This window comes from Lepeophtheirus salmonis, chromosome 3 (assembly GCF_016086655.4).
Source record: "Lepeophtheirus salmonis chromosome 3, UVic_Lsal_1.4, whole genome shotgun sequence".
In the NCBI taxonomy this organism is placed as follows: domain Eukaryota; kingdom Metazoa; phylum Arthropoda; class Copepoda; order Siphonostomatoida; family Caligidae; genus Lepeophtheirus; species Lepeophtheirus salmonis.
In genome coordinates this window covers 20076023-20148111 of record NC_052133.2, presented here as the reverse complement: position 1 = coordinate 20148111, position 72089 = coordinate 20076023, and the positions used below count along the sequence as shown (strand labels likewise).

Below are 72089 nucleotides of genomic sequence, written 5' to 3'. Positions count from 1 at the left end.
GCTGCTGCAGCAATAATAATTGTTCCTATCTTTCTGAGGATGTATCACATCATTATTTGTTACTCTGTTGGCTATTAAGGCTTTATAGGTTAGTAAAGCAAAATCCAAAACCTTGGTTTCTGATGAGACTCCTTTTGAAAATCCTGAACAAAACCATTCCATTCACAACATTAATATTATAATGTTTTAATTCTTTTATATTTAGCTTTAACAAGTACTAAAAAATACCCATGGCGGGATAATCAACAAATTTTAGATTTAACTACAGAGCGTTGTCTAATTCGAAATAGATTGAGGTTCTTCCCGTATGAAACAAAAATAGTTTTCCCCATTCATACTGAATTATCTAAAAGAGTTTTGTTAAATCAAACTTTACCAGACTCATCTCCTTTTGAGCAGAGATAGGACGTGTTTTAGAACCACATCCAAAGTACCTAGGTACGGTAAAAGTAAACTTTTATTGCCCGAAAAGATTGGTGTTCCAAACGACTTTAGGTAAAAAGGTCCGAGAGATTTTTCAAATCTTAAAAAGCTCATATAAGTATTGATTAATACTTAATCCATTTTTTAAGAAAATATTTTATCTACATACATCAAACATACACTTGATTTATCCCGATTAGTTATCTGAGCAAAATTTATATATTCGGTTGCATTGCATGGTTATTCACACGATGTTATCTCACAAGTCGTTACTTTTATTGCGTCATACAACTTTCCCCCCAAAAATAAACAGAAAACCCGGTTAAAAATCATTTAGTAGTAAGCCAATTTTTCTCAATTATGGTACTATTGTTCAATAATTGCTTATATTTGACCACAGTTTAAATGGAGCTAAATATAATTCAACCAATCAATATTAAGACCCCTGATTAGGAAAAACGAAGCAAAAACTTCGACAACACTCCACAAAATACAATATATATTTTTGTGTTAGAAAGGGCATGCACATAAACGCTAAAATGTGCCCTGTATTTGTTTGTTAGCTGTCGAAGTTTCTTCTTCTATCCCTCTAATCAGTGTTCTTAACATTGATTCGTTGAGTCCGAATTAGTTCTTATTAAACTATGAAGAGTTATGAAGTATTATTAAATACAATTTCTATATTTGTAACAATTGGCGAACGTCCAACTGATTTGGAGACCTCTTCCGCTTCTTTTCGTAGAAGAGGTTGCTAGTAACAATAAAAGTAATGATGTGTCCAATTATATTACAACAATCATTCTAATAATAACTACATATGTTTTAATAGTAATACCATTTGGTGGTTTATTGTTTAGGTATCTGTAAAAATGTAACCTTAATCCAGATACTACTTTATTGAAGTCTGAGCTTCTGATAAAATACTTATACAATTCTAAACTAGTATCCGTCTAATTTCAGTTTTGGATCTGGATATGAAAGATCAGGTACCCGATATTTACCCAAGTATTTAGGTCTAAAGATTCGAACGGACCCAGATCCGAAATAATGTGTATATTTACCTCAGAGTAAAAAATCCACTCCACTTATGCAATATCTTGTAGACCTATAGTTATTGTACATAGTACGGAACAGCAATTAGATTAATAGAAATGGGAAACGATTCAGGACTTGTTAATAAGTCAAGAGCAAACAAAACAAAAAACAAAAAATAGTCGCAAGGTGGCGCGACAGTATGTAGTTTCGGTCCACAACATAAATAAATTAAGAAGTATAGTCATTTTTCATTTATTTTTCTAGCGCCTAAATACAATTTTGAATTTGAATTTACAAATAATAAAGATATTTAATAATATTATTATTCAGGGAGTTAGTTGTATTACTTTTCTACTGGATAAAGCCACTATAGATCGTTTTGCAAACAAACGAGTATAAACAAATAAAACTCATCCCTAATGCTGTGTCGGTCCTTATTTAGGAATAGGGACTGCAGCCCAGTCCACTCCGGTCCCTTCCAGTCCAGTTCAGTCCAACTTGTCGGTCCTTAAAGAAGGTAAAATGGATCCCTCGTGACGTGTTTTTTATCCTTTTAATGATTCCCTTATATAATAATAAATTATATAATCAAGTAACAATATAATATATTTGTATTATATTGTATTATAATGAGATATGTACTAATATCTTAATAAATACTTAACATATCTTATTCGGCTTAATAAACCATGGATATTTTTATGAACAATTCTAAGGACTGGCAGTAAAGGACCGGCCCTAAACAGTATTGGACCAAATGAATAAGGAGTGACACAACACTACTCATGCGTTATTTCTTAATTCCATCAATATAGAAATTGATTATCAAAAATAACCCTATAACAACCACTATATTAATTCAAGTTCAAAATTTCATTGGGCAGATTTTTTTTAAATCGGGCAAAATTGAAGATTTTTAATTTTCTTTAAAATCATTGTTTTTGAGTTTTTGGTTAGAAATTGATTTTTTTAAAAGTAACGCATTGGTTCTTCCAGTTGATATTTGTAAAAATAATATAATAATTTTATCTATATACAATATCTCTAAACTTTTGAAAAATACGCGGCTTTTTCACTTTTTCGATGGAACAATAATTTTGCAAAATTGGAAGGTCATAAGTTGTGATGAAAATCGTGAGTATATCTTCGATGTTAAAAATAAAGAAGCCACAAATCGACATGGTAACCTTGAAAATTTGAAGAATGTTTTGGTAGGTGGTCAGCTGCAATCAGCTGTCACAAGAGAGGAAATAAACAAAAAATTTGCAAGAATTACTTCGATGTGGATTCCCAATTCTACTTTGAGTCCAACAAGGACTTACAATTACAACTCCGTAACAAATACTCAAAGTTTGGTTTTATGTTTTTATGGCACACACGAATTTTTAATCCGGTTTTGAATATAATTGAATCTTTTTAGGAAAGGATGTTAAATATTACTGACAACTGCTAAGGAAAAGAAAATTTATTCGTCCGTTTTACTAACTTAAAAAAAACCGGTCCAGCTTAAAACTCCCATGATTTACATCACTAGTCATTTGCATTGTTTTTCGTTTATACTTCCACTTATATCCATTATGTTTTTGAGCAAAAAAATTGTCAAAAGGCTCAATTTGAGGACACCAAAGCTCATGTATCAAATATGATACGCATAGCGTTATAGGTCTAACAGAAAACTTCGCAATTAAATACAAATTATTTTTTATCAATCGAACAATATTGACAGTAACCATGATGCTCGAGTTTGCAGAGAAAAATATATTTTGACAGGAATAAATATTATTCCACAAGTAAGCCTAGGATTCAAAATGGGCGAAATACTACACATGTTGTAAAAAAAGTGCACCCTCCCCTTAAACGTTGAACTTTCAACAAAATGACAATATGCACTAGGGTCCAACCGAAATAGACTTTTTGAGGCGGATACCAATTATATGAGGCATAAAAAACCTATAATGAATCAATTGATCGGTTTTTGTTTTTATAGATCCTTTATTTGTCAGATGGAGTTGCACTGATTAAGTTTAAGTAAAAATATACATTTACTCTATCTGACCTAGGAATCTAGGTTTCTTTTCTTTTCTAGGCACGACGTTAACTTACGCACATTGAGTTTAAGAGAATAATTTTCTTCAGTGCGCGTTGCCCGTTCCATTTTTTTCTAATTAACTTTTGAGATCTGGCAACAAAAATTCACAATAGCTTAATTTTGGCCATTTTAGCAATAGTAATATTTTCCTCAACTTTATAGATTTTTTCTCCTATAATTTCTCAACATAGGAGCTTATCTCACAAAATTACGATACAGACTATTTGAAAATTATCTGAGCAGACTATATTTTCTAAAGTGATTGTTCCAAAATGAAACATTATCAAATTATTAATAGGTTTAATAAAAGTAGCATTCATTTTGAATGAATTACTTATCTAATGGATTTTCTTTCTATATTTATTCTAATAACTGATAAATCTATTGTATCAAATAAAATACTTTTTTTCCTATACTATTTAGCTAATCTATAGTTTGAATAAAGGTCTAACGGAAAATGTATTCTTACTCGCTTGAAAAAGTAATGTTTACTTTTTGACTAGTCATTCTAAGATATTAAATTTTTGTATGATTTTTTAAATCTTTTATAGTTATTATAGATTTTCTGTACCTATTTAATTAAAAAAGTACTAATCAATTTATTATGAGTATTGAAGATTATGTATTATAGATATGTTAAATACATAGAAGACGTTTTGAAAATTCTTCTTATCGAGGATCATTATTTTAGCTAACTATTAAAAATTATCACTTATTTGACATGACAACCTAAAAACAATACAGCTTTCTATGAAAAAGAATATTGTTTTATCAGTTCTTAAATTATTATAAAAGTCTATAGAAAAATAACAGAGTTGTATCATTATAAAATATATAGTATAAAAACCATCAATGATGTGTGAAGCAATAAACAATAATACTATAATATTAAAATTATTCTTCCATCAAATGTAGGCAAAATAAATAGTTTTTAATTACTAAAACGGTGCCATCTAAATTAAAGAATATTAGAGAAGAGCATTGAGTCAACGATTTCTCTCTTAGTATCTTACCACTCTGTTTTTTTTTATGATATAATTTTAAAACTGTAAGAAAAATACTTATTAAGACTATAATTAAAGACGTCTAATTGAATATTTTTGATTTCGAGTAACATACTTGAATCAGTTCAATATATAATTTATCCCTTGTTTTCACATTAAATGTATACATTTAATACCGAGATTCATCGATATACTTTAATTTTCGATTTATTCACATCCATATTATGTACATAACAGAAACCTTAGGAAAGTGTTTCTCAAATTTACAAACAACACTCATTATTTTGTAAAATTAGAGACGCATAAATGAAGTTATAATTACATATTATTACAGCATGTATTATAATCGATTTATTATTTAAGTGTTCGTTCGGCAAAGTATCCACTCACGAATTTCACTAATCAACGTTCAGAAAACTAATTTAAAAAAAAGAAGGAGACACCTCGACAACCAGGATTAAATACATTCATTGCATGTAGGTCTACCTATCCGAATAGGCAATTAAGTCATTTTCTTTTCTAAAGCCTCATCCTTAGTATGAATAATGAACGTAGTTCCAAGAGTCTAGACTCATCATATCTCCTAAGTCAAACATAATTAAGGTACCTAGTAGAGACATCATCATTTTAATAGTTAGTGGATTTACAACTAAGTATATATATATATATATATAAATAGCGCATTGAATGTTGTTGAGTGATTATAATAAAAAAGTTTCAAAGTTCCTTAAACTAATTTAAAATAAGTAAAAAAATATAAGAGAAAAGAACAATGGCTCACATCAAGGTGAAAATCATTATATACTTATAAATAACCAAATTACTTCTTTCTGTTATTTTTTTGCATTAAGGTGTTGACTGCATGCATATATTATGTGGTACAAAGTTACAAAAGAAGAGTTGCTTCTTTTTACGTATAGTTCCTCCTTTACCACACCTATTTGACCTCCAACTTATATATATGTAGCTACATATTGTAATTTATATGCATATATATTTTTTAATTTAAGGGTTTTATAAAGATTACGTACTACACAAGAAAAACACTGAATGAAAAAAAAAGAAGTATTTTTGATGTTTGTTTTATGACAGAGCCTAATTTGTTTTATAGAAAAATGAAGAACGAATATGGAATTTAAATCAGTTTTGAACATATGTAGATAATATTATGTTATATAACCGTAGATCAGTGGATATTTATAGGTGTATGTACATAGCAATCTTTATTGTATCTCTCAACCTTTCCTATATAAAGGTACTCAATAACCATACAAAATTTTACCACTTATTACCCAATCAAATCATCCTTCTTTTTAACAATTGAACTATTATTCATTTTATGGTAAGGGGGTTAACATCTATTCAATAAAGAATTTGAGTTGAAAACATGTTACACGTATAGTAATCTTTACTGTATCTCACAGCATTTCCACTTATTAAAAAATAAGAAGAAGATGACTAAAATAATATAGTAGTTAGCTGCTTACGTCATTATCCCGAAAAATAGTATTATTCTTTATTTATGACTAACTGGAGTACCAAGAATTTATTGGATTTAGTAGATAATTCCCTTAGAAATCCTCTCTGGTAATCTTCTTTTTTTATGAGAAAGCTCACATGTAGTTACTCAATACTTGGATGTTGCCTCCTCAAGAATGAAGGAAAATAATAACAGTTCGTGAAAAAAAATAAATAATAATATGACGTGATGAGCCATGGTGTACTTTAGTCTCTATAGCGTTCCCTGAATGAGCTTTAGTTGCACACGCTTGTTGCTTAACACCATTTAAATTTACTTTCTTTAAATGGAATTCCTAATGGGGGTGCGCGCCTGAAGAAAATCAGAGATAATGGTATAAAACCCCATAAAAATCCATATACATTATAACGTGATAACGTAATACTTTACATACCATTTTTGCATCAAACTCTATATAACTTTTGAAAAATTATTGATTCATCTAAAATAGTTATTTATATAAGCTTCTCTTTTTTGACTTAAATTAATCATTTTTTTTAAGTCAAAAATTTATTTTTTTTCTTCATAATATTGTAGAATTTACAATTTAAAAAGTTGTGCTTAACCTTTAAACATTAATCAATATCCATCAAACTTTATATTTATTCATTTTTTACGCAAAGCAACATTTATGGACTATGTCCTCTTAACATTTTGAAAATAAATAAAAATATATTTTAAAAACTAGTCAAATGAACTTATTACACATATTTTTGAATTGTCTTCTCCAAAACATAACACCTAATCATTTTGCCTATTGTACACCGGATCCACTGTAAATGTCTTTTCGCCCGAGAAGAACAAAATTCGGTTTCATGATACCTCAGGTCATTGTAAAGATTGTTTGCACGAATAAAATCGTCATTGTTGTTGAGTGAGTAAGGGTCGTTCAATATGTTGGAGAGACTTCCCACCATCTTTTTTTACGGTATTCGACACATTGGAACGGCTCACTGACCACTTCTTCGCAAAGTCCGTTATCGTCATCATCGGATTTTTCTAAAAAAGCTTTTTTTGTCGTTTCAGGCTTTAATTTGATCGGGTTTCCGCTTCTATGAAGATGACTAATGTCTTTACAATATCAGAAATACTAAATCCGGCGCGGACTAAACGAGGTACTTTTTGCCTTTTTTGCTCTATTATCGTGAATATTTATTTTTAGAGACTTGGTAAATAAAATGTTCAAAGGGTACACAATCAGCTGTTATTTTTCGTTGACGCAACTTTTGCATAAAATTAATCAAAGTTTCTAGAAACACAATTAAAGTAATATTTCAAAATATTTTGACGGCCCGGTATCAGCTTTCTTTTCTTTCTTAACATGACGTGCACGCTTGATGCTACATGCAAAACGGCTGCAAGATTTCATTAATATGACTACATTGTTATTACATAGATCAAAAATAACTATACGAATGAAAAAAAAAATTTAAATATATATGTATACAAATCCCAGTTAGACCAACAATGGTACAAACGTATTTATTTAAAAAAACAGAGACAGATACAGACATTAAACATAAAGTAAAAGTTGTTCAGAATTTTAAGTTACGTACGTATAGCTCTGTTTAATTTTGATCAGACTATACTCCTGGGTTCTGGAGGGCAAGATGGATTTTTCACAAATAAGTTAATTTTTTTTTCCATCAAACTAGAATGATTCCCCATATTTCATTTTTTTTTAGGTATGGATTGTCGATTCGTAAATGCACCAAAAAAGTTAAAAATCCAAATACCGAATTATTGTACTAGCAGAAATAGGGAGAGTGTACATTAAATACGAATTAAAAAAGGGAATCAAGAAGAGGATGAGCGAGTTAATCTTAGTATTTATCTTCAATCTTCATTATATTTGAACAAGGAACATGCCAAGTTAGTAATCACAATAACAATAAATAAATCACAGGGTGAAACATTCGAAAAAAATGCTTTATATATACCAAAACAATTATTTTTACATGGTCAATTATAAGTTGCATTTTCAAGAGTGTCAAAAGGGGTTTGACTAGATCTACATCAAATGGACAGAAACAACAAAAAATGTTGTATACAAGGAGGTTCTACAATGGAAATTAACCTAGTATATAAGTGTAATTTATATTAAATCCTTTAAGTTTAAAATTTTAAGATATATGAGCAAAATTTATATATAATCTTCTTAATTTTTCATTAACAATTTTTATGATAGCTTGTTCATCTTTGTAATTATATTAATATAATTGTCCTATTCAAAAAATACAACTTATTGTTCATTCATGTTGTATATTCCTGAAAATCGTTCATAATCGTTCGTTATCTACTATAATATAATATTATAGTACCCTGTCTGTCCGTCCATCCGTCTTTTAAGATAGCGTGTTCGTGCTAGTAGATTATGAATGTTTTCATAACACAAAAAGATGTAACTGGAGTGCAATAGATTAACTATCAGAACCCCTCGAAACATGACGATTTTCATGGCATCGCACAACCTTTCCTCTAAAACGTACAAAAAGAAGGTGGAAATTAGTCAATAGCTGACCAATTATATTAGCATCTTCAACAAATGCTGCTTAACCACAAAAATTCGAGTCCGACAAATGAATATTCAGAACACTAATAAAGAGTAATGTTTAACATATCTACATACAATAGCTGACAATGAAGATAATATAAGAATTAAGGAAGGTAGCAGTCTTCCAATTTTAACATCCCATCCTAAATCTTAAGGATACGTCGGAGTCAGACATAATAGGTGTCTCATAGAGTGATCATTCCAAAATGAAGTAATTATGGAGTTCTGGCAGTGACGTCATAATTAATCAATTTCGATGAACTAATGTTCATAAAAATACTTGGGTTAGTTCTAAACTAAGAAAAATGACATACTATTTTCGCACATAAAATAAGCTTAAATTTTTAATTACTAATGAAAATGATACCTTTTAGAGATTTAGGTCATTTTTTGAGGAGCGATAACATTAAAAGGCAGGGTCGTGAATACGATTTTTATAAGGGGGGTATTTTTGACAATAAAATGGAAATTTTTGATGAAATTAAAAGAAAAAAAAAATAACCAATATTTAAATAACACTATTTTTGTTATGATTATTTTTGTATAAAGGACAAATAAATTGTTGTCAATTCTTAAACAGGACACAGATACAAATTTCAACATTTTGACATCAAAATTCCCAGTAGCCATGGGCTTGTGGAAAGGTCTAATTATAAATCTCTTATGGAAAACGGATTCAACCCCAATATTAATTGTATTGTATTGCGTTTTTTGTGAAGCTACTTTGTATTTTCAGTCGAGCATAATTAACAAAGGATTTTATTTGACGATGTGAAACCTTCAAAAAACCATATGGGGTGCACATTTTTATTCATGCTAATTGTTAATGCACATACTTGGATTTAATATATTGCAGTATATGTTATATTATTTATGGATAACTGTTCGCCTCAAACTCTGTTCAAATACCGTTGAGTTAATGCAGATATAATGAGTTTTTTTAATTGCAAATGAGAATATAATCCTTCATTTTACTTATGATTAAGTATAATTAAGGTCATCTATTTATGGATGCTGACTATGGTTTTTGAACAGGCTCAATGTTATTTTTGGTACTTGAATATTTAGAAAGATATCACGTCTAAATATTGAAACAATAGGGGAGACGGTGGGAACCGTTCCTTTTTCTCGAGCATCAAAAAAACCATAAGCATGAATTATTTATTTATTTTACTATTTGTTGATAAAAATTTCAAAACTACCTCAGCAAGGAAGAAAAATAAGGAAAACTAACGCTCATTAGAAAGGAAACTGTTTTAACAAGTGCTGCAGTCTTTAATCATACAACATCATGAAATGATTTAGTCAAATTCGATATTTTTCACTGTTTGTGTGGTCATGAGTACTTTATATAATAGTAGTGGTTATTATATCCTTTAAATGCGCAAGTATATGGTTTTAATTACAAATAAAAATCCCTCTAGAATAGTGTTACTCAAACTTTTATTTGTTAAGGCAGCTTTCAAAAGTCTCAATAAAATCTCAAGATATCCCTATATACTATATAATTAAAAATGACACTACATAGCCTTAAAAAAATACCCTATTTATCATAGTTGTTGTTTTGTGTCTTCTTTTTAGCCTTACAAGGATCTAGCTCATATGAAGTAGGCTGAGACTACATTTAACATCCAATCATATCCAGTTCTTGTGGGGGTTTTCTTTTTAGAAAATAATCTATGATGATGTTCCTTGCTCTTTGTGAAATTAAACGTATTTTTACGGTAAACGATAAAACACTATAGCATACACTATATCCACGCTTGACAACTTAGACGTTTACATACAGAATAGATGTGGTAACCTGCCTTTATTGACAATGGGACTTGAACAAATAATATTCTATGCTTCATAAATTAATTGCAAAGGAACAAGAATTTAAGGATATTTTATTCCTATTAATTTCCAACGAATGAGTAATAAATTAATCTCCGTTATTTATAGCTGATTCTGCCTAATTCATAGTCTGAAAACGCAATCAATAAAAATTCACATAAATTGCAAAAGGAGACGCATTTGTTAAGAAAGAAAGAAGAAGGATAGAGGAAGGTTGTCGAATGAATCATGGTTGTTTTTTTTCATGCCTTTTTACTTTTAGAATGATTAATGAAGTAGGCTTGATGGATGAGGGGATTTTGTAATAAAACATTACTTGTATATATATTGGCTTGCCATAAATATTTTGATTATTGAATATTATATTTTCAAATCTATTGATGTTAAATTAATTAATTTTTCATAGGGCATCATTCTAGCTAAAAAAAGTTTGATCATACATATATTAAGGGTTCTTATATCTTTAGCATTATTTAGTGTAACTGGGCAGTGTTTTTTCATTTATTTTCTTTAGCTGATATCATTATTTCTTCATTCTTGAAGAGATAACATCTTAGTAGAAAGTGGAACCACAAGGGTGTGCTGATGAATGACCAAAGTTGATAATCCTGTAGAGAAAAACGTGTGCAAGGAGAAGGGGTGGGGGAGAAAGACTTATTGTATCATTGTTTAAAATACTGATGTGATTATCAGCTGCCTGCTTTATTATGATTTTTGAGGTTATAACGAAAGTATGTATTAGCAAAATGTTAAATGACGATATACTTTAATCATACATTTATGTTAAATATACAAAATTAAACAATTAGAATCATAATAATTAATTATAACAATAAACTATAAATACAGAATATTGAAATAACAGATTGATCCAAATAATATTTTCTTTTTTCTGACATCGGAATTCAGTTAAATATGTCATAACTTTAGGTTGCAAAACACAAGCCAGACGTGGAGTTTAAACAAAAAGATCATCACCCTTTTTTTCTCATGTGCAAGTTGCTATTTACAATTGTTCACAGAATAGATATATTTCTACCGTTGAGATCTAAATAATTATAATTATTAAAGTAAATGTCAAAATCATAAAATTAGACAATAAATATACTAATAAAAAGAGTGGCATGGGATTAAACGGGGGACTAAGGCACATTTAAATCGACAAATCTCACAAGCCATATGTTTCTCGTCCGGTAAGTATTTCCAAATCCCTGGGTCTCTATTTCCAGAAATCCAGACAGAAGGAGACGTTATTTTAGACATTTTATTCAGTTCTCTATCGACTAGCAGTATCTGATATTATATTAATATTGAATAATAAAGGCGGGAATTGATAACGTTCTTGATTGAGGAAGATGTTTATTATTTTAGTCAATGGACAATGATACTATAAGTATTTCTTCCCTCCTCCTCGCATGCTTGTGTATCCTTAGCAATATTATCAACCTTGTGAATGACAAAGAGCAACACTGAGGAGCTGTTGGAGAGTAGGTTGACCGTTCGTTTGAGAACAATTGCTCCAGAATATGTAAATTGCTAACTGACATTTTTATTATTATTTTAAGAGCACCTATATTTAGAATTATTTAACAGCTCTATTAGTACAACATTAAAGTTAATCATCTTGTAGATGAATCTTCAAAATCATTGGTACTTTGAGGATACACAACGGAGTAATCCCTGCCTTTGCACTAGCTGGATACGGAGTGACTTGTGGTTCTTCCCGTCCACTCATAGCAGCTTGTAGGTAATCTAATATAACGTCATAGCTGCTAAGCTGCTTTTCTCCCAAACATTATTTCAATTGTCATAATGATCACGTTCCTTTTCAGTTTCTATTTTTTACAATACTAATATACTAATAAAATGTTGTTAAGGGCACTGGATAGGCACTCACAATGGCCCCAAATTGGAGGATAGCCCAGAAATTTGATAAGTTTTTTTTTTATAAAAGAAAGTGATTATTCTTGTTTTTTATGTAGGACAACTTAGATGGTGTCTTTATGAGAGAAATTTCAAAAGTTATATCTTTGGCGGGCTAATTTATTTATGACGTAGTAAAGCTACAAGTACCAGTTCCAATATCATTTTGTATACTACCTTTGTAAAGGCGTCAGTACCTCTAATGTAACTATAGTATCCGTTTACCGAATAAACCTAATACCTATCAACGTTCCTTTAAAAAGTTCTTCTTCCTGTAAGAGGCTCTTTGATTTGATAGATGCACGTTATAGATGTACTTATAAAAAACCAACTGATAACACAACCCTTATTTTTTCTTCATTGCTTAACACTTCTTTATTCATAAGGTTAATTTAACTACTATGTATAGTACTACAACATAGATATCTACAAATACTTTTTCATGATATCAAATCAAATACCCCCTACTTGGATCACAAGGAATGAGGCTACGCACAATGGTTTATATCTATGTAATTCATGCATACAATTACAAAAAACAACAAGGATAAATAAGCTTCTTTCAAAATATACAAAAGTGCCTATATATGAGTTTATATCTATATTCATAGATATGTATCACGTAGCAATCTATAGAGGTGGTGACTTGGACTCGACTTGGAATCGAAAGTGATTGCTATTTTTTTCACTGGGTTATCATTGAAGTATCTTTTACTTTTGGAGGACTTGAACTGGACTCGACGAAAGTGTTCAAGGACTAGGTTTTGTGAAGAAAGACTTCGGATTCGACTTGGACTTGTAGTATAAGGACTTTTCCTCCTCTGTGGCAATTTCCATAGTCTCTTTTAAAATAACAAGGTATGAAATAGCTTGGTTCCAAAGTATATAAACAATTCGCCAATGTTCGAAAATGTTGGGCTATTCATTATCTATGAATAGTTAAGTTTTTACAACATAATAAAATGTAATATGAGTTTAACCAAACGAATCAATGATCAGAACACTAATTACTTAGGATATGTCCCAAACCAATCTTGAGATCAATATTTAATGGTCTTGGTTTCATCTTGATCTCAGTCTCTTAAAGCCATGGTCTCAATCTTTCTAAGTCTTGGGTTCGTATTGATCTCGGCTTCTCAAAGTCTTGGTCTCAAATCCTTGAAAATATGGGCTCGATATGCGGACATCTTACAATATCAAGAAGTCCATTAAGCCTATATAGCCAAGAAGAACCAAAAATTTGGCTGACTTATGGCCTACCGCCAGCCCTAACATCTACCTCCTGGACTTTACAGTTTAAAGCATTTGGAGAAAAATGTTTGCCACACTTCTCATCCAAGTTTGTCATCATGACAGCGTATTACACCATGGACACTGTTTTCATCATTATGAGCTGCCAATCTGTTCGCTGGCGTGACGAGGCTGTTATGGCTTTTGAAGGAAGACATATCGAATAGAAAATATAGCTAAATATAATATTTAAGCATATCAAAAATTGGTTTAGAGTTGTCTCTTGATACGGCAAGTTTTGGTTTTCCACTCTGTAAATCTATTTTTCTCTTGGTCTCGGCTTCCACAAAGTCTTGATTACAAATCAGTCGGTCTTAACCACAGCACAGCTTATTAAAAACTTATCTTTATTGTATTTATCAACCATCCTCCAATAAGAGAAAGAAAACATGATCCAAAATCAGTTGTTAGTTAACCAATAATTCTCAGGTATGGGATTATTACTAAATAATTGTAATGAACTCTTCATAGCTTAACGAAACCTTTTAAAATTTTAACCAATTAACGTTTTAGACACTAATTAGGGAAATGAAGATGTAAAAAAAAAAAAAACGATAGCTGACAAATAAATACATAATATTTTTTATGTTCGTGAGAACACATAGTGTAATAAAGGGCAAGAGTAGTGCAAACGTTGATAGCTGATACTAAATACATTGGAGTTGTTGGATCTTTTAGGGAAACCAATGTAAGATATATGGACAATTTTTTAAATTGTGTTGTAAGTAGATTGTATACATTTACTTACTAAATATGAGATAAAACATTTTAAATGAAGAATTGAAAGTGCTTGTACAGAGTGGGACAATGTAATTTCCTTTTTTCAATGGCCAATAAAACAAGCTTAATATGTCAAAAAAGGTTTTTGATTTTAGATTGATAAAAATAGCACACATTTAAAATGTTGTTTTGCTCTGTTTTGAAAATCATATCCCTTATATGACATTCCTCATTGTCCATACAATGAATGAACCTAACATCAGTATTTAAAAAAAAAAAAAACATAATTATGTTTTGAATTTTTTTAAATTCTCTTTATATTACTTTTCATTGAGAGGTTCAAGATATATAATTATTTTATAAAAAGTTTAATCAACAAAATATCTTATTCCATATGGATGATTTGTTAGGTAATTCGTTAGATGGAGGTTTAATTGTACTTCTTAACCCATATATACTTAATACTTTAATAGAAAATAGGTTTGTTTAAAGATATTAAATTATACATATGGCATATTTGCAAAACATTATTATGATATAAAAATTAAATTATATTTTGATAATGAAATTTTTGTATTTCGGGATTCATCTTTGAAGGTTCATTTCCTTAAATGACTCATAGAGTATGCAAAACAAAACAAAAATAAGAGTGGGTGGTTGTAAAATACTTTTTTTATATTTTGAGGATGCAGCAATAAATTGATCCTTGTTTAATGTTTCGAAACCATTTTTTTCTAAACATATATCTAATACCTAAATATATGTACAGTGTGTCCTGACAAAGTGTCCACTTTATACGGATTCACAAAAAATACAAGTAGTGAGACAATGGTACTTTATATCAAGAGAGTCCGCAGGATTCTATTTTAGGGAAGTCTTGGTTATTGGAATTCTTTTGAAAAAAGTTTGAAAAATCCACAGTTGTTGAAAAAAAAAAAATTTTTTTTGAATTTTTTTTCGAAAAATCCATAGTTTTTAAGAAGAAATTAAATTTTTCTGAAAATAGTTTCAAAAATCTACAACTATTCACAAAAAATTTGAAAAATCCACATTTGGAATCAAAAGGTTAATTTTTTGGAAAAAAAATCTCAAAAATTCGATTCCAAATATTAAATCTTTTTGTAGAAAAATTTAAAAAATCCATGGTTATTAACAAACAATTTAATTTTTTTTTTTAAATTTGAAAAATTAGATTAAATTTCGAATATTAAATTTCCTAGTATAAAATCAAAATTCCATTTACTGCCCCTTCAGCCCACTCCCTTTGGCCACCTTTGTATATAAACAACTAAATTTCAAAATGGCCACCTTTGATCCTGTGGCTTGAAGGCATACAGGTCATCTTCCCATATTCCTCCAACGTGTCAGCCCAATTCCTTCTACACAGCAGTTTGTAAGACTTTCACATTGGAGGTAACACAGGCAATCCTCTCTATGGTACCTCAGTTACCATGGTCATCCGGGGTTCAGTCAGGTGATGATGGAGGCCACATTGACCAATTTGGCTAATTTCAAAATATAAACTTCAATTATGTTTTTGTTTTTTTAATTACAAAAAATCCATAGCTATTCATTAAATTTTATAGAAAAAAAAAATTAAATATTGAATTTTTTTCTTGCTGCATAATTGGCCAAAATTCCTTAATTTGGGGGAGGCTACAGCCCATCCCCTGGGGACGCCCCTGCATCTTCTCCTCCAGCTTTTAAACATTGGTTATGGGATCCTTGTATTAGGGGACGATACTGGAGATCTTGTCATGACTCATTCCCACGTCAAGAAGTGATCAACACACGATCTCTTTTGGCCTCTATTTCAGTTATCCTTGGTCGGATAAAGAAGAGTTGTTTGTCTTTTTCTAGTTACGTAACAGACAGAAATCGGTAAATTATTTATTAAGTAAATTAAACCTTTCCAAAGTTTCATCCACGATTCTTCGAGGCACACTGTACTTTGATATAAATCCTTCGATGAAATGCAAGGAAAATTTATTGGCTTGTAGGAATAATATTGTATAAATATTATGGCTTATTTTTGGGATGAATTTTTATTTCCTACTCAAGGTTTTTGATTCCATTTCTTCTCTTCAGATGAGATGGATTTTTTTTTCTCATACACACATGTATGTTTGCAATCAGTGGGTTGATTCAAGAAAGTGAGATGACTTCTTTTACTCAGTCAACCCTGCATTAGGCGTGTCCTTGACTCAACTATGTTATGATTAAAAGTATTGTCACGTTTTGAGAATCTTGTACATATAGCAGAGGTTGGTAAATAAATGTATTGGAATCATTTCAAGCTCTGTATGAATAACAGTATATTATGTAGATTTAAAAAATCACAAAAAAAACAAAAACATGGTTTAATATATTCATTGATAATGAAAATCAATTATATGTAGTTTAAGACTTTACAGTACTTCTAAATTAGGATCAATAGTTATCAGGGTTTGTGTTTTTCTTTAGAATAGTGAGTTGACTATGTTTTTTTTATCAAGGTGATGTTTTTATAATGGATATACTTTGATTGAGTTTTTTTTAAATATACATTTTGTTACCTTCTATTTTTGCTTTTTATAATTTATGGGGAAAAATTAGTATCGAATAAAATAAAATTTGATAACATAATTTCTTCTCTTGAAAAATATATTATGCAATTTTTTGGAAGTTGAGGGAAAAATTTGAAATCACGTTTTTTTAATGAATAAAAAACTTTTTTTTAAATTTGACGTCATCATTCCATTTGTTGACAAGTTTATTAATATTTTGACAACAACTGTTTGTCTTCTATCGCCTCGATACACCGATATATTCTAAGTCCATGTCATTATTTGGACATGGATGAAATATTTCGGAGGGACAAAACACTTATTTCTATTATATTATTTTTTCTCTTCTTAAAACAATCATCTCTGTAATTAGTATAACCTATCCATGAAAATAAAATGTTATTTAAATATTTAACTAAAGAGACAAACTATGTACTATCCATTGCCATTTATTCGAATACGATCCGCCTTTTTCCAGAAAAATAGAAAATATAATAGTTTTTACTTTCTAAACAGTGATTAAATTTGGGGTGCGTTTCAAAATCTTTTGGATATTCAAAGGGATATTTAGCCTACAAATAAGTTAAATTGTTATACCCGCCAGTAAATAAGTCTTGCACCACCTTGAACACTGTACTTCATATAATCTGAATGAAGTCAAATCAACTTTGACAAAGAGAGATTTGTTCAATATATACACACGGACATAATTTTTTGAACTCAGAGGCCATTGGAGGAAATGACAGCCCCTAAGCTGGGAGGGATAGGCATTTACACAGGTTCTTTCACTTCTTAGTCATTACTGACTTAAGATCGGCACTGTTGCAGTGGCAGACACAACAGGTTATGTATTCCAATTGCCACTAGATGTTGTAGTCAATCGGGTTGAGTTCTGGACTTTAGTTTGGGTAGAAGTTAATTAATAAGACTCCTACAACGATCAATTCGGAATTGTTGATGCTTTTGAGTTAATAATGTCCACTCCTCAAGCCTATTTGACTTCACTTAAGCAGTCTTGACCATCTTTGACAAGGTAGACCGGTCTAGGCACAATTCTTTTCTTGAATTGGATCATAGAAATGGCTGGATCGCCCTCAAAAGAGTGTGTTGTAGCTTTGGGGGTTAGCTTGACTAGCATACTGCTTTGACGACTATTCTTGAGGCCAGAACCTTCTTCCGGATGCTTGCAAACGTGGTAGATGGTGTGTCAGTTGACCTGAAGCTGCTAGATGATGTCTGATGTGTCATGGTCGGCACAGAGTCCTGATTTTTTATAAGTAAACTTTTTATCTGAAAGTACAATTTTTTTAACAAAATCATGATGTTCTTTTTTTTATATTGTCAGTCATTGATATTCCAAAGGAATATTTTTTCCCACATATTTATTCAAGTTTAAAATATTATTTGTGCCTAAGATGACCTCAGATATGTATGTTTTTTTAAAGATCTAGATGAAGTTTAAAAATCCCAATTATATTGTGGTTACAGTAACAAAAAGATTATATTTTTATTGCGAAATGTACATTGTCTATAAATTTTTTTAGTTATGTCCAGGCACATGTCTACCCAAGATTTTTGAATTTTATCGACCAATAAATTATATATAAAATAATGAGATGAAACAATAAAATAGTATGTAAAATTACAATTTATTTGAATCTCGAAAAACTTGAAAAAGAGTTTATAAATACAAAATAAAATTGAGCATAGAATGAACTTTATATAATTATTTTTTTTACAAACAACGTATTCTTGTGTACTTTATTTTTATAGAAATTGTTTTCTTAAAGATAAAAAAATAAGTTATTTTCTTAAAGCATGATTTGGAAGGGAACAAAGATTTCCTGCCAACATAAACTAAATGGATTTATTTTTCAAATAGCGTCTTTTGAACGAAATCCTTCTTCGTTTTCGAGGAACCGAAAACATTTTTACTCGGGGATCAAGGTAATGAAGCCTTTTTGAAGGCTTAAAAGCCTTGTTTTTCTTGTAGCTAAATCGTGTTTTTGAGGTCTTCAACTCTTTTTTCTCATTGTTTGTTTTGACTGTGGGGAAACCACCTTTTAGAACAAGGAGATTTCCATCAGAGAGCCAAACTTCTTCAGGGTCCAGATCTTCTGGAAGTTCCTCAATGTTGGTTACAGCGATTTCATTGTCCTCAATGGGAAATAGTTTATGGATAAGGCCATAGGGAGAGTCGGGCTCATCAATGTTGAGGGATTCTTTGTAGTGAGGTGGAGGAGTCGTTGTTACGGATTGGATTTCGTAGTTCTTGATGGGCTTCTGAAAAATAAGGATGGTCTTAAAGTCATTTCTAACAAATGGGCTAAGAAGTCCCAGGTTTCACACTATGGTTTTAATTCACGTCATTTTAATTTAATAACAACTTTCAAAAGAAAGCTATCAAAAGTTTTTAGTTTTTGATTTAGTGTACAAAGTGTGACGCAACTTTTGTTATTCCCAAACTTCGTGTTTTAATTTTACACTGCTTCTTGATGGGACAAAATAGCGTACAAGCTAATCAATGGCTTGAAAATTGTTATACTGGAGTAAAAGTTTGGCAGGTTAAATTTTTTTTGCAACGTTGATTAAAAAAAAGATATTAAATGTTGTCTCCATATAAAAATTTCTCAAATATGTGGCCAAAAATCTAAGTTTTGACCAAAAGTAACTTATTATTAGTCTACTTTTGCTCTGGTGCCAATGATATTTCCTTTAAAGTAATACTTACATGAACGACTACTCTAGGGTGTCTCTTTTCCCAATTTTGGAAGATCTCTTTGTGGTCAAAATACTTGTGTCTTGGTCCATTGTTTTCATTTCTTAATTTGAATGGTTTCTGTTAAGTATAAATGGAATTAATTATGTAATCAATACATCCCATTAAAAAGGTCTAATACAATTAAAGTGAGTAGGTAAAACAACATCATGAGGCCCATTAATTTTATTGCTGTAATTCATAGTCCAAGTACATTTGATAAATACCATGTGGCTAGGCCTAATGGTTGATTATTATTTGATTAATTTGGGGTTCATTATAAGATAGATCTTTTTACATTAATTATATTATTATGCTTATGAGTGAACGTCTGAGGACCCCCTACATATAGAAGATCCTTTATCGTAGGGAGTCTATTTGCTTTGTATTATTGAAGTTCTTTACAACTTTATAGTTTAAAGAAATATTTATTCTCACCTTGTAGTAAATAATAGTGTGTTACTAAGTCCTTTAAAATTAAATATACTTTTAGATAATTGACTTTTCATTTAATTCTACCATTAGATATCTCCGTGTAAATATATTTTGTTCTTCAAATGATTTCAATTCATCATTCCACTTAATATACACAAAGCCTCGAACCTAATCGTTCATATATTCAATACTAGTAGTAGTATCCGGGCATTGCTTGAAGTTATTAGGCGTCGACGAAAATAAAAAAACTTGCTTTAATAATATATATTTGCTTTATCAATATAAAAGATAACTCCCCAACAAATCGTGTGCGTTTTATGACCACGCTCACACCTAATTACTCAATACTAAGAAGTTCTCTCCTCAAGAATGAAATAATGATTACAGATTTAGAAAATAAAAAAAACCTTGTTCAAGTTGTTCTGACGCTAAAAAATGTATCAGGATTGACAACCCAATATATTTGTACTTCCCATTTCATAACTCTTTTGTATCACGAGCTTTAGATACAGCCGCTCGTTGCTACATTACTATTTCTTAGATAAAATAGTCACGCAATTCTACGATTATCTCATAAATGGCTTTACGGCAAACATCTGGACAATTTTGCCTTTTAATATAACCTAAGTGAATACTTGATGTCCAATTTCATTACTATGAATATATGAAAAACAAAAAACAACATATTCTTCTGTGCAGCGTTCTTTCTTGATTACTACAGCACAGTGGTTCTCAAGCTTTTAACACTGTGTATCATTTTAGGAAATTGATGTTGCGGCTAGAACATATATCAGATCGGTTCAATTCGACTTGCGTCGAGTTTTTTTTCTTCTCCGACTAAAATTGTGACTCTATTTTTAACATGAAAAAAAAAACTTCTTCTTTTTATTAATTCGTCTTGATTTATATGACTAAACCTCATCAAATATTGTTAATTTTGGAGTAATGCCCCTCAGTTATTTTCTAATCCAGCAATTTTAAGGATATCAACTAGAAATCATTATAGTTATTATGAGATGCTGATAAAAATTGTCGTTCAATATGGTTATCTATCTAGTCATAAGATACCATTTAGATGATATATTAAGAATATTAGAAGTGTTCTGCGACTTTTCCCCCATAAAGGAGAATTACTCAATTAATTGTATGCCTCTTCATCTCTCTAACCCAGGGATTATCAACTGGTGACTTTCAGGATGAGCTCGCACGCTGAAAAATGTGCAATGATGACGAAACTGAATACACAATATAAGTAGCTTAATCTATTTATGACATCCTTCGTATATCTGTATAGGGAGCACACGTACCATAGTTTGAGAACCACTGATATACAACATCCTTAGATTTACACTATTGTTGGATTTGAATATTATATTCCTGAGGTTATATCATTCTTACACAAAAACAACTATATAATGTCTGGGGTCATAATTTTATAGATGAGATTATTATAATATCTCCGTTAATTAGTGGTATTTAGACATAAAACAATATACGTACATAGTGAGTCAGTAAAGGTTCGTGAGGTACTCATCAAATGTACAAATGAAAGAAGCCATTGCTAGAGCGGCTTACATACATTATATATGATGTTCAGAAGAGATGGGAAAAAGTAATAATAATATTATACCGACTGGTTTTAAGATTTCAATGTCCGTCACTTTACAAAAAAAAAAAAAGTAAAGTTTAGCAATTATATCAGTCATTCAGTCATTATGTATGTAATCGACTGTTTTTCCAAAAGGCCAGTAAATCAATAGAGGCTATTTAATTACGTTATTGGATGGACTAGATCTTTCAATCAAGCTTAAAAAAAGCTAATTGGTTGGATCAGTTCTTATTATGGGACTTAAAATAGCTCATCTAAAAAGTAACAAATTTAATAGCACCCTGTAGAAGACAGCTTTTTTTTCTAAATCAATTGACTTAATTTAGTTAAACTTAAAGCATCTTACAGGTACGATAATAATTCACATTATGCTAAATTTAGGCTGAATTTGTACAAGTTTAGGAAGATTGATTGGTGATGACGTAGCTGGGTGATATCTATGATAATTGATGTCGTCATTTATCAAAGATTTTTATATGGAACAGTTTTTATGAACGATTTGGACGATTTCTTAAGTTTTAAGACAAGGCATCTAAATTTTGGGACCGCTAGATCCCTAAAATCTTTTTTACCAAGATATTGGTCATTCCACCGATTCACAAGTCTTTAAAAACGATGGTGAATTTGAATTATTTACGGTTTGTTATGCACTATATTTCACAATCTAATCACATCTGATTTGTACCTATTTGCAAGCCTCATGCAGATTAACAAATAAAATAGATTTGTCTCTAATCAAGAGATTGTAGCCGCAAATGAAGCCTATTTTGATGCAAACTGTCCAATAGGAAATACATCAAACGTTTAAAAAAATAGTATTACTATAAAAGGTAACTATGTTAATGAATAAAAAGAAGTTTGCAACAAAAAAATATGGTTTTATAAGCCTTTTAGCAAGTGTTACCCTAAAAGTAATTAAATATAGTCAAATATGTTTACTTTTAGATGGATTTCTGTTTTCTTTACTAACTTAAAAGTTTTCTTATTTAATTCTATATAAATTGAAAAATACTCACAAATGAAATTTTACTCTAATGAATTATGTTAAATTTGGCAACAAAAAAAAAAAAAAGATTTCATTTACTCTTTTGCCTGCGTTATATATTGTCATGCCTAAATAATTAAATATCTTTACTCTCAGGTGGATTTCTATTTTTATTATTAACTTGAAAGTTTATTACTTTAATCGATATAAATAGTAAAAATACTCTCAATTTGAAAATGCCCGAAAACAAAATTTTATATGAAATAACTAATTACAGATTTCTAATTTGTAATATTTTAATTAAATACAGGGCCTAAAAATTCCTTCAATTGTATAATTAAATCAATTTTATCCATAGAAGTATTTCCTTCTTACAAATTTAGGTTTGACATAGAAAATATGTATATAGAATTTATCAAACTATTTGCTCGATTTGGACATGAATTATTTTATATCAAAGTTTGTTAAATTTTGCAACCAATGAAATAAATGAACATAATTTACAAGATTGATCTTCTTTGATGTCCCACAATTCCATACTAAACTAATAAATGAGAATAAGTTTCACATAAACTTATAAAATTTTGTAACTTTTGTATTCCTGAGTAGACTCAAACAGTTATCAACTCAAATTGACTTGAGTCCATGATTTTTCGACTCGATTCAAAAGTTGAGTGGCTTTTCAAATTTGAAAAATCCGAATCCTCCTTATATTTTTATATGAGTCAGATGATTTTTTATCGCTAATGATTTGATTTTTCCTTTACAAATATTCTAATCAATTAAAATTATAGGACCAAAGTAGATTTTATATATTTTTTTCAAGACCTGTTATGGTATTCCTACTAATAAACGATAAAACTACTTTGATATGCGAGTAAAAATTGTAACTCAATAGGGTTCTATCACTTGTCATAAGATGCAATTGCTTAGATATATATGAGGAATATCTGGATGATTCTGCCACTTCTCCACCATCCTTACATATATTGTCTCTTTCCCTCTATAATCTGTAGGCATCAACCTATTGAAATCTCTTAGTAAATACCTTTCTTCAGCATATTTAAGAAGTCATTTTTCATCAAAGAAAACTAAATTAACGAATAAAAATGTCAATATATATCTTCAAATTATTAGAAATGAATAAATGGGAGTGGAATATACAAAGTTGGCCGTTACTTTTTTTCTTTCAAAAAAATATTTCGGCCTTTCTTTATAAAATTTTTGATAATATTTATTGAATGACTTTTTTTTTTGTAGAAAAATAATATTATATTTTATTCATAGAAAAGTACAGGCATTCATTTGGTATTTTTTTAATCTCTTTTGTTCATATTTTCTATAATGACGTTTTCTTTTTAGAAAATTATGTTTTTAAAATAAATATTTCTTTAAAAAAGGTCACTTCTTTCAAAAGACATCCCATTCCATTTTTTTTTCTACTGAAATAACAATTTTTGTATGAGTGACATTTAATTTTTTTTTTTCCAAGTCATTAGATAAATCATCCAAATTTTTCAGCTGGCATCATAAACTCTAATAATCCATTCGGGGTCACTTCCACCAATCGCACTGGATAGTGTCGATACAACACTAAACGGCTGTACATTTATACTTGTCATTGTCATGTATATTTTTTCCCCTTGGATTCTTCAAAAATGTATTTTTTCCTGAAATAGTTATAGGTAATTGTATTCTACAAATAAATATATATGTTCTGTTCCATATTTGGGTAATTTTGTTTCCTTATTTGAACCATTTAAGTAATACACATGTATATTTATAGTAGATACAAGTTTTCCCTACGCAATATGTTTGATAAAAATTGGTATGTAAATGCACTGATGTTACAAATGATAGCTTCACTTCTTCCAAACCATTTAAATTTTGATAAATGATGTTAGTATGCTTTTCGGGAAATGAGTTTATCAACATGTAAAATAGCAGAAAATCATATAAACTTTAGGAACAGTTCTAGACAAGTCAAACAACCTTTCTATAACTTATCTTAAATTAATCAAAACAAATATTTGAATCATTCTTGTCCTTAACGATTCCCACGACATTACTTTAGACAAAAGTAACACTGCAACTTCAATTTAAATTACCTCAACGTCTTGAAAATTCGTGTATAGAGTAAGGACTCAAAAAGTAGAAAATTTTAAAAGGCGTTTCCAACTCTTTATATTTTTATTTTGTGCCATTTTTATGGAAAACTTTTGAATAAAAAAGTTAATGATTCGTCCATTTTCTACAATTTTTATTCAATATGTCCCCCTCCATTCTGAATGATGGCTTCAATACGGAGACGAACAGAAGCACAACTGACATTGATGAAGTATGAGGCCAAGTTGTTCCACTCTTCCGCTATCACAGCCTTCAAGGAATCAACATTTGAGTCAGAAGTCTGGTTCGTTTCGCCCTCTAAGATGCACTTAACAACGAAGCCCAGGGGATTCACGTTGGGTGTGAACGAAAGTAAGAAGGCAGTCATGTTCTCCCTGCAGAAATGCAGCACCTTCTTGTACGTGTGTACCTGGGCGCCCTCTTGGGTGAACACATCGTTATCCCTTGGAAAAGTGCTCTTCAACCATGGCAAGACATGGAGTACCTGAGGATCTTTTAGTAGACGGCCGCTTTGACTTTCTTGTTGCCGTTGACGAAGTAGGGAGCCTCTTGCTAACATCAGACGCTACGACGCCTTGGACCATGACCATAGCTGGATGTTTTGTTCCCTTCCCTCGACTGAGCTTTTGATTAAGCAAAGAAGCGATCATTTTTCCTGCTCAAAACAGTGTCCACTGTAAAGATCTTCTTGTTGGAGATCGCACACCCTCTGCCGTTTTGCTTGTTGTTCGATCATTTTTGATAGTTCAGAAACAAAAAAAAACCCATCAAATTGTAACTTTTTTTCAGTTCCTTCGAATTACGTCAAGTACAAAATTGTCAGACTTTTAGAACAGAGGCAAGGCGGCCTCGAAGAAGATTCTAATTTTTGAATCCTCACCCTGTATATGTACAACAGAATATATTATATGGGTAAATGACCCAAGTGTATTTGTTGTTGGTTGAATGGTTGAAGTGTAAGTAATTTATTTGTCAAATTGGAGGATATAAATATACATTGTTCCACTTAAACTGGCACAAGCTTAAATGCAAAGGCGTCCTTTTCCTTCATTCCTATTTTAGAAATTAAAAAAAAATCCAAATGGCCACTAATTTAATTGAATCAGTCCTTTTTTTATTTCAATGGTTCTTATTAATATTTTTTTTTTTTTTTTTGATATTTCATAGAATGTTATTTCATATACTTATGAATGTATTTTTGTATGTGGAGGCAATAGTTGATTCCTGGAGCAAGTACCTCTTCAATGAGGTACATAAATCATCTCCTGGAAAGGAGAAGTGGCTTTTTCTACTTGGTTATCTGAACTAGACTTTTTATTTTCCAAACCTAAAATAATTATTATTTCATTCTTGCTGGGGAAACACCTAAGAATAAAGTAATAACTAGTGCACGAACTCATGTCAGACAAAGAGGTACAATGATGTTTTGCTCTGGAATGATAAATGTAAGTCTATTTTCGACTCAGAGACGAATTGAAGATCTAAATCGAAGTAATTCCTGCCTTTATCATTGCCAAATAAGGAGTGGGATTTGTATTTATTTATTTCTTCTTACGGTTGCTTGCAGCTGATCTAATATATGCATCATGATAGGTCAGCTCCTCTCCCCCCCAAAGATTCTTCAAATTGTGAGGGTGAGTGCATTTTTTCAGGTCCCCCTTACATAGCGGCAAGATATATATTATGTATAGAGTTGAGTAGTTTTTAATAAAAAATCTACCCTTAAAAATTAGAAAATAAATAAAACGTTTTGTTGGGTGTGCACCTTCTTCTTTTTTGTTTATTATTTAATAGGTTGTCGTGGCGTTGACATACCCTCTTTTTGGAAAATATATTCAAGCTAATATGATGTAAGTTCTAATTAATACCTATAATTTGTTAATTTTCAGAAAATCTTGTTATTTTTATCTGCAAATTATCCTAGTAAACTGCCACCTGTCAGCACAAAAGCAAGCAGAATGATTTTTCCAAAAATTAAGCATTAATTACATTTTTTATTCTTCGGTAAATATTCGTCAGTTTTTATAAGCAAATTATTCTTATTAACTATTTGGGAGGAGGAACTGAAAATTGCACTTCAAGAAGTCAAAGTTGGTTTTTAAAATAAAAAAATAATATATTTTTTTAATAGGCCTAATCAGAGACATTGTAAATCCATTAAATCAAATAAAGGCTTTAAACTACAGCATAAAATTGGGTATCTTAAGTCGTACTACAAATTTTGAATACAAAGTCTATAATTGACTCAATATCTTTATAAAATATTAGACTTTTATGTTTATATAAAGTAAAAAAAAAAGAAGGTTTTTTTAGCCTTTTCTTGATTTTTGTTCAAGATTGTTTTATGTTTATGTTTTATTTATATATATATATAGTTTGGGATCATTTGTAAAGCAACAGTTTACAAAAATCAAATAATTGTACTCAGAATTTTCAAATCGCTAACGATACTTCGACAAACAGGTAAATTGATATGATATATTAGAATAAAAGTTTTTGATGAATCGCATAGATTTCTAAAAAAGTATGCGTTATTTTATATTAGGTGTAGAAAATAATTGAAACTTATCTAAAAACAAACTAAATAGGATATATGTAAAAAAAAATTCTTTTTGACATATATAAAATATCATAAATTAAATATTCAAGTGCTCATATTTACTTAAATATTAATCAAATTAAAACAACAATGTGACAAGGTTACTTTTATGGCGTGTAAACAAACGCTTTATATTGAAAATAGATCTACTGTTGTCTGCTTTATATATATATAAATTCATCAGTCATTCAATTTGCCAGCTTGAACGATTAAGGGAAAATGAATGGTGTCGAACATACCGAGATAGTGCAATCTATCCTAATTTGCTCTCCACCTAAAAATAAACAGACAACAAATCTGTTTTCTGTGTCGTTCATTCTTCAATCATATCTTATAATATTTATATAGAATTTTATAAAAACATAATCATGAATAACATCCAAAATAATAATGAAATCTGTAAAGGATATCATATAAGCTTTATTTTTGTATGTACCTGAATAATACTTTGTAATTGTTATAAGGTCATTGATAAACGTATTTAATGGGTAATTGACCATTTGAAGATGGAAATAATTAGATATTAGAGGTCAAAAGTACGTTTAGATATTCGTTCAAGTTCGTGCAAAATAATATATTGTTTTTCGTCTATTATATGAATTTAATTATGTAAAAAAAATTAAATTAAATTGTTTGAGTTATAATTACTGTGATGTTTGCTTGCCTATTTTTTTATTTTATTGTTTTTTATTGGACTAGTCCGATTAGCTTATATAATGCAAATTATATGCAAATTTTGAAACAATTTTTAGGAGGGACATTAATTTATATAATCGTTTCTTTTATAAAAGTATAAAATTGCAATTCAAAAATAAAGTTATTTAACAAAATCCCTCGATAACACCCATCCCTGTATAAAAAAAAAACAGATTTCTATTTCTTATTGTTTATAAGTCAGAATTATATACTCAAAATTCACCAATCAAACAAAATTCCTATGAGTTTTGTTTCATTGTTTAATCAACTTTTAAATTTGGGGTTTTACTTATTAATTTATTATTAGTAATTTGAATATTTTATTTATTAAATATAACAATATTATTAGAACGGTTTGATTAATAGTTTGCTTCTTGATTATATATGTCATACAAGTTCAAACGTTATAACGCAAATTCAGCCATTTTAGTTGGCTATGAATCATTTTCTCAAGAAATTTGTCGTCGAATGGGGACCCAAAACTTTCAGTATAATTCAATGATGATTTTATTCTCCTGTTATTTTTACTAACATGGTTTCATTAGGCCACTAAACAACATTTGAAACAAAAATTAGCAAGTTTTTTTTATCCGTGCAACGCGTGTAAAATCTCATCTGCGCTGGATTCAGTACTCAAAAGGCTACAAAGATCGTTGGCATATCCTTCTGGACTGCTTCCAACATAAATAAGTCAATTATAATCAAGAAGAACCAAAAGTGAATGTTTTGCAAACATTCACTTTCCGAAAAAAGTTCAACCTTTGAGCTTTAGTAAATACGGGATTTTTTGATTTTTTTTTGTTGAAAAATGTCAGTAATGATGTCCTGAACCCAGCCGATAGTCTCACGGCGCTAATCCTGGTAAATATAGCGAGCATTTAGCTAATTAGCGTACTTCATGCATGCATGGTGAAAAGCCTTCATTGTCAAGAGCTGTCCATTTGTTTGCCACCTTTTAGAGGCCATTATTGTTTGTGAAGGAGGACATTTAGAATCATCTATATATGTAAATTTAAATATATGACGAAGAGTTTTTTGAGTTGTCCTTTTTTGATTCCATAAAAATCACATTTTTTGTAATTTAATCATACTACTGCAAGTTTTGGATCCCCCCTCAGGAGCTTTTGTACCTTCTAGGGTTTTTCATTTCCTGGGAAATCCATTTTCAAATTTCGGGATCCCGTTTGTAAATAATAAATACTGTATAATTCAAGTATTTTTTTTTATCTTTTAAGAAGAAATAAGAATTTTTAAGACATCTGAAAGGGTAGATTTAATACTGTTTTAATAAATACATCTTATATTTCAAATATAGTTTTTGCCCATATTGAAAAAATTACAAATCCTTTACTGACAAATAGATAAACTATATATATATATATATATATTTATTTGTTAGTACTTCATAGGACATCATTTATTATTGGTTAATTATTACTAAATATTATGGAATAATTAAATACAGGATTTATCGAGAAAATGAATAATTCGCAGAATTTCCTGTATCGTAAAAGCCCTAGAAACACTGGGGAAACAGGATCTCAAGAGTGAAACCCTTGTACCTACTATGCATCATCTTCTTTAAAGTTTATAATTAAAGTACATCAGTGCAAATACAGAACTACATATATACTTCTAAAAGGCCATGCATCCAAAGGCTTGATCAACTTCATAACTAATCAGATATATTTTGAAAGTTTGCATACATTTCATATATGCTTTTTGTTTTTATTGTCACGATTTTGGTTGCATATATAATGTGCAACTCTAATTAATATTCAATATGAGGTGTTGACTTTGAGATCACCTTTTTATTGAAGTCAATTGATATCTACATATTATGCAGTATTTAAAGCTATTTGTAGACATATAAATTAACTTTTTTTCTGTTTCAAGGAATGCATATCATATTATGGAAAAAAAAAAAAAAAAATGGGATGGGAACATGATGAAACTTTTCTTGAAATTTCAGGGACTTATAAAACTTAGTATCCTATAACTCCCCTTTTTGTATGTAGGCCTAATTATTAACGCATTCTGTGACACGTATTTCTAGGTTCTAGGAAGATCGCCTACAGGAAAATTGCCCGCCATTATACTATATATGTAGGGATTTATCTATAGATCTAGCCAATCTATAGGTAGGACTGCCCTATCTAAGGATCTATGGATATTTTGTCATCTGTATAAAAACCGTTGGAAAAAAGACAGCGCCCGTCTGCCATTGCAAAAAAGTATTGGCAAATTAGGAGTGGTCATTTATGGCTGTTAAAGCGACGGTAGTGGTTTTTAATCTGGCTTTGGGCCTCCAGTTTATACTGCATAACCGATTGGGTCAAAGACGATCATATAGGGGTTTCTTTGAAGTAGCGGTGTTTGTGTTTAACCTGTCTCAAGGTCCTACAGTTAACCTATATAAATTCCGTGTGTCTGTGATGAAATTTGGGAAATTAGGAGGATTATTTTATTATCGCACATCTGCAAATGGGAAAACTATCAAAGGATCTTTAGACGGGTCATACTCATCGCTAAATGTACCGCTATAAATGTAGTATAATTCCGAAAGGCAATTTTTCCTGCAACCATTCCTCTAAGCATTGTATTTTTCAATATACATCAATACCTTTAATAGTTAGTAATTGGTTTTGAGGATCTGTTGGACAGTTTGTTTGATAGCAATGTTGGACCTAATAAATATTACTGACTTCTAGACTACAGATTTAACAAATTTATTGTTGTTTTGATATAACGTAATACAATTATTAACTTCCCCATCAAAAATATTCCACCCTTTAAAAATATTCAACAAATGGGAGAGGCACAGACTCCCGCTAGGCTGACATTGTTTGATAGTGTAGGTGCTAGGAGCATTTCATTCTTTTGGATTTTATTAAAAGAGTTATGAATGAATAATCGTACTATTGTAAAACCCACACTGATCCAATCCAGACGGATTGGAGCAATGGCTTAGTAGAAGAGTCGGTTGGAAATGGCTTCCTCAGGGTCTGAAACAAAAAACCCATTGTTTATAAAAATTATATTATTTAATTATATCTTGGGTTCATTATTGATTACAAATAGAAAATTCCATTGGCCATAGGTTAGAAAAACCTTCCCCAAAGAAGATACGAAGATCTAGTTATGCTTTTGAAACGGGATATTGCTTTATTAGGTTTCATGCCGATTTTTATTTTATTATTATTAATCCATTTTACTGTTCATTTTTTTTTTTTTTCGTTAATAAAAAATAGTTAAATTGGTACTTTGGAGCAAACCAAAATCTAAAAAAAATATGTTTCATTTATTCAATGCTTGTTCTCATTTGTTTAATATAATAATTTTGATGAAGTGACAGAGGAATAATAAAGCCAAGGGATCATTTGAGGAATATAATAGCATGTATTTCTAGCAATCTCCCATTCCACCTGTGTATAAATATAACACGGAAATTAACAGGTAAAAAGGTCATCATTCCGCATTTGATATTCTTCAAATTGTATGAATGTAAATCTCTTTGATGGAATAACCATAAATTAATACGTCATTCAACTAAATAATAGAAAAAGTTTATTCAAAAGGTATTTTGTGAAATGTATATAGTTACATTTTTTAAATAAATAAAAAGTTAGTTTGTAATGTTGCCCTTTTATAACTAGAGTTGAAGAAATCTTTTATTGTGTTACCTAGACGTAGCTGTTAGATAAAAGAAATATACACAATTCTCTATAAAGGACTTACAGTTTCTTCACGAGTTTTAAGTGAAGGTCCTACACTTAGGACCTTAATCCTTAGTGTAATGGTTAGTTTTAGCGTGTACATGCCCTGGACAAAAATTCGGGGATTTTTTTTCTTTTTAAATAATTTGATTTGTTTAAAATATTTTCACTTTTTTAGAAAATATAATGCAAAGCCTTTTTTCAAATGACCTTTATTTGTTGGACAACAATAAATAATGTTCCATTTACAACTACAAAATGAGAATTATAATTGTAAATGAAGGAGTTAGAGCAGTTTGAATGAGAATAATGTAATAATTGAAAATTTTCACGAAGGATCAATATATTAATTGTGTTATTTTTGGCTTTTTTAATACAAATTACTAAAATATAAGCATTATATATGAATACATAATAACCATATAATTAAATGATAGTATTAATTAATAATTGGTAATTAGAATGACTCATTTTTTAATTAAATAAGACATTTTAAGACGAAGAAATTGCAATTTGTACAATGTGCTTATACAGGTTGCAACTTGTTCAGACATCGCAGCTTGGACACAACTTAGGTATAGATTGACAAATTATCTGCAACTATATAAAAGTTTCCCACTTGTTTTGAATCATACTTTCGGCAACTCTATTAATAATTATCTTTAACGAACAAAGCAATTAATTGCCATAGTTTAATTTGTAATAATTTGTAAAGTAATGCATAGTATTTGAATATAACGCAATCACAGATTGCTGCCAATAATTTTCCATGGTTCATTAGTATCCAAGCCTATTTTTCTTCGTATCAATACAAGTTTTTTTGCAACAATAAATGTACAAATAGGTTGAATTTTAATAAATTAATGTTAAAGGTGTGTTGTTAAGTGTATTTATGATTCACTCTCTTAATTATTATTTTTTTCTCGAAACATCTTACAATTTTTTGCAATTAATTTGAAGAATCATTTCTTCACGAAATGCAATTATAGATATATAATACAAATAAATCACTATATTATATTAAGCCATAATTATGAATACAATTAAAAATAGATTATCTGAAAATATCACACCCAATTTTTTTGTTATAAGGGGGCGGGAGATTTATCAAAGCATTATTATACATAGGAAATAAATAAGCAAATTGAAAGGTTAATTTCTGCAAAAAAAAAAAACCTAAATTATTTTGTGGCTTCGGTAACGGGTGCGGCGAAAAAATCTTTACAATTCGTTTTTGCTACGCAAAAAAGGTTTTTGTGAATGCAATAAAATTATTCCTGTCAAGTACTAAAAAAAAAAAAAAAAAAAGATCTTCCTAAGTGTCTTTGAAGCTGAGACATTGTTATCTGAACGAGATCAACGAATTTCGGTCAGTGTAATTTTGGACGCTGGCAAGAAACCAAAGCAAAGCATTTGGTTATCTCCAAGCCAACCGTCTATGTTGTTATGAAGTCGGAGATAGTAGACAGGAAGCTTGGGTAGGGTAGGAAAATGAAATGGAATATGAAAGAAGTCAAGGATGCTGCCCAGATAAAACCATGGGTGCGTTCAATCATATACAATTATTTTAAATAAAAAAAAGTATATTTTTGGATGGAACGGGGGACAGTTTAGTCGGAAACGCAATAGACCTTGGCGGCGCACTCCTGTATCGATTTCAAAGGGTTGAACTGCAGGATTATATGTATGTAATTACAAATATTAATTTTTCAAAAAAATTACAAAAATCCACTGTTATTCACTAAAAATAAAATGTTTTTGGAAAAAATTTCAAAAATCCATAGCTTTACTCAAAATATTAAATTTTGTGGAACTTTTTTTTCAAAGGTCCACAGCTGTTCACAAGAAACTAAATTTTTTTAGAAAACAATTTCAAAAACCAACAACTATTCCCAAAAGAATAATTTTTAGGGGAAAAAATTTCAAAAATCGATAGTTGTACTCAAAAAATTAAATATAAAAAATCTTCAGTTGTTAAATAGAAACTTATTTTTTTATTCAAATTTCAAAAATTCAATTACAAATATAAAATTTTTCAAAAAAAATTTCAAAAATCCATAGCTTTTAACATAAAGTTTAATTTTTTTGAAAAAAAATTGAAAAGTTACATTTATTTGCAGAATTTGTTTGAAAAATTATATTAAATTTTTTGAAAAAAAAAAAAAATCATATATTAAATTTTCTAATAAAAAGTAAAAAATCCTTAATTTGTGGAGGGGCCAACCTCACCTCCAGCCCTCCCTGTGAACACCCCTAACCACCAGTTGTTTGTAACTTCCTTGGGTGTCCCATGTACCTGGTTGGTGGGTCAGGTAGCAAATAATTACTTTAATACCTTGAAATATGAGTGTTCCAATCGTAACAATACTCGGTTCGTGAACCATTTTTTCACGCCTGTTTGGTACGAATGTGATTATTTCTTTACCAATCTGGAAGATATTTCTTAAAAAAGATCATATAAAACAACCTCATTTTTTACCCTTAAATTTCTTTTCAGACAATAAAATAATGAAGTGCAATCGGGTCAAGAACAAATTTTACCACAAGACGTGTCTGGATCGAAGTTGAATCGAATTAGTTAAAGTTACAACCGTCCTAGACCAGTCCAGGATATCAATACCGAAAACTAACATTTTGTCTCAGTATAATTTTTTTTTAGATACGAGAGGAATTTCGACCTCAAATTATCATTGAAATACGGTTCCGTCTGGAGTTGGAGACGGGACGTGAGAGCCACTTCAAGTATTTATTTATTAATTTTTTTTTTTTTTTTTTTTTTTTTTGCGGGATAAATTGCTTTGACTTACGAACTTGGGTTAGAAAAAAATATAAGTTGTATGTTAAAGTATAACTGTATATGATTTTGAATATTTGTAGCTGAATCTCCTTCTCAGAAAAAAGCTAAATTAAGATTAAGCTACTTATAATAAGACATAGTAGGTAGAAACTTACAAGCTCATATAAACTGCAAGACACTTTAATGCAATAATTTTATTAAATCTTAAATCTTTTAAATGAATTGAAATTAGCACGCAACTTCATATTTATACGTCGTGTGAAATGACGAAAGACTTCAGGCATCTTGTATCTAAGATCCTTGAAAAAGGAAAATTAAGGGAAAGAGCATGGACTTTCCTTTTCTGACCTATGGAAGAAGGCAGGGAGGCGGCCATAATAAGGGATTTATTAGTTGTAATTAAAAAATCAATAATGATTAATAAAATGGTTGGATGCACGAGGCCTTTGGAGCCCCTGAAATGTCACCTAGCTTTTTACCTCATATTAATTGTATATTTTAATAAAGGGATATGGTTCCTACTTGATAACCTAATTTTACAAAGCTTCTTAAAGGACCAATAATTTAGTTCAAAGAAATCCAGAAGAAGTACAGAATCATCCCCACGTGGAAGTGTGAACGCCTCTTTTATTGTTTAAAGCTATCTTATGTCCTATTCATAATGAATAATTTCTTTCTTTTTTTTTTGTTAAATTTAAACATTTTTTATTAAAATGGCTGAAACATTGGGATGAATAAATAAAAAATAAAATAACCATCACTTGAAATATTAGCTTGAAACTATGCAAAACGTTTTGCCGAAAGTATTGAAGATGATAAGACACTCTAATAAGATTACCATATGACACCTCGTTACCTTTATTGTATCACGTAACCTTTCTTCCAAAAAGAAGCAGAATAAAAAAGCCGAAATCATGAGGTAGTATTATTTTTTTTAAGTACTCCCAGGTTATCATTGTCATAGTAAAGTACAACTTACTACTTCATTTAATTCTGAAAAAGAACAAATTATGAAATAACCATGAGGTATCAAGTGAGACAAGGGAGTCGACAGCTGACAATTAGATACATAAGGTATTTTTGTTTTAGCGAGGTAACACCGTAATGAAACACTTTTGAGTCAAATATATATGAAAAACTCATTGTGGTTAAGACCTCCTTATTCGAGAACAAGACTTTGAGAGACCTAAAACAAGAGAGAATAAAATATATTTTGTTGCTTCAATGGAACCAACAATTTTATTCCAACAAAACCAAGAGATTCAGAGGTTGAGACACGTCGACGAAACATAGACTACAGGAGTCCACACTAAGACCTTAAAAATTGGTATCGATACATTAATTTCGAGATTAAGACCAATCAACTGGTGAAAGCATGTTTTGAGGTATTGATTTCAAAAGGATCTGACTATCATATTATGAAAAATTTGATTATAAAAGTTCACTAATTAGTCCAAATTACCTTTAGTTTTTCGATAACTATACCACAGCTAACATAAATATCTATTAATGTGTGCAGACATTTTTTTGGTGGAGGCCTGTATATATGTAGATATTATTAATATTTTTCAATCTGTATTCTAAGATGTACAATCTCGATACTGGATTAGTTTTGAGTACACTTACTCGTAAAAATAATAGAGTATTATGAAAAAAATAATTGCCGAATCATGCTATCAATAGAATATGAGAAAAACAATGAAATATACTGATGAAAACCAAAACATGGAAGATTTGTCTTGTTAGAGCAAAAGAAAATATGTAGTCCTTGAATACTAAAGGTATATATATATAATATCTCCGTATATCTATGAATAAAATCTATAAGCACTCGAGCAGAAAAATATAAACATACTTATTATACGTATAACAATGTCATTTAATATTTAATTGATCGAAAACTGATTTGAGGTACGTAGTTATTTGATTTATCTAATGATGATAAATGAATTTGGGGCCTAACATTATGTAACCCTACCCAATAACTTTGTATATTTCCCACTATATATACCTATGCTACAAAATCATAGATCAAGAAAAATTATATCCAATGGAAAGATGGAATATTTGCAAAGTACTTAATGGATAATTTATGCAAATTTATTCCTTATCAAATGTAATTACACACAGTAAATATTTTCAAATGTATACTTATTACTTGATAATTGTAATTATTCTCTATTATGATTCATTTATTGTTTAAATTTGTGCTTCTTTGAAGGTATTATTATAATTATTGTTCAAAAATGGTAAATATTCAGGATTTTAATAGTTTACATCAAACTATAATTTCACACATAATTATGTGTAATATGTTCATTGGACTGGTTTTTAAAATATTTTTTTTTTTTTTCCAAATGTTGAAAAGGCAATATCCATAATTGTTTCTTTTAATAAAAAAGTGAAGAAATATAAAGTTTTATCCATATTGATCAATGTTTCAAGGTTGAGGACAATCTTTTAAATTGTAAATTAAAGAATTACATGGAAAAAATAATTTTTGTACTTAAAAAAGATAATCCATTAGGACTTTTGATAGTTTTCTCCTTAAGTGAGTTTTTGTATACAAAAAGGACATATATTGTATTTTTGCACTGTGCGTATTATGGGGTTCTACCTCTAATTTACTTGAGCGGTACTCCCCCATTAGGAATACAGTTTAGCCATTCTTGCAGAATGTATTAGGCTAATTGGATGTCGCAAGGGATCCATTAAAAATGTACCTAAATATACCTACGCACTTTTTCACTTTAAAAACAATTTTCACGACCAGTTTAATCTACATTCATATAATCAAACTGATGCATGCTAAAGGGCTTAAAGTTTTCGCATGCACTGTTCTGTGTTTAGGTTCCATATACTAGTATATCAATTGTATATAGAATGAGAAAAAATGGATGTACACTTCAAAAGAACGCCAATTACGATTTTCTATCTCTCTCCTTTGTTAGTGTTCTGTACAATGATTGGCTTAACTCAAATTAACTGTTGGCAAAGAATATGTCCTTACCATTAATATTTATTGTATTTTGCAAATTTTTCCTTCTAAAAGAAACAGAAAGAAGGCAGAAAATCAGTTGGCCCAGTCTTCGAATCTATGGAGTTGTTAGGGATTATTTACAAATTAAAAAGAGGTAACCACAATTTAGCTCATCAACATTCAAAATACGAATAAGGGGAGAAGAAGTTAGAGAATCGACAGATGCCACCAACAAAATAAAGTAAATTTATAAACACTGTGTTAAATGAAGAATAGTCACACAGTTAAGTAAGAATTGACAATCTACTATACTATTTAAAACCTTTTTTCTATCTTTTTTTGAAAGAAGGTTGTTAAAAACAATGAAAATTGATAGTTGCTATTATATTCAAGCTCTTTCTGGGTCATTCTCCGATTATTTGATTTAGTATGAGTTATTCTCGATTATTATTTGATCTGGCTTGATCAAATAATTAATAAATAATATTGCTAGAAAAATAATGGAAAAAAATATTTATACTAATATTTATGATTGTTTTTCAGAAGAAAATTGGTGTCAAAAGTTTTGTCTGGATGTACTCATTTCAAAAATACAAAACAAAATCTATCCATTGTTCTTGAATTAATTTACAAAAATACATCAAAAGCGTTCAATTCCTACTCTATCAATCTCGTCATTTTATATGCTCTCATTAATTTTCCATCCTAAATATTCAACCATTTAAACTAAAAATGTTGATAATAATTAATCAATGCTATAGAATTGTAGTCAACTTGTGCAGTTTTATTTAGAACACTCTTAATATACGGGCTTGTGCTGTATTCAAACTCATTTTACCAAAATTCCAAGACAAAATCTGAACATTGGTGGACTAAGACCGGACAAAAACTTTCAAGAGTTAAAAATAAGTCAAGATCAAAACTTAGAAGGATCAAGACCAAAACTTGGTCATTGGTTTAGACTGAAAAAAGATTAAAAACTGCAAAAGTTGTTCTCAAGCTTATGGATGTTGCTCGTAATCAAAGGAATGGCTCTATCATGAAAAGTTTGAAGGATTTAAAACAATATGTGCAAGATATTTCATGAGAAAATCAGCACTCAAAAATTAACATAATAACATTTGCATGAAATTTGATATTATGTTAATAATAAAAAAGGTTGAGATCATGTTCCTTTAACAATAATGAATAACGTGAAAGAATGGCAAAAATGGTTGTCTAAATGAATTTAAGTACCTAAAGTTGTTTCTTTAAATATCAAAAATTTGAAAATGTATTGCTTAGGGAAGAACCGATTAATCGGCAAATAATCAGTAATCGACCTAATTGGGCACTTTGCAGATTAATCGGTAATCGGATAATGCTGAATATTCTGATGTAAAATAAATGAAGCTTTTGAAGAGCATTCAATGTAGCAATATTTGCATCCATGGCATATGTAACAACCAATTTCCGTTGTTTAATAATTATTTCCAACATATTATAGTGCTAGACATTGTCCAAAGTTATTAGGCAGCGTCAAACCAACAAACTTTGTCTACAAATTATAGAAGATAACTACACGATGAAATCTTCAGTGTTACTCCTTGTTTTCATGAGTACAATCCCACTTAGTTACTCCTCAATACATGGATGTTCGCTTCTCAAGAATAAAAAAATACTATTAACAGCTTGAGAAATAAAAATAGTATGAGGTTTTGCCTTATGAGGCAGGGAGTAATTTTCTCTCTATAGTGCTACCTGGATGAGCCGTAGCTACACACGCTCGATGCTACAGTCAATGCGCCTGCTAAATTTCATTAATTTGACTAAATTGCTATTTCTTAGATCAAAAAGATGTATATGATATACATCAGGGAACACTATATACACACTAGATGCTACAAGCAAAGCTCCTCATTAATCTGACTACATTTTATTTCTGAGATCAGTAATATAAATATGACTATGATGTTGTTATTGTAGTTCAAACATAAAAAGAAGCACATAAAAAAAAAACAATATGTTTTACTTGCTAGATAGCTCTTAAATTTAATCAATGTTACTTTTTAAAGACATTCTCACGACAATTTGAAAAATTATTATCTAAAGGACTGATGTTTAACTCAATTGATTCAAATCATATCAACTCGCTCAATATTCAAATTGCATATCATGATCACATAATGAAATACCCTTAGTTCGTGGAACATCCTTTTACATAGAAGGAAGCAAGAATTGGTGTTATTATAAAGTGTGCCGGATCACGATCCTTAACCTTTTTGATATAAGGATATTTTGCCTTTTTATATCAATAAATGAGGTTAATACGTTTATTAAAATTGATGTTCTCTTTTAATTTTCTAAATCAAAATATGTAAAATTTACTTCTATAAAATGCATTAAATATTGGGTTTCCGTTGTAATAATGATGGAATAACACTTTTGCCTCACATCATGCTTGTTTGTCAATCCATGAGTCATTTCTAGTTTGAATAATCAATCATATCCAATGATAATAACTAACAGAGAAGTGATTAGCAATTCTTTTACTCGAATCGTTACCTTTTTTTTTTTTTTTTTTACCTATTATACTAATCTTATTACCTACATTGTCCCTGGTTCAAATTTATTTCGTAGTGAGGTTTTATTGGTGTATGCATTGAAATTTTGGGACATGATTTCATCATTTTTCCTACGGAAAACAACCATTTATTTCGTTTTATATTAATACATATTACATATTTTGATTAAAATATTCCAAAGGAATATCAATTCTAACCAAAAACAACCTATAAATCTCATTTATATTAAGGCAAGATATCCTTGAGGCAAAATGGTTTTAAGGCCATGAAGGGAAACTTTGTATTATGAACTTAGATGTGGAGTTGTTACTCCTAGTCTAGTTTAGTTTTGTCAGTGAGATTTTACAATGTTATATTCATAATAATTGTCATTTATTGGGCTTGCTTGAACTGTATTTAGTATTGACTAGAAAATTAATAAATAATCGATTGATTAACAGCTGCTGATTAATCTGTCATAAGCCAAATTGCTTATCAGTACATCCATGATATTATTTGTATCATGATAATATTTTTGAATAGTCATTTTAAATAAACATATATGTAATTATGTAATATGTAATCTGCGAGGACGTTACACATATGTTTGAATGCTCTTAATGAATAGATTTACAACTCAATAACAATGAATTTTAAATGAAGAGACAACATAACTTAACAAAAAAACGTTTAGCCTTTTTATAATATCATGATTTTTAATCAAATTTTTTTCTTTTTCAAAACAAAGATATACAAAAGATCATTTGTCTCGTAAATTAAACTCTTTCTTTTTTTGTCTGTAAACATGTGAGACGAATGTAACTTCACTCCAAATAAAGGCAACAGCTAAAAACCTGAGGGAGCTCAACCCTTTTGTGTTTTATATCATATTTATTGATTTACCTGTAAACCATAATCCACAACAGACAGTGGATGTTTTATTTTTCAGACTTTGTTTTCTGTATGTACTCATAGAATACCACACAAGTCGAGAAGGAGGGAAAATTAAACTTGAGACAAGTATTAATATCAAAAGAACGCGTATGAATTTGATTTTGGTTTAAGAAGGGCTATTCTTAATTAGGTATTATGAGGGGAACTGATGGTTTAATCAACTTCAAACATATACTTACACAGCGTGTTCTGTAGTTAAACATATATAGATAATCTACATACATATGTGGTCTGTCAACAAAGAAGGAAACATGAATATTTTTTCTCAAAATTGAGTCTAGATTACATATTTTGTATTCCTCTTCGAATTATTGTCCATTTTTATATAAAAATTATTCGAATTAATCCTTTAGAGGTACTGCAATTTATACTTTGAGTAGCAAAAATATATTATTAAGGTGGGTTATCACATTTTTCATGCGTGTAGAGGTAATTTTTATTTAGGACCTTTTCATATTATAACTTTCAAACCTCAACAATTATCCCCTTCAAAGTGAAGAGGTTCTGGGATTTAAAACATTTCTTGTTTGAGGCAAGATACTTAGAGACAAGGTGTATCACGGTATTACTTCGCTAACACAAAAAAAAACCTATGTATGCTTGTTGTCAGCTGTCGATTCCCTCGTCTTAATTTAACACTTATGGCTATTTCATAATTTATTCTTTTTGAAAAATGAACGAAGTAATAAATTATAATCTTGTTGATCCCTTGTCATATCTATCATATATTGGTCATCTTATCATTTCTATGAAGAAATTTTGGTTATCATACACAAATAAAAATGTATTGTTACACTTTTCAAATAATATTACTAATATACAGTATCGAATAAAATCCTAAGAAGGATTTCAATATTATGAAATATATTTATGTAATGCATTTTAAAAATTATAAGTAAATAATACAACAATGATGGTCTGGGAGGATGAAGAGATAAATATCTGTTGGTATGATTTACTTATTTGGCTAACTACCAGATGATTTTGTGCCTAATTTCTCTTTCTTTTTGGAGAGAAGGTTGCATTATATAATAAATGTAACGACGTGATATCCGTCATCATCTTTTCAGACAGGTTTGACGCAAGGAAGATCATTTTTTTTATCTTCATCCCTCTGTAAAATGTCCGATAGGAGGAAATATATGTGTATGTAGTTATCTTTTTTTGTATGTTTTATACTTATTACGTCACAAAATTGGGCGTGATTTTCTTCATGGAAACGGTCTCTCTAATTTACCTTGTCTATCGATATCTTGGTTTAGAGGAGAGTAAAGGACTCTAGGGAAAGAGCCATTAAGGGAAAAATAAACAATTCAATCTAAAATCCAGGAAAACTATGTTCCTAACATCGACCAATTATATCGTGTTATTGTTGTGACGTAATCACTCTTATTCTCCTCTTTTCACTATGTGGGAGACGGCTTGTTCAAACTGGCTGCGTACCTGGAGGAACATTTAGTAGCTTCTAATTTTAAGCCAATCAGAATTGTTAACTACTAAATCCTACATTCCTTTCTTTGTGTGTCCACTCTTTGCCTAGAGTCCTTTAGGGGAAAGAAAATGCCACTTTTGTAATTTTCGAAAATATAATTTATTATGACATTTTCACTCCTACAAAAAAAACATATTTTATATCATAGAACCTCTTTATATTATAGGGAAGAATTGTTTATATCTCAAGATTATAATATGCAAAGTTTAAGAAGAAAAAATGGCTATTGGTCCCTTCCAAAATGATACCCCTACATTATCTGCGTACATGAACGTTAAATGTGGTTACGCACTTTTACGATGAAAGAGTTAGAAATTCAAAGGGACAATATTAGGCCCAATTTATGAATCATAAATCAAATGAATATCTTAAACTATAGGAAACATTATTGAGTATCCCAACAAATTTGAATACCTAGCCAATACTTGAGGAAAACATGTCAATGAAATATTGGACCTTACGTATATATTATGTTTGATGTAAAAAAAAAAAAGGCATTTTTTCCTTTTCATCCCTTTTACTCAAGATTTTTTTTTTGTTAACTTACCACATATGTATTAAACTTACTTAAAGTGTATCTTATACAAAAATATCTGCTAAAACTCTTGTAAGAATTTAATTCTTATATTTGATTCATACAGCGTTTTTACATGATATCCTCATTTTGGAAATTGACCACCTTTTGCAGAAACCAAACTGTATACGAATACGATATCTTCCTTTTATATCACAAAAGTTTTACATTTTTAGAAACCATTCGCTCAAATTTCTTATAGATTTCTTTTACAAACTATTTCAACACCTATGCTTCCAACATGGGCCGCTTTTGGTTTATTATTTTGGTTGATGTTTCTACTTTTTTTCTCCTAATCAGTGTTTGGAACGTTGATTGGTTAAATTAAAATACGTTCTTTTTAAGCTATGAACAATTCCTAACAATTATTGAATAATGATTCCATGGTTGAGACCAAGTGGTTAATACCAACTGATTTTGGAGCTTTTTTTTATAGGTTTCTTTTGGAGGAAAAGTGTATATGAATATTATCCCTTGCTCCTGTTTGATGAAGAAAAACATGTTAATTATTTTTAACACAATTTGGATGTCATAACTGGACTGACAAATATTTACATTTTATCTCTTGTCATAGTATAAAAAAAGTGTAATTATTTCCGCCAAGGAATTTGAATGGAAGTCATTTTTTTGTCTGTTTGTTTGTTAATTTTTTTTGTTTTTTTGTTCACCATCTTCTAATTAGATTAGTTTAAAATATCACTGTTTTTCTTCGATAGCAAGCTGTATAAAATGAAGGTATTTAGTTTTTTTTAAATAATAAAAGCCATCAAATAAACTTTTCCTGTGTTTTATCGCAATTTGTCTATTTTATTCCATCAATATATAGACTACGTATACATATTACTTCAACAGGGCGTCACTTTCCGTCTATTATACAATCTGTGACGTCAGTGAAAACGTTTTATATGTTTTGAATGGCTTCATTGTCGAATGCTGTACTTACATGATATATTAATGAATAAAAAATAAAATTACTGTTGAAATATGTTCCTACTTTTTATTAGGGGTGGGGAAGGTAATATCTGCAGGGAGGGTTGGCTTTAGAGACAGACAACATCTTTCCAGACATTAACCTCTAGTAACTTAAGTACCTACTCGAGACAAGACTACATATTATGGATAATTACGCTTTATTACGTATTTTCTTGAAGTTCTGCATACACATTGACCCTCGACTTAAGAAATAAGCTTTCCATAACACTTTTAGTCTTGCAACGTGACTTCACCAGTATTATAAACACAGGGTTCTCGACAGTGTCCGGTAAAATGATTGTGGTAAAAAAATTGTAGACAGAATCGTTGGGTAATATCGTTCTGTTTTAAAATTATGTTGAAAATAAAATTTAAAAAATCAGAAAAAACGTATTGTATCTTTATTAGGTCGGAAAACTTTCAAACTACCCTCGTATTTATCCTATACTTTTAAAATAAGCCGTATTTACCATTATAAATAATTCACTCAAATTAACTATTTCATAAAATATATAACTTGGTGCATGATTCCAAATGAATAATTGATTCCAGTTGATTTTATTCAACTCTAAATGTCAAGGAGTAAGATACTATCCAAAAAGAGTTGATCGGGATTTCATCATATATTCCTCTTTCCATGTTATCACCATCAAATACCTTTGAAATTTTAATTAATTATAATCCAATTGCTTTGTCTTAGGAATCATTTAATATTTTTTTGAACTGATTTCGGTTTGATATTATTTGTCTACTGATTCCATCAAAATATTCCATTCCAAAAACATCTGTCGATGGAATCCTCTTATTAGTTTGGGAAAAGCAGTTACTTTTTAAATTATGTTTGAATTAATTGGAAGGCTGCCTGGCTGGAAAATATCTAGTACTTCTCTAGAATGTATTATTTTCAATAACAAAAAAAATTAAATAAATTTCCTTCCAATTTAATTATTAATTTATTGAATCAAACATTTGTAGATATTGCTAATCGAAAAAAAGCTTCTATTAAATAGATATTTAACAATACACGCAGCTTGCTTCAAATTTAAACTTTTTTAGTTATTTCTTATCGAATAGATTGCTTTGACTTACGATGAGCTCGTCCATAAACGAATTAAACTCGTGTGTCAAGGTCTTTCTGTATTTGAAACATATTGTAAATAATATTTTTGTATAAATGAGATAAGGTCTTTCAACTTTGAAGGTTGTTCAGTTTGGTAAAATTTGGTTTTGAAACATATTTCAAATTCAATGTTAAGCAATGTCCCTTAAGTTTGGAAGTTGTTGAGCATGATATTTTATGACATAATTCAAGTATAATCAAAATTATCGAACCTAAGGCCTTAATTTTGTTTTGCGTAAAAAAATGTTGTAGAGATACAATGTTTGATTGAGGGTGTGATATTGGGTGAAAATAAGTGATATTTGAGAGTTTGAATAGGTATATTTAACAGATTATATAAGTTGGTAAACTAAAAAAAGATTTTATCAAAAATTAATGCACAAATATTGGCATGAAGATAAATATGAAATGACAGTTCGCCATTCACATGGTTCAATTTTTAACTCTTAAAGACAAATCTATATTAAAATAAACGTTAAACAACTAAAAAACTCGGAAAAAGTGAGTGAGAAGCTAACAGAGGTTTTAAGACTCAACTTTGACGACTGTATATCTAGTTCAAGCATAGAGAATGCTCTTATCCTGATATATACATTGAGAGTGTATTAAGCTCTATTAGTGGATAAGCACCTTGAAAGAAAATTTCATCAGATTTGTGAACGCCTTTTTAGCTAACCAAAAATTATGTAGCATAAAATTGTGTTTTTTTATTTATACTAGCAATATTAGCCAACATTGCCGGATTTATTAGGCGTCAAGGAAGAAAAAAACTTTTACATCAAAATATAAAAGATAATTACCCTAGAAATTATCAGTGGTACGCTCTGTTTTTCATGCGTACACTGACATGTAGATCCTCAATACTTAGAATTCGATGTTATCTCCTCAAGAATAAAAAAATAAAAATAAAATAACTAATGGATTATAGACATCAATACATACAGACAAACTCTTTTTATTGTCATATTATATAAATTAGTGCATTGCACCTTTTATGATCGTGTTAATTCATGAAAATGAACAAGTTCAAATTTTAGCCCAAGTTTTTGGTTTCAAAATGATTTTTTAAGCACTATAGAAAAAAAAACTAATAAGAAGAAATTCGCCAATGCCATAATCATTAAAGCCTTTTTATGCTTAAAGCAATAAACATATAACATTTTAAGTTTTAAAAGTACATTTTTAAGGTCATATAAAGGTCAACTTATTATATTTTTTTCTTTTAGCGTGTGTCCTAGGGTGACCTGTTAAATTCAATTTCTGTTATGTTTTGGGTTTGGGGAGAAATTATTTTTTTTTTTCTGGAGTCCTTAAAAAATAATTTTGGATCCGAAAAGTTGGGCTAAAATTGAATTTGATTTTAACACCCCCCTATTTCAATAACTCTAACTCTAAATGTGCAATGTTCTATTGATCTAATGTACTTCTTATTATATTAAATTTTTAAATTCCAAATAGTTCATCACATACACATCAGATATTGTTTTAAAGACTACTAATAGCTCTTACAAGTATTAATTGTTATTTTGACACATTAATATTTAATTAGATACGGAGTAATCATTAGTCAAAGTAAGCTGTTAAGTTAATTAATCCAAATATTTTATTAAGGCACATAAATAACCTTCCGTAGGCATCCATTAGTTGATATTATAAAATGGGATTAATGGGTTATAATGTATAAAAATTAGGGAATTGATAGTTGTCATAGGTACGTCATTGACGTCATTTTGTTGAGAATGAAAATTATTGTACAATAAATATTTGCTATAAATCATATTAAATATGACAAGGTCATAATTTTTTAATGATTACGTAATATCAAGTGAAGGGTGTAATTAACGATGTTTTTCTATATTCTTTATGGAAAGAAGATAAAAGACATACAATATTTCATCATTTCATTTTATATTTGTACAGTAAATTGAGTGTAAAATTATATGAATTAAAAAAATGTCATATAAATATCTAAATGTGTCTTTTATACAAAGAATCTTTTAACACTAAATAATAGTTTTACTGTTAATGGAACACTGTTAATAAATGTAACTTTGAAACAGAATAATTATATTTGTGGAACAATCATAAACGCCCTAATGAACGGAAAAGAAGACTTAATGAAAAATTGGATTTTTATTGATATTTCCATCATTTTTACTTCATAGAAAATTGTAAAAGAATATTGATATATAAAATTCATCCTTATGTCACGCCATTACCTTTATAGTACAAGGGTGTCAGCAGGGGCTGGACTAGAAGGGCTGCAACTCCCCCCTCCAAATTAAGGAATAGTATTTAACTAAAAAAATTAACATTATTATTCTATTGCTATATTTCCCAAAAAATTTAATTTTCTGTAAATAACTTTGAACTTTTGAAATGTTTCTCAAAAAAATTTAATATTTGAGATTTTTTTTCAAAATAATGATTTCCTGTTAATAACTTTGGATTTTTGAAATTTTTCTCCTAAAAATTTTATATTTCAATTTTTTGTGAACAGCTGTTGATTTTTTTTTTTAAATTCCACAAAAATTAATTTTTTAAATATTGCTATGGATTTTTGAAATTTTTCTCCAAGAAATTTAATATTTGAAATTTTATTTGTGGATTTTTTCCCCTAAATATTTACATTCTTCAGCCCAGCTGTGGATTTTTTCCCCTAAATATTTACATTCTTCAGCCCAGCTGTGGATTTTTGAAATTTTTACCAAATAATTTTAACGATAAAAAAAGTTTACACAAACTCAGGAAATTAGTGGAAGAGTTAGGTTCTGCAGAACACTCGATTTTGAGAGAGAGAGAGATGGGGATTATGACATATTGAATATTTGGTCCACACATATCTAACAAATTAAAACAATAGTCCATAATCGATACCAAACAAGTTATTTACTCATTTTTAGTTCGATATTAATGACCATTTGCATGTGTATTGGGGAGGTCATGCTCCTAAAACATTGAGGTCTGGTTATTTTTCTTCCGAAATCTTAAGGACGTATCCAAATGGGACACAAAAGTCGTCCAACATAATTTTTTTTTTAGTTAATGGCGTCATCATACAATTATCACCAATGTTTATAAGAACAAAAATACTTTCATTAGGCCTGAGTTAAGAATAACGTCAGATTATTACCCTGTATCAAATATAATTTAAAGATTTACATAGTTAATTTAAATGGGGCAGTTAATTTAATTAAGTTTTACCCTCCCCCCCCCCTCAAACTACAAAATATTACCCCACCTTGCGGTTTATATTTTTATAAACTAAGATACTTTACTATAATATTAGTAAAAAGAGTGTCTTTTAGAGAGTGTTCTAAAATTTGATGCATTTTTCAAGAAACAATCAAAATAACGAGATCGATTTTATGTTCTATTAAAGAACCGATTTATGACGTGAAGAAGAAATTGACGCTGTCGTAGTTGACCAAAACATTCAATTGCAGCAGTAATAAATAAGCATTTAAACAACATAGAGAGTGCTTCTAATATTTTTATTTTTTATGCCCACTGTATTTACATTTTTCTATTTGGAACTCGTCAGCTTTTATGGAAGTATAAGATTATTTCATACAAGATCTGGAGTGATTGATGCATGAAAATCTATCTTTTCCATCATTGTTTTGGTCAAATAACTTTCGGCTTCAAATTTTTTTTATACCTATGGTAAATATGGATATGTTTTGCATGTATGAATAAGAATTTCAATTTTATATCTTTCTACTTATGAGTAATAATAGAAAATATATTCATAAAGAAAGGGAACATAGCTATAAGATGTTAGAACAGGTTATTCTAATATCGATACTCCTATTAAAAAAAGTGCAGTAAAGTGAATTGTGACCAGGTCCTTAGATTTGGCATCTGATAGAATTAGATTACATTATGACATATATATTTTTTGGGAATGATATTGTGGCTATTTCATGAGAGGGGATCTGAAACGCAGATAAAAGGATTCATAACTTTAACTAATTAGTACATCAAGTAGATCAAAGGGCACCATTCGTAATTACTTATTTAACAATACGTTATTTCCCCAACACAATAAATGACTATATTTTTTATGCTGTAGATTTTTCTACTATTCGTGTCCTTAGTACTACTCTGAATGTTGATTCATCAAACTCAAATTAATTATCATATAACTGTGAACAAATCCCTACCATTAGAAATGTAACAGTCCCAGGTTTTGACGTTCAATCCGGTCCGTTCCTAATTGGATGCAAAAGCTATCCTATGGGACAATATTTGCTGAATTATATCGTAATAGAGGTAGGTATCAAACAATAACTGCATCATCAATCTATTTCAATCATCTTGAAAGTATAAACATTCAAGTTTTACAAGGAGAATCTAAATGAAGAATACTAGCTAAATATTTTCGTGCATGAAAGATACATAAAGTTTTACTCCAAAAATACAATTTGTAAACAAAAGTATTTTTTGTGATATTAGGAGAGATTGAGACTTGCACACAAGATTTGTACTATAATAATCAACTTGGAATGCTGTTCAAAAGTAATTTGACGACTCCTTGAAAATATTCAATGGCTTGTACTTGTCTGCAAAGATTTGAAACTTGACTTGAATTTGTCATATAACCCCTGAGTGTTAGTTACACCTTTAAAATTTATATAAATGTTGTCTTTTTGTCACCCATGATGACGTCATCATTGCAAGAGTGGTCCGGAAAATTATATTTTGTGGTGCGGGGATAATTTTTTCCCTCCGTACAAATTTGATCAAATGATCAAAAATGCCTTATATAATTTGCCTCCCTATGTAAACACATTCCTATTCCACTGGTTAACAGATATGGAAGTAGACAAGACTACCATTATGAGAGAGCAATCGTATAAGTTGGAATACTGCACATAATACCAATGGATATGAGCGTTGCCTACTTATATTAGTTAGTAAACAAAGAAATAGAGAGTCTTGCAGCAAAATAATACAATTCCCTGAATTATAATGTTATTTAACTTATAATATGGTTATAAAATTCTTCCCAGCATTCGCCATTTGTTTTAAACAACATACTGTCTCACAACTTATTGATTTTGGGACTTTTTTAAAAAGAGTACTTTATAATTCACAAAAATATATACCCAACATATATAACATCATGAATTACTGTAGAATGCGAAAATAAACATTCTCCCTGTCAGTGACTGGGTGCGGCGAAAAAATCTTTTCAATCTATAAATTTATCAAGATGTATTTCAGCAACTGGTTGTATTAGGGTGTGTCAATAATATAAAAATAACTAATATGATGTCTTGGCTACCCTAATCATTGATGTAGTCCCCCTTGGCAGCAATAATGGCTTCCAGGAGGCCACGGAAGGCCTTGTACCCATTGTCTATGTAGTCCTCAGACATGGCATCCCAGTGCTGATTAACGGAGATTAAGTTGTTGATATTTGGGTGACGGACGGTTCAGGCCTTGGACTCATAATGCACCCAAAAAGTGAAGTCCAATGGCTTGGTATCTGATGAGAAGGGGGCCACATTTTTTTTCGTCAGAAAGGCAATTTGTTCTCCAGCCACTTCTGGGTCTTTTTGGACGTGTATGCAGGTGCAACATTCTGTTGGAACACCAAGTTCATGTACGGGTTCATGTTGGAGATCCCCAACTGATTTGCAATCTCTGTTGGTTTCTTGACAGCGTCCAAAAGTGTGCGGACGGAAATTGTTGTTCACGTTCAGATGGCTTCTAAGCCACTTAGGAAGATTTAGTTTTTTTCTGTTTATTTTTAGTATTTGACTGGATCAACTTTACCGCATTCACAAAAACCGGGATTTATGTAGCAATAAACGAAGTGTAAAGATTTTTTTGCTGCACCCGGTATATCCTCCAATCCCATTTGTAGGGAGGGGTTGAGAACTACAAATAAAATAATGATCACATCTCTTTCTGTCTTATTAAAAGTGTATTCTAGGTAAAGCAACAAAAAACAAAAATCAAGGAAAAGTTTGTTTGTATTTTTTTTGTACATATTTTTATTAAGATATAATCGGCAGTTCCCAGCATAACCTTGGCCTTTCAAGACTCTTTCAAATCTTTGATGTTTTCTTAATCATATATTTTTTTTTAAACATGTAATTATGTCGTAGGTACCTTTGAATAAAAGTACATAGTATCTATGTACATGAGTGGAATTGAGGATGAGCCACCCATGGAATATTAAATACGTATGTTTATATGTTCATATATTTTTGCGTAGATTTGATTTATCACTCCTGTTTAGGATAGTTATATATGTGATGAACCAGCATAAAAACAATCTTGATCAAAAATCAAGGAAAGGAGAATATCCATATCTTTTTTTTTACTTTATACATACAACCAGTTGGGCCTGGAACATGGGGCCCATTGGCCTTCCCACTTTTGTTATCACAGTAAAAAAAAAAATCTTGTCTAAAATATCAATTTCCCCTGTTTTTAAAAGTATTCTTCCTCTTTCATATTTAGTTTCTTTTGATAAATTTTAAATCTTAAATTCCAAATAAAGTTTTCTGTCTCCTCAAAAAAAAAAAATATATATATAATATATGTCAAATTTAGTATTTATGTATAAAGAAACAAAAAACTTTAGTCAAAATTTGCCTTAAATGTCTAACAACCTCCCCCTTCCCCCAAAAAAAAAAAAACAACAACAACTGCAGAAGCTGATGATGTCACTATTATAGGGTGACCAATAAGTTTTAAGACAACTTTAACAGCCAAGAAAGGACACAAATATAGTTATTTTTTTAAACATCTTTTTACACCATTGCAGTAAACATGAAATTTCCTTCAAAATGAGTGCATGTTCATTCTACAAGGCTACCATTTGCAGCAACCACGGCTCTCAGGCGCTACGGAATTTTTTTTAAAGCTATACTGCTGGTTTCCTCCGACAACTTGTCATATTCAACACTATAGTTCCCTTCAAGTTTTCAATAGTTTTCGAAGGTGGTTTGTCACCACTCTTGCACAGATTTTGCAGTATGCAAAGGTGCTCCGTCCTGATGGAAATAAAAGCCCCTTCGTTGTGATGTCACTGGAATCAAGAAAGTACAAGGAACTGTAACATGTACAGATAGACACGTTGATTGACCTTCACACTCTCGGCAATGAAGATCAAGCGCATCTTCATTCTGCATAAGGTGACGCCCGGCCAGACCATTACTGGCTATTAGTCCCAAAAACGCTGCACTCATTCAGGGGAATGTCCTTGATACTCCGACCTAGCACCCGATCGTTGTGGCTGTTATAAGCCAACTTCAAGGTGAAGCTATTCTCGTGAATCCAAATGATTGAAACGTGATTCCAAGAATTGAGGAATTTCAGAATCACCTTCGCCTGGGTGCGCCTATTTGCCATTTTGACCTCACTGATAAGCTGCCACTTTTGTAGACAATACAGCTTAAACCTTAGGTATTCCCCGACTACCCAACGCATGGTTTCTCGAAACACACCACCCTCATAATACATTTTTCTCACGCAGTGCTTCTTTTTTCCGTTGATCTTCGATCTCATTTCCTCGGCCAACCTCGGAATCCTCAGCGAACACTCCTTGGCCTGTAATCGACAATCCTAGTCTCCTTTTACCACTTGACCGTATAGTCGATCGATGGTTTGTATACATTGATATCTTTCAGGATATTGTTAATGTCCCTAAAGCTCTTCCCTTCCGAAGGAAGCAAAATGATGGCGCGCTTCGAGTTCATGATGCCGTCGTTAGAGGCACAACTACACATTTTAGAAAAAAAATTGTTTTATACGAAACATATATGGAGTGAATCATATGCATTAAACATATTTAAAAAAGTATCAACCCTTCTGCAAGAAATATTAAGTCAAAGTTGTTGTCCTAAGACTTTTGGTCACACTGTCTATAATCCCCCACCCTCTTTTCCCTTGAAAATACATTCTAGCATGGGTACCAACAGCCCAATATTTCATAGTCATATTTGAGTCAATTATAAGATTTGCATTAAAAAGTTTGGGTGAGTTAAGATACCCAAGAATTTTATTTAATTTAAGATACATATGTATATTAGACCTGATATGGTCTTTAAATAAAATTTATTAATATTTTTTTTGCAACGATCAGTTTTGCCTACTTTGAGTGTCATTTACATTCCTCCAAGGGGATATAATCATGATTTGCTCATAGAAATCAATATGAATCAGTATGAAAACTCTCAATTTTGAGAAAAATCATTTTATCATGTTTTTTTGGTGACGGACAACATATGTGTGGCGATAAGATAAAAACACGCTGAGATACTTTTTCTCAATATTGCAACAGTATGATAAACGTATCTATTGTTGTGAGTATTATAATTGTTATTAATTCAAAAAAGTGATAAATTTCTTAGGAGCCATGGTTTTTAAGATTAACTGTACCTAATAGAAATTGGTTATATGGTAACACTGATCATAAAAATACGTCCTGACGTGAACATTATTTTTAAAGTAAAGTGTAGAAGTATTCATGTTCCAAGAATTAAAATTAGAAGAAAGGGATTAGCCGGTTAAGAACAAGCCTCACCAACTGAAATTGATTGTATTTGATGATATCAAAATTAAATTTAAATTTCTAATTCTACAGGATCAAATTGACTGAATTTGTATATAATATCTTCATATAAAAATTTAAACAAATATCATTCATATTAATAACTTGTTGGACAGTCTTTCAGTGGCTTAATGTTGTACTTGACTCTTTAAAAAATCCTCTTCGATTTTTTATTGAAGTTAAAAACTTATAATGAGTTTTTCTCATTCCATAAAAAAACCTGCTTACTTTTATGTAATCGCCATACATATACAAATATATAAACACATTTATACTTCATTTGTGTCATATTTCTAAATAGGTGGTCACTGCCACGCCTTGTTTAGAATATTGCAATCCCTTGACTCATTTTCTACTATGGTACGTTCTCTAGGATTTTTTTGTTTTTAATATTACTTTAAAATAAAATCAGGAAAAGTTGTTGGAAACTTAATAATTGAGAATGATACTTTATTTTTAGATAATAGCTGCATATATATTTATGTACTGAGGATAATTTAATCGTTTGAGTGACATAAACTTGATTCAGAGGGATTATAATTGTTCCTATTTATATAATGAAAGTAAATAAATGGCTTTAGAGAGACTATGACGCATCCAGAGACGGATTTGAATAATTAACATTCATACTTACTTTTGATTCATAAGTTGTTAGTACCTTGATTAGTTTAAGGGATTGGTAGCCTCCAAACATTTTGTATTTCCTTATAAATTTTATATTATTAATGGTTGTGTGACTGAATGGTTCATTTCATTTCTTTCCCGATAATTAAATTACTGTATCAACTAGTGTTGAGACCCTGTACAAGGCCAGTTTCCCCCCAATTTTTTCTACATCGGTATCGACAGATATTTGGGTCCATATCAAAAATACGAAATTGAGACCTTTGAATAAAACTTTCTTTTCTAAAATAAGGTTGCACGTAAAAACGATTTTTTATAAAGACCGAATTTTACTACAATACCGGTTCAGATCTAAGCTAGTACAAATATCAACTGTCTCAGACCGGACTAGTATTTCCAGCCCAAAATCCAATATTAAAAATCAACTATAAAATATGTCCACTTATTGATCAAGATTACTAGGGTGCTCAACTATTCTTTTTTTTCACGGATAGATCCTCTTTTTACAACCTCCCCTGGGGTGCCCTCAGGGGTTGGGATGGAGGGGTTATTAATGCATGGTCCGACGTATCAGGTACCAGAAAGTATTTCTCTGGAAGTTGAAGAAAATAAAAATAATTGAAAAAACAGGGGATAAATATTTTTTTTTCTTTAAAACAGAAAGGCAATTCTACCAAATTATGCAGCGGAGTTTTTCTATAAAACCAAGCCCCCCCCCCAAAAAAAAAAAAAAAAAAAAAAAAAATGCTATCCTGTGGACGCCCCTGGTCTTTGGGTATGTAGGGATTTTTTTATACATTCATGAAATCTCCAGTTTTATTAGTTTAATTAAGATCCAAAATATATTTGCAAAAACCACGACTTTAAAAATATAGTTCTTCTAGGAAAAATTGTGGGTTTTTTTGTCATCATATTGTGTCAACTGGAGTCGTATAAACCAAATTGATTCGAGTAATTAGAAAAGGAAAATAAAAAGAGAAAACATTCAGTTGGACTGGCCGTTTATTAATTTATGACAATGAAAGACTCTTATTGTGTACATTGATTGGGAAATCGTGCAATTCCCTACAAAACCTTTGTATACTCGTATATGCATAGTTTGTTACTCTGAAATTCGAAAAATTAGTATTAAAAACGGTAACTGACTAGAAAACTACTTTGGGACGGCACTTCGAAATTAAAATAAACATTAGATGAGGTTAAATGATAAAAATCAATCCGACACATTAAAAATATGAATCGACTTGGGTTAATCTGAATTTGAAAATTGACCGATCATATGAGTGGATCAAAAAATTATTGACTCAAGTCGAATTAAACTTAGTTCATAATATTTTGAATCGAGTCAGCACTATTTTGTTCTATATATTGTAAAATTAATCTTGTTTTTAACAATTTGTGAAATTGATTATATTTGTCTTAATTAATACACTTTTATCCAATCAGAGAATAGATCACATATCCTTCAAAAAATGAACTGATGTCATTTGTAATCACTGATCAGTAATTGATTTAATTAATACATTTCAAAATATTAAACCTCCGCCTAAAAACAATAGTGATAGGACTAAGTGTCCTTTTTTGGATTTCTAAATGTGGCCACTTTAATGAGTAATGATTATTTAATATGTGAAACAATTTCATCTTGCATTGATATCTCTCTATATTAATTAATAACTTATTTACATCCCTCTATAAAATCACAAAAATTACATAAAAGTACTTTTTTAATACTAAGAAAATATTTTCACAATTTGATTTGAAATACAAACACATCGCAAATAAGCCTAAAAATATGGGACCTCAAAATCTATTATTTTTATCCTTCAAATGAAAGCCTCTTACTTTGTGTACTCGGTTCCTGTAGACCAGATCCGAAAAGGAAGATGATCTTCTGTATATTGGTACTCTTTTAACGACCACAGATATTCTTCCAGGATCACCATCACCATGAGTGGCTTGGGAATGAATCAAGTTTATAATTAGGATACTCCAGGGAAAAAACTTCATAATGATAAATAATAATATATTCTATTTGGAAATCAACACTAGAGCTCTTTTGAAGATCATTCGACTCATTTCATTAATGGATCAATACTAGTTTCCCTCTCGGTTAGTCAGGAATTCCTCACTTCGGTAAGCGCGCAAGTCAAAATCTTTTTCACGGACTCTCCCATTTCTCCGCCCTGTTTACATTGCGTTCATTCCTTTAAATGCATTTGGTAATACGTCGAATTATATACATATTGGTTTCAACCATTCTACATATATGATATACCTACCAATGGATGGGATTCTTTATTTACCTATATACGAACATAGATTATTCATTTAAATATTTTAAATCTGCAAAAATTATAAGGAAAGGATCGAAAATTTCAAAAGAATGTTTTTCAATATACTCTGCTATTTATAAATGAAACAGAACTGAATGTATATATTTTCTAATATGGTTTTATCCAAATAATATTTATTAAACAATATATATATTTGTCACCTGTTGTGTTTGTACGATACCATTATTTTTGTACCGATTCTGGAACCACAATCTAGCTTAGAAATTTGAAGACTTATTTGATCAAAAATAATTTTCATTAAACGTATTTTATTATAAAATACATATTTTTTTGGGGAAATGATTATTAGCTTGAAAATATTGTGATGACGTCATCATTGGTCTAAAAAAAAAAGATAATATAATGATGATTTGAGTTTCGTTTTTAAATCAATTGAGTATATTACTGTTTTAAATGCATCAGTACTCCAGTACCACATATAAACTTGAATATTAAACAATTTTAGCTGTCAATTACCCTACTTTTCTTCCACTTAACTGTGTTCTGAACGTTGATTGATTGATTAAATTCTCAAAAAAAAATTTAAAAGCTTTGCTCCATGACTTTTTTGAAATAACATCCCTTTAGTGTTACATCAGCTACAAATCTTTGGGGGTTTTAAGTACACCCAATCCTGAGTTTACTCATTTTCTGAATTTACAACCTCGGAGTATTTTTTTTTCTTCGTATTTATTAACTTTTTTCTAATATATTGTAAATCAATGTAATGATAGGTAAATATAATTATATTACATCGTTAAACAGCTTCTTAAAACTTATTATATATATATATGAATTATTTACATTTTTAGTTATGAATATCACTAATCAAATATTCATCAAAATCCTAATTTCTTAATCTTTTATGCCTCAAAACATGGAGTTTGATTGAGTTACAGATCTAGAATTTATTTATGACCTCGTCTACTGTCAGTAATACCACTTAGTAAACTTTGTCATATCCGTTTACTTGTCAAAAAAACTAAGTTTAATAGATGATAAGATTTTTTTTAAAACCTTTATTTAGACAGAAAATAATTTATAAAAAATTATGATAATCTAAAATTTTCTGGTGAAGATGCATTTAGTAAAATATCATTCAACATGATAGTTTAAAATTTCTTCACCATATTAAGTCCTTCAAACATAAAATATTCATATATCTAAATTAAAAATATTAGCATCTAAAATCAATAAAATACAAACATAAAATATTATTTGCAATTTTGGTTTTAAGCCAATAACCAGGTCGGTTTTTTTTTTTTTTTTTTTTTTTTTTGCTCCTTCTAAAAAGTTTGGATATCTTCTGCAAAGTCCGAAAATGTTTTGATGCGTTTGATTAATGATATAAAAAGACCAGTCCCAAGTACCCTCGATCGCCCTAGGTATCTTCAACTCGAACGCTGCATATTTTGCCACCGCCGAAATGGAAATAGCACGAATATCCTACCTCTGCAACTACAGTTATATTCTTAGCTAGGTCACTTTTTACATAATAAAGTATTCCCTATCAACCTAGCTTTAGGAGTACTTTTTTTTTTTTTTTTGATGACATACTGAATAGAATTGTTGCTGTTATTATTTTAACTTTATTGTCCTCCAGACCCTTCAGATTTAAACTAATAAATGATCTCAGAATATGTAACTGTGGACATTCCAAAAAAGCGTGTCTAATGGTATTGAATAATTTACCACAATCTTTACATGGAGTGTTGAAAACAAAAAAATCCTGTGGCTATCTGAAATTGAGCTATGAATTTTTTCCCATCAGCAATTCGGGGAGTCGAAGACATAATCCTAGGCATCCAATTACTATATAGATTTAGTTCCCTAATCCATCCATCACACCTTGACGACGCAGATACCTCTTTTGAATTATAAAAAATCATTTTGAAATGCCAAGGAACGGGCACATTGTGTAGCTTGGCATGTCTAATGAGATGTTATATATCTTTCCCGGTAAAAAAAAACTTGAGAGAACACCAATATCATGTATTGTTAGCTGATTTTTTGTAAGTGCCTCCCATTCCAAAGACACAGGGCCACGTCAATTCTTAAAAAAAGGTTTCTTTCCATGATTCTTATGAATTATAAACACAGTCGTTCGACAATCGTAGGCTTGAGTCGCTTTCCAAGGAACACTTTGTTTTGCAGCAAGCATAGGGGAAAAGTCGTCGATATAGCTAGCCATTTATAAAATCAGTTCCAACTATAACATATTCATAGTATGGACTTGATGTTATCACATATATCCACTCCATGTTTGGATTCTTCGTTATATCAACAAAAACTTTCGAATACATTTTTGTGATTATGTCCTCAAAAGATTTGAGCCCAACGCTTAATCGATTTCTTGGTCTCTTTAAAGCAGGAATGTAATTCCGATGACCAATTTTTATTCTCCAATATGGCATCCTCCGCCAATATTGGTAAAGAGATAGCCTTATATAAAACATTTAGAATAACAAAAGTTTTATAAAGGTCTATTCTTTTTTTAAGGTTAAAATTGCGCCAGCCTTTGATAAAATTATTGACTCTCGTTTTTAGTTCCAGCCAATTTAACTCCGAGGGGCCGGAACCCACCCATTTAATGCCTAAACCAGTTATAATTTCTTTGGTAGAACAATTTGAAATATACTTTTTTGGTTACATTATACCAATAAATACTAGATATCTAGGGATGGTTCACTTTTGCACCAACTTGTCACGTGAATGAAGCAAGCTGGTTAAGAATATCAACATTAAAATTGATATATGAGCTAAAGTATCATTAACTATATCATGAAATTTGTGCCAAAATGTACATATTACTTATAACTTTGCAAAAAAACAAATGTTCAGATTTCACTATCGCCCCTAAAAGCGGATTAATATATGGCAAAAAAAAAAAAGAAAGTGAATCAACTAGACCTGATCCCCCCATACTTCTGGAATAATGCTCCATTCCATGCCCTAAGACAATGGGTTATAAACAGGGATTCGTGGAGCCCTTGTGCTCCGCGAGAGATTGCATCTATATTATAAAGCAAAGTTTCTCTGTGTGTCTGTCAATGCGTCATTTTTGAGCTTCCCCTTGATACCTTGTAACTGCATGACTACTTGATCTAATAAATTTCTCTGTGTCTCTGTCGACGCCTCATTTTTGAGCTTGCCCTGAATACCTTGTAACTGCGTGACTACTTGATCTAATAAATAAAAATGGAGTGTCTATAGCAAAAACTTAATGTTTCATATTGAAAAAAGCATTTGTTGAATCATATTTCTCTAAAAAAATTGACAAATAAATAAATTAAATTTATAATACTAATTGCATGGTTGCTAGATTTCATCCTTTCGGGAGCAGGGGGACTAGTCCCAAAAATTATGAATACCCCAATATAATTATTTAGATAGTTAAGTTTATTATGCATCTATTTATAAATATATTATAAGGATTTATATTGTGGGTAGAGGGGAGGGGCTCAATCCCCTCTCCAAAAGGTGCTAGAAACGCCATTAATCTTCAGTACTTTGTACATGAAACTATGGGACTGTTCCATGTACAAGAATAGCCTTTATTCAATAAAAACCTCACAGTATCTCAAATTTTCAATACTAAGAGGAAGTCAAATTCCTGTCGAACAATTCAAACGACTTCGTAGCAGCGTTTTCTTGTAATATAAACCTTGCATCGAGCATGGATTCTTACCTCTTGAACAGAGGTTATATTTTGATCCATGTTTGTTCGTCAATTGGTCACCCGGATTACGACAAAAGTTACTTATCGATTTTAATCAAACTTCGTACGTAGACTGTCTAAGATCACAGTAGCAGTCCATTAAATTTTGAGAGGTAATGGTCAAAGGTCCAGGTAATACACAATTTAAAAAATACATAATTGAACATACTATTGGTCAAATTGAGATACATAAATCAATTCGATTTTAGGCAGAGGTTTTGCACTCTACCAAATGCCCATTCAGCTCCCATACCATAGTGTTTTTAATCATAATTATCGCTTAAAGTCCTATTAAGTTTTGCCACGATAATAGCGCTATACATCTGCCAAACGTTAAACAGTCTAAATAGTCATTTAATTTACTATTATTATTTATTACTATAAGATCCTTTCATGTACGTGTATACATATTTAGTTAAATGTACAAAGTCCTTTAAAGCAGTTGTTCCCAAAGTAGGGGTCGTAAGACACATCGGCGAGGGTGTAGATATGATTTCCAAAAAATTATAGATTATGCTCCGCATAAATATAATTAGATACAACCCTTTTACCCCCAGAGCTAATCATCAATCGTCTGATATGGAAGATACATTTATCGAACTTTCATGTGACCAAACACTAGAACAGTTTTTGATTCTAAAACACTTGATGAATCCCGGATTTCTGTGATAAATGAGTACCCACTGCTTGCTAAAGACGTTTCAGATTTATTTATACTATTTGGCTGAATTTATTTACGTGAGAAGACCTTTTCCGTATTAAGTTACATCACAAATAAATACAAATTGCAGCTTAACGTGGAGGATGATCTTCTAGTTGTTGTGTACAAAATTAATCCTAGAATAGACCAGCTTTTCTCATTACAAAGTGCGCAATCCTCAAATTAGGACCTTGATTCGTTTATAAACCTATTTCCACATCTACAGCCTGTAGTGTTATTTATCTGTGAGTCTCAATTTTGAATTTATTTACCGCAAAAAGAGAATTGATAGTATATAAATGTTTCCAATTAGTACATATTAAATCGCTGACTTTATTTTTACAATATATTTGGGTTTTTTTAGTTGTAATTCTTATATATATTTTTCAACATAGGTAGAATAATTTTATTTATTCTTGATCAATATAGTCAAATAACTTATATTTTGTTCCTCCGGGCTGAACTTTATGGGAATTATATGGCATTTAAGTCGTCTATTTGCATAAAATACGCTCCCAATTTTAAATTAGTATCTCTATCAGAGGTTTAGGGGTCGCACATAGTGTAACCCCATATTTTAAGGTTTGAACTCAAACAAGTTTGGGAACCACTGCTCAAGAGAACAAAAATTAGTTTAAATATTTTTTTTTAATATATCAGACATATATTTCATCACTGATGAGTTCTATAGGGGCACTGCAATGTTATAAAATATTACAGAACTCATTAGTGATGAAAAGGTTGGGAATCACTTCTCTAAGACAACATCTTTATTATGTAAATAAGCTTTGATTGATTTTAAATAACTATGAAAAGATAAGGTTGGTTGATAGTCTTTATGTGACAAGTATCAATGTTTATCATCTATTTTTTTTTTTTTTTTTTTTTGTAAGATAATGAATATTTATTTATCTATTCATAAAGCATTATCCTCATTTATGCATTCTCATATGTACATCACATTAGTATGCAGAATAGTATCTATATTTCCTAAAACAAAATTTTATCAATTCATAAAGTAAAAGTTTCCATTTGTAAAATGTATGGGGATTGGATAAAATATTCTTTGAAGCACAATCAACAGAATCCCTTCTGTATCAAAAACCATTTATCAGTGATGGACAAGTTAACTTATATTTTAACTAGTTCAGTTAAAGTTAATTATTGTTTTATTTTTTTATAACTAGTCGAATTAAAGTTAATTTCGAGTTCTATGAAAATTATCAATTTAAGTTTAAGTTAATTTCGAGTTGTCTTTTTTTTGAACAAGTTAAGTTTAAGTTAATTAACTTTAGAGTAATTTAAGTTAAATTAACTCACCCAACCTTGGTTAAGTTCAAATCCATTTCAATATTAAAAAATGACTATTTAAGTTAGTCCATTGGGAGATTTATCAAGGTTTTATAATAAAGATTATTCTGTCAGTCTCTCACGCTGAAATTTCTCCACTTTCAATTGAACCATCAAGAAAAAAATACAAATTAAAGTTACTACTAAAATAGAAGTCAAAGCCAGATAAAATTTTAGATTTTTTAGCTTCTATCTAATTTTAAACTATATGTAATGCTTTAAAAATACCGGAGATAATATAAAAACAATATTGATAAAATGTCCTTTTTATCGATTTGATGTGGAATGACTCAATTGAAAAGTTTAATAAAACAGATATTGTCGTCACAATGTTTAACTAAATCATCGGATAACTAACGGTTACTTAAAGACAGTTTATTTAGTGTTTCAACTTAGAATAACAAAGTTAACTTAATTTTAAATAATTAAGTTAATCAAGCCAAGATGCAAATTAAGATGATGCAATTAAAAAAATTAATAACTTAAGTTAAAAGTGAATTTTGATAAATTAAAAATTAACTAGTTAAGTTGCACTAACTTGCCCAACTCTGCCATTTAGATATATAATTTTGCCATTTGTGGATTTTTATTTCCTTGAGTCTTATTATGCCATGTGACGAGTGCAATTATATTTTTAGTTGCAACATGAGATGTGTTTATTTTTTAAAGCTGTTGTCCTCAATCTTTTATTTTTGAAGAGAGAACATCTAAGTAAATAGTAACCACTAGTGCATACAAGACAAAAAGTAACACTAAGTATTTTCTGAGGAGTCTACACCCTTGATGTACTCTGACTAAAATTGAGGTAATCAAGAAAAATGGAGTGCAACCCACATAAATTATAAGGATAAGTGTCAGTCCTTGTTGAACTTGGACTAGAATTGAGGATCGACATCAGGGTAATTCCCTTACATATCCTTTCTATATAAGTGATGAGATTTGTGCCTATTTACTTATGCCATTGATGCTAGAAGCTAGTCAAATGAATTGTCATGATAGCTAAACTACTTTCCTTCCAAACACTCTTCAAATTGTGATGGTGATTCTTTTTTTTAACAAATAGGCAAGTCACAATTTTATGGCTATACCTATCATCCACATGTTTTTCTTTTTTTTTTGTCTTGCCTCCACAGAATTAATCATGGTTTCCAGATTTGCTTCTTTTGATAAATTAATCATAAACTCTATTGTTTAGCAAACCAAGTAACTTGACTTAATCCCCACTAATTATCTACTTAGTAAATCTAAATAGCTTATGTAATCACAAAAAACAGTGGTTATCCCATGTGGATAATAGAATTTTCAATATATTAATATAATTAATATTATCCTGAAAGTGGATTAACATTTGAATTGAATATTGTTAAGAAGTGAGCAAATTCTACTTACAAAAAACTAATCCAACAATTAGGATGAATTGGCCAGTTAACATATAATTTTGCATATTTTTGTTTCTTTTTTAAGAGGAAAGGTTGATACAATGAAGATTGTAATTTTTGGTCTATTAAATTCAAATGATTTATTTTATAGCTCTAAAATAGAAGTTTTCTTTCGAGATCTGGGGATCCCGTTTTCCTAGGACCTACACAAAATTTCGGTAAAAATTTACTTTCCTATCAGATCAAGATAACATAAAGTATTTGTGATTTTACTCTTCAATTTGTTGTTTTGAATCCAATGAGGATATCTGATTGATCGGAAGCATATTTGAGTCCAATACACGTACCCAATGATCCACTAAGTCCATATAAGTTATATTTTTGACTTATAAAGCTAACAAATATGAAGCTTGATCCTTTTTCACTATTGCAAACTCCTTATTTTTTTTGTGTTGATATTGTACATAACTCATTTCTTTATTTTTGTCTTTGGAATATCATTGAGGTATTTTCATATGCTTTGGAATTATTTGGTATGAATTTTACCTTTGAAACAACAAAGTACTTTTTTTGTATCCATACAATTTATATAAATTGGTAATTGTTAATTTTAATGAGCATTGAAAAAATACTTACAGAAAAAATCATTTCCTCTATGGCTCTCATATGGTTCTGGTAATCAGAGAGGGAACAGTTATTTAATTAACTTTATAGGTGATTTCAATCGAATTAGAGCAATGTCATCTCTAGGATTCCTTGTTTTCAAATTAAGATTAAGTTATTACTTAGTTGACAGTATTAATTTTTTGTATCATACATTTGGTGATGTTGCTAATCATAGGAAAGGATATATTAAATTGGTGTCTAACAATAAATGTTAGTATAAATATATTTAAAGAAAATTGAAGCTCTCAAATTTGGCCCTAATTAAAAGGGAAAGGAGACATATATATATATATATATATGCATGGTAGCTAACCTTCTGTATTTTCCTTGTTACCAACAGTTAATTATTATTTATAATTTAGATATTAGCATGAAAAATAATCTTTCTTCATGTACATTATATAATAAATGTGTACATTTAATTGAAGTCCTGGATTTATACAAAATAATTTAAAAATTAAAAATCCTATGTATTACTCTTTTTTGAGTTTATAATGGGTGCAAGCTAGGATGGTGTCGTTTCTTCCTTCATTGGGAGATAATGACAACTATTCATACAAAATCAAAAGACTTGCCCTTGTCACTCAGTTATAGGTGTGTGGACAAAACGTCGACTGTCAAAACGTCAACCGACAGAACGTCGACTGACAAAACGTTGAATAGACTCAACGTCGAATAGACGAAACGTCGACTTACAGAAGGTCGAACGTAGAATATAAAATGAAGGGCTACTCCAAATGGTCGTCTCAAAAAGGGATGAAACCCACCGCCACTAATTCAACAACTACTAAGAGCCCCTCACAACCCATATGTACCCCCCATAATGATTGAGCTGTTTTCGGGTACTGACTGGCTCCAAAATAGGATTAAATCCAACGTCACTGTTTAAATTTATCCCACCTTCATTTACACACGGAAAAGGGCCCCGAAATTTGAGACTGTTTCGGGTTTCATCTCATTTTGAGGCCCAGCAGTACCTGAAATAATCCCAAACTTCGAGGTATAAATGGGGGTTTGTGAGAATATCTGACTGTTAGTGTATGTAAGGGTAGTGGGGTAAATATCTCAGGCTGGAAATGTCTGTAATGAAATGTCGTCGAAACAGTTTTTCATATTTTGAAATTTTATATTTTCCGGTCGACGTTTTATAAAGTCGACGTGTTATCCATTCGACGTTTTGTCCATACGACATTTTGTTGGTGGACGTTCTGTTGGTCAACGTTTTTTCTGTCGATGTTTTAACCTACTATCGTATCATAGACGTGTTATTTAGAATGTTTTTACACTCCACCGAATATTCAACAAAAAGATAAAATTACCCCCCCCCGCCCTAGATACTAAACAAAGGCTACCTCTTCTAAGAACCGAGACTACCTGCTCACACCACCATCATTCTCTCATAACCAAATATAGTTTTTATTATAAATCTGTTAGTTTTTGGAATTACAGCTTAGGTCAAGGAAGGAAAGCTTACTTCAAGCGGTTTTTAGTTAAATACCAGAACCAATGTTTGGGTCGTATATTTGGTGTGTAAACACTTTGGACCTCTTCTTTTATTTCTGCAAGCCAGCAGACGTTCCAGCGGTGGTGGAATGGATCAACTGTGAAAATCTTCTTTTCCCAGAAAATTTCCATAAATGAACCATTTGCCTTGATCAATGTGAGGATTTTCTTGCATCTCTTGAGCCTCTTGGCTTCCATGCCTTCTGTCATAAGGTGGCGTGGGGTCCTTGTGAAAGAAACTAATCTCAAGTTGTACTTTAAAGCCCTCAAGATTGCCCAGGAGCCACAGATAAGTCGTTGGCTAGGCGATTCATCGACATAAGGGGGTCCTCATTTTTATTCTTCTCCAAACTTAACAAAAACTTTGTATCCCTTTTTTAATTATGCCCTTCCCTTCCTAATATACTGCTGCAGAGGTTTTCTGCATTTCTTTCATCTTGGCCAACTTAAATCCAGGCTCCTAGAACAATTAACAATATCCGTAATCTTCATTACATCAATTCCAGCATCTAGATAATCTGAGATGCGCTGCCTTTTTGTTTGTTGCTCTTTCATGATGATGAAATGAAAAAATGATTAGTAGAGTTTGTTTATGTAAAAAAGACAGTGGAAACAGAATATTAAAAAATAATAACTAAACATTGTCATAGTAATGGGAAAATAACATAATTGATAATAAGTTGACCGTTGTAACCTTTGATTATCACCGTTGGTTGAATAATAAATAATATAAAGAGTCAGATGCCTTAAATCATACAAGAGTCAACTCATAAAAACAGCCGAAGGGGAAATAAACTGCATCTTTGTTTATTTGAAGAAAAAAAAAAAAACTGATTGTGTTTATAGCTTAAATTCAAAATGTTTAAAATTTGAATGAGATAAGTGGCGTAGAAAAATCGATAGGAATGAACAAATTAATGTTATGTAAATTTTTTGGAGTACCACTGTGATAGAATTTACTCATATAAAAATTGAATTAAAAACAAACAAAATAAACTTATCAACACATTTGATTATTTAATAATAACACTGAAGGCTATTACAAGATTTCTGGGTGGGAATAGTTATGAGGGAAATATTAAACATAACCAAGGATGTACATTGTACATATTTTATGAGTAGAAACAAAACCTTCCAAGAGATGTCTCTCCCTATGATTTTAATATTATAAATACATACATAAGTACTTACACTCAGTCTTACCCATGTAAATACTTTGACATTTTATACATTTCTCATTTTACATAGAACAACATATCGTTTTTTTATCTAAAAATACAGATACGAGTACATCAAAATATGTTTAAGTTTCTCTTCTTACATTTTTTTTTTTTTTTGAAAGAGGTAGGATTTTAAATAAAAAATATTTTATTACTTTGTAAATACCTATAATATAGAATTCATAGTTTCCTGACATAAACGTTGGCCTTAAAGTACTCAAAAACTAATAACAAACCTAATTAAGCATGAACGTTTCTTTTTTTATTCAAAGTAAGTAAAATAAATTGAAATAACTTTGGTATCTACTAAAGTCGAGACTCGGTTCAATATCGATTTTTTCCATTTCGGAAATAAATTAATGTTGTTAGAATATAAATATTTTCGTAGCAATTTCGATAACAAAATTAGTATTATTAGCGTGATACTTTTACGTCCTTTTTTTGGCTATAAATATAAAACAAAAAACGGCAACTTATGTTCACTCCAAGGTGTGCCGTTAGGGTTTGTTTGTTTTTTTGAAGGGGGATCTTGTTAAGAAATTTGGTGTTACGTCATCAGCTGTTCAATATCGCTATGCCTGTTTATTTTCTAGTTGTAATTTACATGATCGAGTTTAAAGAGGAGGAACGGCGTTGCACCGTGATGATGATTTTTATCCACAACTACATGGATACATACTTCAAAAAAAGGTGTTGCTTTAGATCCAGCAAAGCACAGGAGATCGCCCTTGAGCCTCCTAGTCTTTATAAACTCTGTCAAAATATGATGTGGGATCCTTGTGTATGAAGGAAAACTCAAGTTTCACTTTAAACCCTTCTGATGTGTGTTTGACTCGTGAATGTCGTGAAAAGCTCTTCCTTTGTACAACGTTTCTGTATGAAGAAGGTTCACAAAGAAACTTTGTCCAAAGAAAGAGCTTTTCACAGCATTCAGTCTCGTAATGACGCTTAAAGTATCGGTTTGGATATCAGTGTATTATAGTATTAATATTTTTTCTTTAAAAAATGGCATCCTTAATTATAGTACTGTTTTAAATGAGTCAGAACTATTGACACATTTAAAACGGACTCAGTACCCAAGTATGGCAGTAGTAAAGGTATACCGAAAAACACTAGTCTAAAGATATCTTTCTAAATCGATTTGAGACCGATATTTCGTTTGAGACAGTAGTCCCAGACCGTGGACCAAAATTTCGTATGTCTTGTCCCATGGACCATTGGTTTTTTTTTCCGTCTCACAATAGAGAAAAATGTAGTGACTAAGTGAAGAAGAAAAAATATATATGAATTAAAAAAATTGTGTAATGAATGCTTTAAAGAATTAAAAGAAGTTTTACTATAAATTATTATTTGGATGACATAAAGTAAATAGATCAATCCAAAAAAATATTTGAATTCCTTAGGACATTCATTACACGATTGTTTTAATTCAATTCCCTTTTTCATTTCATAACTATTCTATTAATAGACAAATAGAAAAAATAGGTTTAGTTGGTCAAAAAAAAGAGGAAAGGTTGAAAAAATGTGCGTTTAATGTGTAGAATTTCCTTGGTCTAGTACGCCTTCAAATGGATAAATTGAATTAACATAGAATTTGATGCAAATATACAACATTAATTGTTTATATAGGAATTACGTCGACCCAACAAAGAATATACAATATAGTATTGGAGATAGTATTTTAAGACCGATCCAACACTATTCTTCAGATTACCGATTCCAAAAAACGGCCAGCTAAAAAATGTACTTGATTGACATCACTTCTTATATGTGACAGAGGAACAATGTCTGAAAGATGTAGATTTATGCAAAATTATAATTCTTACTTAGGAACAAAATTGTGTGTGAAAATTTTTATTTGCGATTGCATCTGCATGGTGAAACGTTAACTTACAATTAAAAAAATTAAAGTAACACTGGTTCAAATTTTGAATCGTACTAAGGTAATAATAATACGTTATTATTAAAAATATTAAAGAAGACGGACTTGACTCGACCATCACAGTAAAACATAGATGTTTAGAGGATCAGTAACATTTAATCGATTTCGTCTCCATTAGAAACCTTTTCAGAAATAATAAAATAACAATATTCAATATTGAAAAAATATTAAGTCGGCCTCCTTAACTTTAATGTATTTATTGAATTAATTAAAGACTCATTGTCTATGACTAACATTTAGAATAAACTATTATTCATAGATTTACTTATATCGTCATGTTTAAACATCCTGTTACTTTTATAAATATATATTTACAGATCATAATGTCAAAACATTGTCCTTTAAAATTTCAATACGTTTAAAAAACGTCTAAAAACATGGGTGCTGGCCTCGAGGTTATAATTTTAGGAAACTCTGACTAAAATTTTAGATTTTTGAGTTTCCATTAAAAGTAATTATAAAGTTAAGAAAGAACCTAATCAACATTTAAAAAAATTATATACTTGAGTGAATTTTACAGTAGAGACTTAAATGTTTTTAGTAGGAAATAATAAATTTAAATATTTAATTATATTGGAATGTGGCCAATAATCAAGACATGTGTTGCGCAATTTCATGCATACTTACACTTTTTTTTTGTTTCAGTTAAACGGGATCTTTCGTTAGTTTTTTTTATCTTAGAAGGTTCAAATAGAGTAGGAATTGCATTATTTACCAAACACCGCCGTTCTTTTGGAGACTTCAACAGAAACATTGATTCTTCACAATGAGCCTAGAGCGAATAATTTAAGAATGAATAATTAGGATATGGAGCCCAGTGACATCATTATAAAACAACCCGTTAATTTAATTTTCACATCCGGTGCAATGTAAAATATAGTTTACTATATTACTAGGCAAACTCTTGAGTATTTGGCAGGAGTCCAATTTGATGGCTGGGCCCAAGGTAAGTTAAATTTCTCCTCTGCTCTTTCCATGAACATCAAGAACCCCTCCAAATATCCCAAAATACCCCCGGCTCTCAGGTTGTACAGGTGAATGTACTGACATTCAAGGCAGTTTAAACTACCCCTCCGCTGCATTTCTATCACCAAGAACCCTTTCTAATATTCTAGAATAAACACCCACACACAAGTTGTGGGCTTCTGCTCCAAAAAGCAGATTAAATTCTTCCCCACTCCTTGCAAGAGCATCACAGAACCCTTATAATATCCAAAATACTCCCCAGTCTCCAGTGCTAAAAAAAATGCGGGTTTAATGCCGCTATGGGCCCTAAGACCCAAAAAAATGTTACCAGAGCCGTTTCTGGAGCGTTAAGAACCTACATGAAAAATTTCATCAAAATCTATTCATTGGTTTGGTCGTGATTGAAGGACATACGCGTCACGTACAAACTTTTGTGAAAATATTTATTCAGCTGCTTTGAAATAAAATGACATCCATTTCTTAACCAAAATCGAAAATATTTGCCTTGATCTATTTTCAATGAAATTTTTATTTCTTTCTTTTTGAAATTGACTATAAATTCAAAAAATCCAAAATGTCGTAAACTAATTAGTGGATTGAACGTTGTAGACATATAGATTTGTATAAATTGAGCGTAGGTATACGATTATGATTAATGTTATATAGAGTGATAATATTTTGATGGCTGCCTAAAAAATAAATGTTTTTTTCCAATGAAAGTATTCATTTGCAAAATGTATCTAGAAACACTGACATTGATATCAAAAGAATGTTACTTTGTCAAGATACTATCAATTACTATTGACGTTGAGCAATTGTTGTTTTTCTTTTTTGTTTTTTTCTTGACCATTTAGACTGCAGTAATAAATCTATTAGGAGGATATTAAGGGAGATGTGTGGCAATAAATATCCAAAATTAATGGTAAGCACATACAGGATATATAATGGGAAAAAACATTATGGTTAAACAAACGTTGATTCTTTTCATTTAATGTCGGTTAATAATTCATAATTAAGCAGTAGTTATATTGTTTCTAAAATTTGCTTCAACTCTATGAAACTCTTATTTGAATTTTAGTGTTGGATCGGTACTTGGACTGACTTTTTAATCGGTCTCCCCCCCCCCTCTTCAGTCCAACGATCCTAGCTAAGTGATAATGAATAATAGCTACTTTAAACTTCTCCAAGAAATATTTTATGCTGAAGTTCTTAAAGGACGTAGTTACTAACTACGTCAATTCAATCGTTCAGGTTAACATAAAAGACCTGTCCTATGACTGACTAATGCTCTTTTTTGTAACTCTCTTCTAATTGAGCAAAATTAATTCTCTCAGTATTTGCAATGCCTGACAATTAGCAAAAGCATGAATCACTATCATCATTTTTTCTACCGTGCTAGGTAGACTTTACGTTAGGAGGATAAATTTAATTTATCTTTATATCTGCATTGAGTGTACGATGACAGGAGATATATATGTAGTTTTTCTCTTAAATTTGTAATATTTATACTTAATACGTCACAAAATTGGGCGTGCTTTTCTTCATGAAAACAGTGTCTCTGATTGCCCTTGTCTCTAGACATAATAGTGCCCGTGTTATACTTTGCCTCTTGGTAATTAAGTTCATGGTTAAGGCATGGAACCAAATTGGTCATAAAGTTGTCCAGTTCACCATCAAGGACGTTCGTCGCCGTCTGACGTCAACTGTGAAAGCTGAAGGTGGCCATTTCGATTGAAAATTTTACATTTTAAAGAAAATAAAATGCATGTAGTTTAAATATCTTACTTAAAAAAAAACTACTTGTTATTTACTTTTTT

At 30.2% G+C, this 72089-nt stretch overlaps 1 protein-coding gene across 1 annotated transcript; it reads right to left on the bottom strand.

Moving 5' to 3' along the window:
- Window positions 1–18569: 18569 nt before the first annotated feature.
- Window positions 18570–56592, bottom strand: LOC121114565 (uncharacterized). Its single transcript, XM_040708564.2, has 3 exons — window positions 56338–56592; window positions 19671–19778; window positions 18570–19222 (listed from the first exon to the last, which is right to left on the bottom strand). Exons 1-3 carry the CDS (start codon window positions 56500–56502, stop codon window positions 18797–18799), a joined length of 699 nt encoding a protein of 232 aa, XP_040564498.1. The 5' UTR covers window positions 56503–56592; the 3' UTR covers window positions 18570–18796.
- Between the last annotated feature and the right edge of the window lie 15497 nt (window positions 56593–72089).

What these genes read in the sequence shown, in the direction of transcription:
- LOC121114565 (XM_040708564.2), bottom strand. Translation starts at nt 56,502, where the DNA reads ATGAAGTTTTTTCCCTGGAGTATCCTAATTATAAACTTGATTCATTCC. An exon ending in ACAGGAACCGAGTACACAAA is followed by an intron (nt 19,779 to 56,337) that starts GTAAGAGGCTTT and finishes TATACTTAACAG; the next exon opens with AAACCATTCAAATTAAGAAA. An exon ending in ACCCTAGAGTAGTCGTTCAT is followed by an intron (nt 19,223 to 19,670) that starts GTAAGTATTACT and finishes CTTATTTTTCAG; the next exon opens with AAGCCCATCAAGAACTACGA.